At 46.5% G+C, this 72089-nt stretch overlaps 2 long non-coding RNA genes and 1 pseudogene across 2 annotated transcripts; 2 read left to right on the forward strand and 1 right to left on the reverse strand.

Moving 5' to 3' along the window:
* The first annotated feature begins 6118 nt into the window (after positions 1-6118).
* LOC147377550 (cytochrome c-like) lies at positions 6119-48104 on the forward strand (annotated as a pseudogene).
* A 750-nt stretch (positions 48105-48854) lies between these two features.
* LOC147377551 (uncharacterized) lies at positions 48855-51218 on the reverse strand. Its single transcript, XR_015150611.1, has 2 exons — positions 50704-51218; positions 48855-49216 (listed from the first exon to the last, which is right to left on the reverse strand). It is a non-coding gene; the product is annotated as an uncharacterized LOC147377551 (long non-coding RNA).
* Positions 51219-51498: 280 nt separating this feature from the next.
* On the forward strand, positions 51499-56703 carry LOC147377552 (uncharacterized). The gene is made up of 3 exons (XR_015150605.1): positions 51499-52569; positions 53649-53844; positions 55958-56703. It is a non-coding gene; the product is annotated as an uncharacterized LOC147377552 (long non-coding RNA).
* Positions 56704-72089: the final 15386 nt, after the last annotated feature.

The raw sequence follows: 72089 nt of genomic DNA on the forward strand, positions 1-72089 counted from the left end.
ATGTTATGGATTAGCCAAAAAGTTCGTTCAGGTGTTTCCAGCAGATTTTATGGAAACTTCCAAATGAGCTTTTTGACTAGCCCAATGCAATTATTCATCTGCTTTTTGTTTTTTATGTTTTTATATGCTCTTACCTTTTGCATTAGTTCTACTTTTCATACATTCATTGCTTTAGTTAGTCACTTATTCACACGCTCAGCCTGTGTTAATTTATTAGCTGTTCATTCCTCCTTCCATTGATTGCGCTTTCATTCATTTTTTACTTTCCTTGTTATTTACGTACCCAATTCCTTCCTCAGTCAACCAGCAACCTGTTCATTCTTCCTTGCTTTACTTGGTTGGTTCATTCATCTGCTCACTTATGGATGTGTTCTATTCATCACATAATTCTGTTGTTTATCCAGTATTCCTTGGTTCAGTCATTTATTCAGTGGTTCATGCAGTTGCCCACCCCTTTATTCATTCATCATTCAACAGTAAATGGTTTTTCTATATGCAATGTGTAGGATGTATCCTTTAGATGCGATGGCAGCCATGCCACATGCCTGGCATTTTCTAGGCATTTCAGTAAAAGGGACCTTGGGACTTATATATATATATAGGATATCATATATATATATATATATATATATATATACACATATATATATATATATATTTACAATTTTATTCCTCTTTTTCGGATGTGCTGGTCCTTCATGGCTGCTTGGGCTTTTCTCTAGTTGAGTGGGGCCTACTCTCTAGTTACGGTGAGTGGGCTTGTCTTTGCAGTGGCTTCTCACTGTGGAGTACAGGCTCTAGGGCAAGTAGGCTTTACTGGTTGTGGTTCCTGGGCTCTAGAGCACAGACTCAATAGCTGTGGCCCACGGGCTTAGTTGCTCTGTGGCATGTGGGATATTTCCGGACCAGGGATCAAACCTGTGTCTCTTGCTTTGGCAGGCAGTTTTTTTCACCACTGAGCCGCCAGGGAAGCCCGGGGCTTATATTTTTTTAAAGCCAACTTTTCATTATAGGATAATACAATGTAAAATTTAGGTAGAGCAAAGTCCTCAAATTGTAAGTGTATGTATGGCCAGAGGAATTTTCAGAAATTAAATATACTTGTAAGACAAGCACCAGGTCAAGCAAGAGAATGTTACCAGTAGCCCAGCCTGTTACTATCCCTCCAAGCCTAGACTGGGAATTGCCTTTGCCTGTCCCAGAACTTCATCCAAATGGATTTACACTGTTTTGTGCCTTTATGAGTCTTTTGTTGGTTTTGTTCAATATTATGTTTGTGTGGTTTATCCATGTTTCTATGTTCTGAGTTGCTCATCGTTCACTCATGTTGATGTGTGGTATTTGTATATTTTATGAATATGTAACTGTTTATTTACCCATCTAACACTAGACAAGGTGGAGTACTGCCTAGATTTGCGCTATTATGAACAGTGCTGCTATGAAATTCTTGTATGTGTCTTTTTGGGAATACAGGGATGAATTTCTGCTGGGTGGACACTTATGAGTGGAATTTCTGGATTTTGTGAACTATTTCATATAGTTATTTCATAACTATTTCATATATATTTCATAACAGTATACACATATATTGATACATATCTACATAGTATATGTGTATTTGCTATTGCTGTTCAGTCACTAAGTCATGTCTAACTCTTCGTGACCCCAATGGACTGCAGCGTGCCAGGCCTCCCTGCCCCTCACTATCTCCTAGAGTTTGCTCAAGTTCATTTCCATTGACTCTGTGGTGCTATCCAGCAGTCTCATCTTCTGCCGCCCTCTTCTTTTGCCTTCAATCTTTCGCAGCATCAAGGTCATTTCCAATGAGTTGGCTGTTTGCATCATGTGGCCAAAGTATTGGACCTTCAGCTTCAGCATCAGTCCTTCCAATGAATATTCAGGGTTTATTTCCTTTAGGATTGACTGGTTTGATCTCCTTGCAATGCAAGGGATTCTCAAGAGTCTTCTCTGGCACCACAGTTCAAAAGCATCAAGTCTTTGGTGCTCAGCCTTCTTTATGGTCCAACTCTCACATTTGTACATGACTACTGGAAAGACCATAGTTTTGACGATATGGACTTTTGTCGGCAAAGTGACGTCTTTGCTTTTTAGTATACTGTCCAGGTTTGTAATAGCTTTCCTCCCAAGAAACCAGCTATGACTATATGTTATATGTTCAGCCATTGGAGATATGATCGCGTAGCTTTCCTAAGTGGTTATCACAATTTTCATTCTCACCAGCAGTGTGTGGGACCCATTCTTTCCCCACAGACTTTCCCTTGAATCACTCACCCTCCCCGTGATCTCACCTGGTGATGTCTCAGGCCCCTTGGCCCAGCTACTCAGTGTTCCCTTCCAGTCTTGCCCCTCCCTGGGGCTTCAGTGAAGGTCTTTCTCCTTCTTGGTTCTGCCATTGACTCCTTACAGCACTGGTCCTGTGGACATATTCTCAAGCCACTCTGGGTGACATTATCTGGACCTGGCCCAGCCTGGCTGTCTTTCCCACCCTGGGGATTCTGTTGGGAGTCAGGGCTCCCAGGCATCCTGACCCACCTCCTGGGATAACTGGCCCATGGGTCAGGCCTCCTGGTGAGCACTGGGGGTCTTTGATAAACCTGCCCTTGCACAGTCCACAGAGTAGTGTCTAAGATATTGAATGGGCTTTTTTTTTTTTTTTGCTATAACTCAAAGATGAGTAGTCAGATCAGAGAGGAAGAAATGGATGGAGGCAATTTCACATGGAGAGAAATCATAGAACTTGGCATTTGATTTACTGAGGATGGTGCTGTTATAGGATAAAAAGTACCTGGACTTTAAAAATCAGTCAGATGTGGGCTCAAATTCCAATGCATTCATGTCCAGCTGTGTGACTGGAAGATGACAGCCCTGATTTTGGTGATTAGAACACGTGGAATTGCCAGCAGTGCATCTAGAAGTAGGTGTCCAGTAGGCTGTTATGTATCCCCAGACTGATGGAAGGAGCTGGAACACCTGGGGAGTTTCATCTCTGTGACCCTCTCTGGGGGCTGCAGCCAGCTAAACTCACTTTTCCCTCCACTTCCCCCTCTGACTCTCCAGCAGTGTGACCTCAGGCCAGTCCTGTCACCTTTCTGAGCCTCAGATGCCACAATCATGAAGTGGGGATAAAAAGACCAGCCTCCTGGGAGTATGGGGAGGATTGAGTGAGACAATGGAGGTGAGGGCTTTAACAAATCCTGCTGCTTCATCCATCTCAGGGTTGGTCATCTCATTCTCACAAAGGGTAGTGTTTCCCTTACTTTGGTTCTGTGCATCACCCTTCAGGATTCCACTTCTCTCCTTTCCACTACCTGCTCACTTACCTTCCTTTATCTCAGTTTTGCTTTGACTTATTTTTTCTAAAAGAAATCAAAATCAAGCCAATCATTTAAAAAATAATTTTATTTATTTATTTTTGTCTGTGCTGGGTCATCCTTGCTGTGAGGGTTTTTCTATAGTTGCGGGGAGCGGGGCCTACTCTCTTGCTGCAGGTACTTGCACAGGCTCAATAGTTGTGGCAAACGGGCTTACTTGCTCTAAGACATGTGGGAAAAAGCTGACTTGCAACTCAACATTAAAGATCTAAGATCATGACATCTGGTCCCATCACTTCCATGGCAAATGGAAGGGGAAAAAGTGGAAGCAGTGACAGATTTTATTTTCCTGGGCTCCAAAATCCCTGTGGACGGAGACTGCAGCCACGAAATTAAAAGACTCTTACTCCTTGGAAGGAAAGCTATGACAAACCTAGTCAGCATGTTGAAAAGCAGAGACATCACTTTGCTGACAAAAGTCCATATAGTCAAAGCTATGGTTTTTCCAGTGGTCTTGTATGGATGTGAGAGTCAGACCATAAAGAAGGCTAAGCACCGAAGAACTGATGCTTTTGAATTGTGGTGCTGGAGAAGACTCTTGAGAATCCTTTGGACTTCTGGGAGACCAAACCAGTCAATCCTAAATGAAATCAACCATGAATATTCATTGGAAGGACTGATGCTGAAGTTATAATACTTTGGCTACCTGATGCAAAGAACCAACTCATTGGAAAATACCCTGATGCTGGGAGAAATTCAAGGCAAAAGGAGACAGAGATGGCAGAGGATGAGATGGTTAGATAATATCACTGACTCAATGGACATGAATTTGAGCAAACTCTGGGAGACAGTGGAAAACAGGTGAGCCTGACGTGCTGCAGTCTATGAGATCACAGAGAGTCAAACCCAATTCAGTGACTGAACAACAGCAACAGCATGTAGGGTCTTCCTGGGTCAGGGATTGAACCCATGTCTTTGCTTTGGCAGGCAGATTTTTTACCATTGAGCAATCAGCGAAGCCCACTTTGACTTATTTTTAATTTCAGACTCAGAAGTATTGTTAGAGACCAACGGGTCCAACCCCCTTGCTTTACACATTGGGGAAACTGATGCTGGAGAAGTGGAGCAGTGGGTTCAAGGTCACCCAACTAGCTGTGGTCCAGCTCCTAATTCTGCTCAGAATCAAAGTCTTTGCTCAATGTGGCTCCTATTCTATGCTCCAGGGAGACGTTCTACCTCATCTGGGAATTTTCTGATTGATATTCTCAGAAAGAACAAAAGCCAGCAAGCATGAATGATGCCTTTGAAAAGTTGCAGGCTAATATGCCTTGGGACCATATTTTCTTTTTAGACTCCACCCAAAGCCACATTTTCTGATCTGAAATGGCTGTCAGCTTCACTCCAAAGCAAGCACATTTGATCTATTGCCTATGTGAACATTGCATGCTATTGATGTAATTAAAATGCCATAAAAAATGACAAAAGAAGGGCTTTGATTTGGGAGAATTTGAGTTTCTTTCAAACTTTGAATTTAATTTTTAAATCAGGAGAGAGCAAATTATTTTAAAAGGTTGCTGCTGCTGCTGCTGCTAAGTCACTTCAGTCGTGTCGGATTCTGTGCAACCCCATAGACGGCAACCCACCAGGCTCCACTGTCCCTGGGATTCTCCAGGCAAGAACACTGGAGTGGGTTGCCATTTCCTTCTCCAATGCATGAAAGTGAAAAGTGAAAGTGAAGTCGCTCAGTCATGTCCGACTCTTAGCGACCCCATGGACTGCAGCCTACCAGGCTCCTCCGTCCATGGGATTTTCCAGGCAAGGGTACTGGAGTGGGGTGCCATTGCCTTCTCCGATATAGGAGAACAGAAGGGTTAAAATACTTGGAGTACAAAATATGGTGGGCAGTGAGCAGACTCACAAGCCTGTTGGATGTCCTTGCCCACATGAGGACAGAATTAGGACTATGGAACTCGGAAACAGCACCTGCACTCTACCTCAAACCAGGCATTCTAGAATCACAGAATTTGGGAGTACTGTGGCTCATGGAGGGGAACTATTTTGCCCAAGGAGACCCAAGACTGACCTAAGATATGTGCCTTTTAGTTCAGTGACCATTTCATCAGCATCACTACTCAATTCAATACTCCTGGCATCTCTTCGTTTGTAAAATGAAGAGAGAAATTGTTAAACTAAGATGGTCTCCAAGATTCCTTTCCACTATATTAATTTACTAGTCTTTGAGTCATGAAAGACATACAGAAGCTGGGGTTAGAACCTAGGTGAGCATGGCTACTCTCCAAGGTCCTGAAGGAGCGCGAGGGCCAGGCCCACAGCCAATGGGACGAGGACACATGGGCTTGAAAGTTCCATTCCATTCACCTTAGAATCATTATTTCTACCATCTCATGAATTCCCGATGTGCCAGGCTCCTGGTGCCCTCCCCAGTCAAACCTTGGAAACCACGTATGAACAGAGGCCTTTAGAGACAGGACAGCAGTGGTGGATGGTGCTGGAGTTTTGTTTTCTCACTGATCCAGCACTGAAAGTGTATATGTCCTTAGATTTGGGTGGTCCAGCAAAAAAGATGCCAAACCCAAGTTCTCTCCATCAGCCTTGATATCACCATATGATGAGGGGGGAGTGGGGAGAGGCATTCTTGGATACAGAAATGGGAGCATTCACAAGCTGTGGCCAGCTTATTATCTAGGACCTCAGATGGACCAACTGTCAGGACCCTGTATAAGCAGCTACAGCCAACAGGGTAGGAGACCAGGGTTGTGGAATAGATGGGCCAGGAAGGGTATGAGATCCCCCTGGTTCAGACTCACAACCTGGAATCAATTGGGCTGGAGAACAGCAGCAAAGAAGGTAGATCTGAGGAGGCTGGAAGGTAAGATCCTAGGAAGCACCTGATGAAATCATCTCCTTCCAATTTAATTTTATAATTACAGAGTATTCACTGTGTTGCACATGTGGTTTCATTTAATTCATGTTAGTTACGCAAGAAAGAATGCAACATTATCACCGTTTTACAGCTACATAAATGCAGCCTCAGAGAGGTGGAGGGACTTGGCCAAGCTCTCTCAGTTGGGGAGAGGACAGAAGTGAGGTTTGAAATAAACTCAGTCTGCTATAAAACCCTTATTCATTCCTCAGCAAACAATCCAATCCCTGACTCTGAATGCAATGGAAACAGGGCTGAACTTGGCCAGAATGAGTGGGCAGGGTGGGCACAGCAAGGTGAGTCCCTTCTTTTGCCACTTGACTTTTGTGCAAATACAGCATTGAATTAGGATGACTTGGAAGCCTATTTCTGAGAGAAGGGGTAATATACACTGGCTGACATCTTATGGGTGGCAGTGACTCTAAGTTGTTCATGGGAAGAGTGGTGTGGGAAATCCTCTGGTCAGTTACTCAAAGGAGAATGGTGATACTTGGCCTTTAGGCCAGGAATCATAAATACTGACTCACCTACCAGATGTATCTGGGACATCAAGTACCTTCTCTCCCTTGAGGTCATATGATTCCTTGAATAGATGAGAGCCACTAGTTGATCATTTACTGAACTCAGTCAACAAATATCTATTGAGCACCTACTAGGTGCTGGGCACAGGGAATCCTGCAAAGTGGGCAATGACAAAGATAGGCTGGCTGGACTCCAGCTGTATCCTCTGTGGGTTGCTGCTTGTCACCACATGAGACCTCTCCATTCACACTCTGGCCCCTCCCACTGCTCAGTTTCAGATGCCACCTGCCCCCTGCTCCACTCCATCATTTGCTGGTCCTTGGTCTTAGAGCTGGGGCTGGGGATGGGAGGAGGGAAACAACATAGGAGACAAATCACAGAGCCAGTGTGGAGATTTTCTTCCTGCTTCTTCCTCTAAGAGATGACAAGTTTAACTCAAATTAATTCAAGCTCAGTTTACACCTGAAGAAGAAAAAGGAGCTGGTTAGACTCAATTTCTTGGTCAGCTTTTCAAGCCTGTATTAACCTATTCATCAGCTTAGTTCATCAGAAGAAAACATGCTTCTTCAGGAGTTTTCTAACTGAAAATAATGCCTCATTAAGTTAAACATATTAGTCTGAGAACAGTATTGATGTCAGACAGACTAATGAATGTCATTATAGGGAATGCACACTGGTCCTCGAGGAGCCTGACTAGCCAATAGAAACTCCCTGCAAATTCCACTCAGCTATTGTCCCATGGATGTGGAATCTTGAGGAAGGGAGGGAGGGAAACAGGAAAGGAATTGGCATGGATCTGTGGTCATCCTGGGGAGCAGGGCCGTGATGAATCCCAACACCTTTGAATGTGTGAAGGGCACATGGCCAAGGGAGGCACCATGTGTAAAGTCACTTATTGTTGAGTCCAAAGGGAGACACACTGGGTTTAGCTTCTCCCTTATAGCAGAAGGGAGACAGAAGGGTAAGAGCTCAGGCATCGGAGCCCTGGGTCCTGATCCGATGTCTCCTCATCACAGTGGATGTGGTTTGGTTCCAGCTCATGTTTAAAAACTGAGCCGATGCTGTGCAAACTTTCACATGCATTATATTCATGCAACCCTCACAGGATGCTACAGAAGCTGAGGCTCAGAGGGATTAAGGGGTTTCCCAAGGTCACCAGTGGGGGGATGGGAGAGCTGAGGCCGAGGGTCAGTCTGGCTGACCCTGATGGAGGCTTCCTCTCCCAGCCCACCTGACCTTTCCCTTCTGTTGGTCTGTCTTCAAAGCCCTCCAGAGTCCATCATCCAAGACCCTGCAATTCCTTCATTACAGCTGCTTGGGACTCCTCTGATCTGGGGCTGGTGTCCCCCCTCACGGAGTGAGCACAGCTGTTCGCAGAGGGGTGTGAGTTCCCCTCACTGTGGACATCTGCTCTTTCACAAGATGGGCTCGGAGAATTCTGGCTGAGTGTATGGCTGCAACTTAATTGCAGGTTGGGGATATTTTATAATGCTAAATGGAACAAATTCTGGGTGAAATGCTATGTTTAACTCCACTGTAATTGTTTCTGCATTTATTTATCTGATGCTCACATCTCCCATAAGTTCTTTGGTGGCAGGTTCTATCACCATCTTCCCCATTGTCTATTCTGTGCCTGGCATATGCAGTGGCACATTTTAAGTATCTGTTGAGTGGCTGAACAAAGGGTGCCCTGAAAGGGGGAAATGAATTCTACCAGTTCAATTACAGTTTCTTTAGGCAGAGGGGAAATACCTGTGGAGTCTTAGGAACAAAGATGATGGTGAAGGGATGATTGAGAAGAATCCAGGCAGTAGAGTAAACACTGGCAAGGCTGCCAAATCCAATAGCTCTGGAGTGAGAGATGTGGTGTATTAGTTAGCTAGTGCTGCATGACAAACCACTCCCGAAATTACTGGCTTAAAATAATGAGCATGTATTTAGCTCAGGAATGTGAAGGTGAGCTGGATGCTCCTCTTGATGGAGTGGGTCTGCTTGATCTTGGTTGAGTTTACTCATGTACCTGCAGTCAGCTGTGGACTGGCTAGGGCGGGGTCTCTGGTTTAGCAAGGCCTCAGCTGGGATGGCTCATTTCTGTTTCATATGGCCTCATCTGACAGTGGGCCTGTCCCTATCTTCATGGTGGAGATAGAAATTCAAAAGAGGAAGGGAAAGCATGCAAAGCTGTTTTGAGACGTGGGTTGGCAGATTGACCATATACTTTTATTTTCCATCTTCTTCATGCTCTGTGTTGGAGGCCGGTTCTCTCCAGGAAGGGATAGCTAATTCCTAGAGATAACAAGTGACTCACTTGTGAGCATGACTTTGGTGTACAAACCAACCAACCCACCCAGAGCCCCAAGCACCCCTACCTAACTCTCACACACCATGTCAACATTCTTCCTGCCCTAAATCACCCCGGGCCAGGTACAAGCAACCAGGGACACTGCTATTGCCCAGAGCTGCCTGAATTATTTAAATTATCCCATCCTAAGCTTCCTCAGTGTTTCTACCTTATCGTGCCCATTCTTTCCCATTAAAGCCCCCAGATGGGCTCTGGGCCTTGGCTTCTTCTCCTTCTGCCTCCCGCCTCATCTTGGCACCTCCCCACATGGCCCTGTATGCTGTACTGTGCCTCCTGTCTCTAGGGATCTCTGCCTATAAGCTTCCTCCTTTACAACAATTGTTTGCCCTCATATCTTACCAAACCTGGTTAGAACAAAACCCGAGTGTGTTAGTTTCAGGTGTATAGCAAAGTGATTCAGTTTTATGTATATAATACATTTACTTTTTAATGTATGTATATATATATATATACATGTATGTATATACCTATATGTATATAATTATTAAGATTATTTTTCATTATAGATTATTTTAAGATATTGGATGTAGTTCCCTGTGCTATACAGTATATCCTTGTTGCTTATCTACTTTATGTATAGTAGTTTGTATCTGTTAATTCCATACTCCTAATTTATCCCGCACATAGCACGGGTGGCTGTGACGGCGCACATAGCACGGCCGAGAGGAGCTACCCCACGTCCGAGGTCAGGGGCAGAAGCCAGGAGGACCCCATGCCCGAGGGGCGGTGGCCAAGAGGAGTTACCCCACGTCCGAGGTCAGGGGCAGCGGCCGAGAGTGCCAGGCTGCGACAGCGCAGGAGCAGCCGGGAAGAGCTACCCCATGCCCAAGGCCAGGGGTGGCGGCCGAGAGAAGCAACCCCATGTCTAAGGAGCGGTGACTGTGTGGGCACAGGAGGGCCTAGAGGAGCTATTCCACGTTCAAGGTCAGGAGGGGCGGCAGTGAGGAGATACCCCTCATCCAAGGTAAGGAGCAGCGGCTATGCTTTGCTGGAGCAGCCGTGAAGAGATACCCCATGTCCAAGGTAAGAGAAACCCAAGTAAGACGGTAGGTGTTACAAGAGGGCATCAGAGGGCAGACACACTGAAACCATCACAGAAAACTAGTCAATCTAATCACACTAACACCACAGCCTTGTCTAACTCAATGAAACTAAGCCATGCCCGTGGGGCCACCCAAAACGGGCGGGTCATGGTGAAGAGGTCTGACAGAATGTGGTCCACTGGAGAAGGGAATGGCAAACCGCTTCAGTATTCTTGCCTTGAGAACCTCATGAACAATATGAAAAGTCAAAATGATAGGATACTGAAAGAGGAACTCCCCAGGTCAGTAGGTGCCCAATATGCTACTGGAGATCAGTGGGGAAATAACTCCAGAAAGAATGAAGGGATGGAGCCAAAGCAAAAAGAATACCCAGCTGTGGATGTGACTGGTGATAGAAGCAAGGTCTGATGCTGTAAAGAGCAATATTGCATAGGAACCTGGAATGTCAAGTCCATGAATCAAGGCAAATTGGAAGTGATCAGGAGATGGCAAGAGTGAATGTCGACATTCTAGGAATCAGTGAACTAAAATGGACTGGAATGGGTGAATTTAACTCAGATGACCATTATATCTACTATTGTTGGCAGGAATCCCTCAGAAGAAATGGAGTAGCCTTCATGGTCAACAAAAGAGTCTGAAATGCAGTACTTGGATGCAATCTCAAAAATGGCAGAATGATCTTTGTTCATTTCCAAGGCAAACCATTCAATATCATAGTAATCCAAGTCTATGCCCCAACCAGTAACGCTGAAGAAGCTGAAGTTGAACAGTTCTATGAAGACCTACAAGACCTTTTAGAACTAACACCCCAAAAGATGTCCTTTTCATTATAGGGGACTGGAATGCAAAAGTAGGAAGTCAAGAAACACCTGGAGTAACAGGCAAATTTGGCCTTGGAATACAGAATGAAGCAGGGCAAAGACTAATAGAGTTTTGCCAAGAAAATGCACTGGTCATAGCAAACACCCTCTTCCAACAACACAAGAGAAGACTCTACACATGGACATCACCAGATGGTCAACACTGAAATCAGATTGATTATATTCTTTGCAGCCAAAGATGGAGAAGCTCTATACAGTCAACAAAAACAAGACCAGGAGCTGACTGTGGCTCAGATCATGAACTCCTTATTGCCAAATTCAGACTGAAATTGAAGAAAGTAGGGAAAACCACTAGAGCATTCAGGTATGACCTAAATCAAATCCCTTATGATTATACAGTGGAAGTGAGAAATAGATTTAAGGGACTAGATCTGATAGAGTACCTGGTGAACTATGGACAGAGGTTCGTGACATTGTACAGGAGACAGGGATCAAGACCATCCCCATGGAAAAGAAATGCAAAAAAGCAAAATGGCTGTCTGGGGAGGCCTTACAAATAGCTGTGAAAAGAAGAGAAGCGAAAAACAAAGGAGAAAAGGAAAGATATAAGCATCTGAATGCAAAGTTCCAAAGAACAGCAAGAAGAGATAAGAAAGCTTTCCTCAGCGATTAATGCAAAGAAATAGAGGAAAACAACAGAATGGGAAAGACTACAGATCTCTTCAAGAAAATTAGAGATACCAAGGGAACATTTCATGCAAAGATGGGCTCAATAAAGGACAGAAATGGTATGGACCTAACAGAAGCAGAAGATATTAAAAAGAGGTGGCAGGAATACATAGAAGAACTGTACAAAAAAGATCTTCATGACCCAGATAATCATGATGGTGTGATCACTGACCTAGAGCCAGACATCGTGGAATGTGAAGTCAAGTGGGCCTTAGAAAGCATCACTACGAACAAAGCTAGTGGAGGTGATGGAATTCCAGTTGAGCTATTTCAAATCCTGAAAGATGATGCTGTGAAAGTGCTGCACTCAACATGCCAGCAAATTTGGACAACTCAGCAGTGGCCACAGGACTGGAAAAGGTCAGTTTTACTTTCAACTCCAAAGAAAGGCAATGCCAAAGAATGCTCAAACTACTGCACAATTGCACTCATCTCACATACGACTGAAGCAACTTAGCAGCAGCAGCAGCAGCACACGCTGGTAAAGTAATGCTGAAAATTCTCCAAGCCAGACTTCACCAATACATGAACCGTGAACTTCCAGATGTTCAAGCTGGTTTTAGAAAAGGCAGAGGAACCAGGGATCAAATTGCCAATTGGACTGCAAGGAGATCCAACCAGTCCATTCTGAAGGAGATCAGCCCTGGGATTTCTTTGGAAGGAATGATGCTAAAGCTGAAACTCCAGTACTTTGGCCACCTCATGTGAAGAGTTGACTCATTGGAAAAGACTCTGATGCTGGGAGGGATTGGGGGCAGGAGGAGAAGGGGACAACAGAGGATGAGATGGCTGGATGGCATCACTGACTCGATGGACGTGAGTCTGAGTGAACCCCGGGAGTTGGTGATGGACAGGGAGGCCTGGCGTGCTGCGATTCATGGGGTCGCAAAGAGTCGGACACGACTTAGCGACTGAACTGAACTGAATTTATCTCTCCCGCTCCTTTTCCCCTTTGGCGACCATGATTTTGGTTTCTACGTCTGTGAGACTGTTTTGTGTATAGATCCATTTGTGTTGTTATTCTGGCCAACAGACCTGTGAAAAGATGCTCAATCTTGGGTTCATTGTAACACAGCTGGTAGAGCAAGCGGGGTGGTTTGACTCTACATGGAGATGCTGTGCCTTCAGGCTGCTCTCTGCTTACTAAGCAGACCCCATAGATAGAGGCCACTGCCTGGAGAGGCACAGCCGGCTGTTGGGGGCATGGGGCTCGATGGCGGCTGAGTCTCGTTGTTTCTGTGGGGTGTAGCTGTGATTTCCCAACTGAAAGTTGTGGAGCTTAAAAATTTGAGTCCTCCCCGAGCTGCCAGTGGGCTAGAGTTTCAGGTGTTCAGGACAGAACACCTGGGGGTGTGGAGATAATTAGCTACTAGCATTTCCCCATGAGGTCCCTCTGAAGGGGACGAGGAGTGACCACCCTCCTGTTGCCATGACCTGCTGACCGGTCAGGACTTAGAGCTGTGGGGTCATCTGAGTCATTCAGTGAATGAGTCTAGTGCCCAGGACATGGTGTGCTCCTAGGGACACTCCATAAACCATTTCCCCTTTTCCAGTGGAGCTTCACAGTCACATTTACGCTTGTTTTTTTTTGAGAAGTGGGGGAGTGCACATTTGCTACATGTCAAGGGCTGTTTGTGGGTGCTTTGCGTTCCTGCTCCTCCTCCTTCGGTATCGTGACAGCCTGCAAACCTTGCGGCTCAGGCTGCAGGCTTCTCTGCGGTCCTCTGCTTGCCACCGTTGCTACTTGTCTTCTGCTCCACATGGTGGACATGGGGGCCACTCCCTGGAGACCAGTGGTTCAGTGTTTAATACAAGAGGGAGAGGAGAGGAGTATCCAGTCCTGGATCCCCTCAAACCCCCTGGTTATATAGCTCAGTTAAGAAAAAAAAAACCTGTAAAGCATCTAATCAATGTGCAAGGGTTCTCTGAAGTGCTGCATGTCAGTATCAGTCAGTTCCACACGCAAAGGAAAAGAACTTGATGAAGAGAGCTGATGGCACTGGCGCTCACTTGGCTGTAAGCCCCACCCGCTCCCAGCTTGAGTGGGATGCCCTAGAAAGGGAGGCCACTGCTCACAGCAGAGGCCACTGGGGATCACCTGCAGCCTGGCTGGCAAATACCCTAAGGAAAAAGGGAAAAAGGAAAACTATGCTCAGGGACAGATAGAGAAAAAAGGAAAAAAAAAAGTACACCCCTAGAGGTACAAGGCAGATTTTGTTAAAAAAAAAAATCTTTATTTAAGGGAGCGAGAAGAGGAGACAAAAGGACAGGTTCAGACCAAGAGAGAGAAAGGTCTGGAGGAAGGTCTGCAGGCCCCTCCCTGTTCTTCCCCTCTTTCCTGCTCATCATCAGACAGAAACTATAAACCATGGGCACATGTGGTTAAAAGCCTAAGACAGAGGGAAAAAATAGATATAGATTTCCCTGCTAGATATAGGGGGAAAAAGTAGCTAATTAAAATGTACATATAACATAAGATATACATATAATACAAAAATATAATACATAAAACATACATATAATTTATGTACACATAAATACACATATAAATATGCATAATTACACACTATGCATAATTATGCAAAATATACATATGATAAAAATATACTAGTTATATATATATATATATATATATATATATATATATATATATATCTAGGGCTTCCCTAGTGGCTCAGATGGTAAAGAATCTGCCTGCAATGCAGGAGACCTAGGTTCGATCCCTGGGTCAGGAAGATCCCCTGGAGAAGGAAACAGCAACCCACTCCAGTATTCTTGCCTGGAGAATTCCACGAACAGAGGGGCTTGGTGGGCATGGGGTCACAAAGAGCTGGACACAATCGAGCAACTAACACTTTCACTTTTTTCATATATATTTGTATATATATATGTGTGTGTCATAAATTTTGGTATATAAATGTTAGATTTCCAATAAACCAGTCCTGAATATTCATTGGAAGGACTGACGCTGAAGCTGAAACTCCAATACTTTGGCCACCCGATGCAAAGAACTAACTCATCTGAAAAGACCCTGATGCTAGGAAAGATTGAAGGCAGGAGGAGAAGGGGACGACAGAGGATGAGATGGTTTGATGGCATCACCAACTCAATGGACATGAGTTTGAGTAAACTCTGGGAGTTGGTGATGGACAAGGAGGCCTGGTGTGCTGCAGTCTATGGGGTCACAAAGAGTTGGACATGACTGAGCAACTGAACTGAACTGAAATTAAAATAAAATTCCATAATTTGATCTAGTTGGAATTCTAAAATTTACATACTAAAATTACATGTAACAAATTACATGTATAATAATTATATAACAAATATATATTCAATATTTATGCACTAAAAGAATTTACAGAACAGAAATGTAATAGAGGTGCTGATTGACTTTGTGACTCTATAACCTAGATTCCAAATTAACTTTATTTATTTATTTATTTATTTTTAGCGTTTGTCAAAATGCACTGATTGACAAAACACTTTATCAGTACTGGGGCTCAAATTAGTTATACCTGGGAGTCACACTAAATTGAAACGTGGCACCCCAGCATAATCTTAGGAAATTAACTAAATATCAAGTAGGGAGAAATAGACATGTCTCACTGTAATTGTAGCGTTTCCCTGATAGCTCAGTTGGTAAAGAACCCACCTGCAATGCAGGAGACCCTGGTTTGATTCCTGGATCAGGGAGATCCACTGGAGAAGGGATAGGCTACCCACTCCAGTATTTTTGGGCTTCCCTTGTGGCTCAGCTGGTAAAGAATCCACCTGAAATTTGGGAGACCTGAGTTCGATCCCTGTGTTGGGAAGATCCCCTGGAGAAGGGAATGGCTACCCACTCCAGTATTCTGGCCTGGAGAATTCCATGGAGTGTATAGTCCATGGGGTCTCAAAGAGTCGGACACAACTGAGCGACTTTTCACTTTCACTGTAACCTTACCTAAATTTCCCATCATCATAGTACCCATTGTCCTAAGAAATTCCATGCTGTGCATAGACACTCCGACACAGTGAATAATAAAATTAAATCTTTGGCTCCCACAAGTGAAATTATATTAAAAAAAATGAGATCCCACAGGCTTTCTCACTCTCCTCCCCAGTTAAAACTGTTAATATGGCCCAATGTAATTTAATACAGGCCCTTTCAAGTATTAAATTGTGTTATATACATCTTAATTAATAAAAAGTGATTATCCCTACTTCTCTATTTAACAGCCCAATTTCGCCTGGGGCATGTCATGGGGGATTGCTGCAACTTGAATGCTATGGTTCCATCCTTTAGGACCCTCCTTGGTGGTTGTTGTTCAGTCCCTCGGTAGTGTCCTACTCTTTGCGACCCATGGACAGCAGCATGCCAGGCTTCCCTGTCCATCACCATCTCCCGGAGCTCGCTCAAACTCATGTTCATTGAGTCAATGATGCCATCATTTCCAATGAGTCAGCTCTTCGCATCAGGTGGCCAAAGTATAGGCACTTCAGCTTCAGCGTCAGTCCTTCCAATGAATACTTAGGTTTGATTTCCTCTAGGATTGACTGGTTTGATCTCCTTGCTGTCCAAGGGACTCTCAAGAGTCTTTTCCAGCACCATAGTTCAAAAGCATCAAGTCTTTGGTGCTCAGCTTTCTTTATGGTCCAACTCTCACATTTGTACATGACTAGTGGAAAAAACATAGATTTGAGTAGATGGATCTTTGTCAGCAAAGTGATGTGTCTGCTTTTTAATATGCTGTCTAGCTTTGTCATAGCTTTTCTTCCAAGAAGCAAGCACCTTTTAATTTCATGGCAGCAGTCACTGTCTGCAGTGATTTTAGAGCCCAAGAAAATAAAGTCTGTCACTGTTTCCATTTTTTCCCCTTCCATTTGCTATGAAATGATAGGACTCGATGACATGATCTTCGTTTCTTTGAATGTTGAGTTTTAAGCCAGCCTTTTCACTCTCCTCTTTCACTTTCATCAAAAAGCTCTTTAATTCTTCTTTGCTCTCTGCCAATATAATGGTTTCATCTGCATATCTGAGATTATTGATATTTCTCCCAGCAATCTTGATTCCAGCTTGTGCTTCATCCAGCCCGGCATTTCACGTGATGTGCTCTGCATATAAGTTAAGTAAGCCGGGTGACAATGTACAGCCTTGATGTACTCCTTTCCCAGTTTGGAACCAATCTGCTCTTCCATGTCTGGTTCTGACTGTTGCTTCTTGACCTGCATACAGGTTTCTCAGGAGGCAGGTACGGTGGTCTGGTAGTCCCATATCTTAAGAAGTTTCCACAGTTTTTTGTGATCCCTCATGAGATGGCTGGATGGCATCACTGACTCGATGGATGTGAGTCTCAGTGAACTCCGGGAGTTGGTGATGGACAGGGAGGCCTGGCGTGCTGCGATTCATGGGGTCGCAAAGAGTCGGACACAACTGAGCGACTGATCTGATCTGATCTGATACCCAGTATCAAATATTATTAAAATTATTGACTCCCTTTGGCTCAGTGATAAAGAATATGCCTGCAATACAGGAGACACAGGAGACCCAGATTCGATCCCTGGGTAGGGAAGATCCCCTGAGGACATGGCAACCCACTCCAGTATACTTGCCTGGAGAATCCTATGGACAGAGGAGCCTGGTGGGCTACAGTCCATGGAATCACAGAGTCAGACACGACTGAAGCGACTTAGCACATCCAATCAACAGCCGGTAAATATTTTCCTCCTAAAAATTTGGCTAATACATTCTGTTCAGCATCAATTTCACCAGACTCTCAGCTGTGGTTTGCCTTTATCTTGGAAGAGACACACCTTTTCTAGACCATGCACAGGGCCCCTCGAGCTGTCACAATCTATGCAGACAAGATCTTCACTACATCTACTCTTCTCCAGGAGAAGAGCTGCCATTATATTGATGACATACTCCTTCAAGGAGACTTATTTGACACTTACTAAGGCTTCTCTGGTAGCTCAGACAGTAAAGAATCCACCTGCAATTTAGGAGACCCAGGTGCAATCCTTGGGTTGGGAAGATCCCCTGGAGAAGCGAAAGGCAGCCCACTCCATATTCTTACCTGGAGAATTCCATGGACAGAGGAATTTGGAAGCCTACAGTCCGTGGGGTTGCAAAGAGTCAGCACAATTGAGCTACTAACAGTAAGGGCGTTTAAATCCAGCTTCTTTTAGTCATTTTGGGGTTCTGATGACAGCAAATTTTACTTCCAAAATGGATCAACAAGCACTTAGACTTTGGCAGCCTCTTCCCAGGCCTTCTCAGCCTCTTCTCATGCCCTCCACCAAGGATCCCTGGACCACTTATGACAGCCATGTTTGCCCAAAGCTTCCTAATGCAAGAAAATGCTCTCAGCCTTTAGCTACACATGATTAAAACAGCAAATAACTGGCTCCATGCTGGGCTCTCTGGACAGTGGAGACTCTCACAGACCTTGAGCTTGTGACCCTCTGTACCCAGACGTGCATTACACTGGAGCATGGAGACAGAAGCCTCCTTAAGGCTTAAGACTTTGAGACATGGTGGAGCCAAATTTGGGCCCTCTGGCATGTTCCTCCGGCAGAAGGGGTTGGCTTCCCCTGTCAGTCCTGTGCCAAATGCCACGTGTGAGAGGATGTGACCCCTCCCACAGACTCTTTGGCTACTTGGGAATCCCTGTGGGATTCACTGAGTGAGCAGCAATGGAAGTTCATTGATTGTGTGAACGGCGCTGATAAACATCATGGGTGACAGAAGTATGGTAAAGTGTTGCTCTTTTCCATCCTTTAGCCAGGAGGATCCAGATAAAGGAGGGGACCCAAGAAACAGCACACTTAGCCACACTTCAGGCAATCTCTGCACTGGGTGTCCTGGCCAACAAGCGGCCCCCACTTTCACATTTAATATACATTGCTGGGCCATGGCCTAAAAATTGTTCCCTTCAAGGTAAAATTCACCTGCTGTGCAGGAGGCACACAGGATGCAGTTTTGATCCCTGGGTCAGGAAGATCCCTTGGAATAGGAAATGGCAACCCACTCTCCAATATTTTTGCTGGAAAAATCCCATGGACAGAAGAGCCTGGCGGGCTAAAGTCCATAGAGCTGCAACAAGTCAGGCACGACTGAGCAAGCGAGAGCTTCAAGGGTAAAATTAAATAAAAACAAACAGAACCAAAATCATGACCCTCGGAAACTTTTGCCTCACAGACACCCAAAATATAAATCGACATCACACGACTGTCTGTATACTAAGGCCACGGTGCAAGGCCTAACTTAACACTCCTTACTTTCTTTGGGATTACAGATAATACTTGTAGTAACAAAGACATGTATTTTACTTTTCAAAGTGTGCAATACTGGGTGTTGCAAAAGGTATTTAATAGGACTTTCTTGTCCCTGATGAGTCCCAGATAACTGGTTTGATTGAGAGGTGTAATGACCTCAAACAACTTCTTTTCAAATTCTATTCCAACAATGGACCCCTAGATGGGTTTCTATCTTGTCTCAGGTTGTAACCTGTCTTTATGAAGTTTTGATCTTACTCCCATTCCTTAAGGGCTGGAGGCCAGATGGAGGTGCATACTTTCCTGAGACATATTACCCAGAGGTTATGCCACAGGCTGGACAGCTGCTCATCTGATATGGGGCCCCTTTGAACTGTTTAAACTTCCACCAAAGAATAAGAACAAAAACACTCTCAAATGAAGTTGTGTATCCTTCTGTTGACTGGATCTTCTTACTACCAGTCTAGGTGTTTTCATTAGTTTACAGTCTGGGGGCTCAAGTCCTCAAAGTAAGCCATTGTTTTCATGCAGGAACAGCAAATGCTGAGACCCACATCAACCTGTAGGGGGGTGGTATCCACCTGGACAGGTCACTTCAGTCCCACATCCCAGCTGACAACTCCTTCCAAGAGCTCATCACTGGGGTGACATGCTCCCACTCAAGGACCTCACTGTTGGAGTGCCTTCAACCCCTGGAGACAACTTTACCCTGGATGATGAGATCTCTGCCCCAGCATTGCCCATACACTCATTGTCTCTCTTAAGGCACATGTTGGACACAGGACATTTTTGCTTTTCTTCCTTTGATATTAGTGATTCTGCTGAGCTTCTGATCTTGCTGTCTGCTTAGCTCATGCCTATGCAAAAGAGTTCATACCTTACATCACTTAAAAACTTAATTCAAAATGGATCACAAATCTAAGTATAAATCCTAAAATGATATAACTTCTAGAAGAAGAGGAGAAAATCTTTTCAACCTTGGGTTAAGCAAAGCTTTCTTAAATATGATTGCCAAAGCATGATCCTTATAAGAAAACACTGGTAAATTGAAGTTAATGACAGCTGAAAACATTTATTCTTTGAAAGATAATAAGAGAATTAAAATATAGGTCATGAACTTGAGGAAAATGTTTGCAAAGCATGTATATGATAAAATATTTAGATCTAGAATATGTAAAGAACTCTCAAACAACCAATAAGCAATAGGCAAAGGAGTTGAATACTTCATCAAAGAAGATCCATGAATGGCAAATACATAAGTGTGTGAAAAAATGCTGAACATTATGAGTGATTAGGAAAGCTCAAATTAGAACCACAGTGAAACGCCTCTGTAGACCTGGGGTATTACAGTGGCTAAAATTTAAAAGATGGATCATACCAAGTTTTTTCCAGGGTATGGAATAACTAGAGCTCTCATACATTGCTGGTGGGATGTAAAAAATGGTAGAAGCAGTTTGGAGGACAGTTCAGCAGTTTCTTATAAAGCTAAACATCTACCGTACGGTCTAGCTCGTCCACGCCCAGTTATTCACCCAGTGGGAACCTGAAAGTCCACAGGAACTTTAAATACAACAGCCTCAAACTAGAGACAACCCAAATGCCCTTTGGCAGGTCAATGGATGAACAAATTTGACCTGTCTATATAATGTGATGCTGCTGCTGCTGCTGCTAAGTTGCTTCAGTCGTGTCTGACTCTGTGCGACCCCATGGACTGCAGCCTACCAGGCTACTCCGTCCATGTGATGCTACTCAGCAATAAAATAACTATTGATACATGCAACAACATGGATGGATCTCAAAATAGTTACACTGATGCCAGATATAAAGGAACACGTTGCTCTATGATTTCATTTTCATAAAATGCTAGAAAATGCCAACTTATTGATAGTGGCAGAAAGTAGATCCCTGGCTGTCCAGGTAATGGGGACGGAGGATGGCAGAGATGGACATGAGAGAGGGATTATAAAGCAGCACATGAAGACTTTGGGGAGGTGATGGGTTCATTGATTATCTTGATTGCAATGATAAATGTATACTAAAACATTTTAAATACATGTAATTTATTTTATGTCAATGATGCTCCAATAAAGTATTATGAGATTAAAATGAAGAAACACGTGTAAAGCCCCAAAAGGGTCAGGCGTGTATACAATCCTAGTGGCTGGAAGCTGATGTTGTTACGGTTTATTTTTACTGAGTGGATCTCTCATCAGACGAAGGTCTGGCTGTTACGTCTTTTCAGCACTTTGGAATGAACCCCATCATTTATCTCTGACAGTTAGTGGTCTGCCTCTCTAGGCTCTCCCCCAGCCCTTTCTCTCCTTCTGGAAATGATCTCTGCTGATTCATAACCCCCAACCTGGCCTTCCTTACCACGGTGAACTCTGACATCGAGGTGACATTCAGGTTCCCCTGTTCCCACTGCTCGCTTGCACATGAAGATGATTGATCCACACTCCGAGGGCTCCCTCTATCCACACAATTACCAAAATATTTTGTCTTTGCAGAGCACAGACCCTTTCCAGGGAGAGACCTGGGAGCCCCTCCCCTGTTTACCACATCGGACTGGCTATCTGTCCTTCTGATCATCTTTGGTCTCCAAACGATCTTTAATTTCAGGCAGAGGGAAAAGAAAAGGCTTACCGAACCTTGTTTCAGGGCTCCCAGCAGAGCTGTCGCTTCTCGGTCTTAGTCAAAGGCCCCCTCCGTCAGCGACTGGCCACTTAGCATTTGTTAATGGGTAACTTCCACAGGCTTTAAGTGTTTTCTTGGAATTGATCTTCCTGTGAAAAGTATGCTTTGGAGACATGAAATAACCATGAGAACCTTAAATGAATTTCACTATATCAAATGGAGATAAACAATGCTTTTGAAACGCGCGATACAGGGAATAAAGGGCTGTCAGGCATCAAGACGGGGAGCGTGATGAGAGGGCCTGTGGACCACTTGCGGCTGAACTCTTGCGGCTTGCCCCGAATGTCTGCATTTGCATTCGAGAGGTGAATGTACACCGTGAATCAGTTTCACTGCCTTGTGATACAGTACTTCCTGCTCTGTCCCCACTGCAGGCCTGTCCCCACTGGGGTGGGGGAGTATCTGAATCACTCTTCTCTCTTCCAGAGGGTGATGGCTTTGCCTGGGAAAGAAAGACGAGACGTTCTGCTCTCTCCTCACCCCTTTCCCCCATCTGTTGCAAAGAGCCTGTAGACCTTGGAAAAAGGGGGTGCCGGGGCCCCAGTTCTCCAGGAATGTGGAAGTGTGGAGACATTGCATCAGGGTGGGAGAACAGAGATTAGCCCTCTTGTCCACCCCTCCCTCACAGAAGTGAGGGGGGGAGGGGGCTCCATCCCTCTGGATGCTCAGTCAGCAGGTGTTGTCCGAGGGCAGCCCATGCCCAGCTCTGTGTGGGGCCAGAGGTTCAGGCGGGACGAGCCTTGGCCCCCTCCTCACTCTGTGCACAGTGAGGGCACGTCAGCCTCTGACCCTCACGCTGTCACCTCGTCCCCTCACCCTGCCCTGTGTTCGCTTAGCTCGTGTCACCACCTGCCTCTGGACACAGCTGCGTCTGTTCACGTTTCACCACCGAACGTCAGCTCCACGAGGATGGGCCTTTTCTTGTCCTGCTCAGAGCTGTGTCCCCAAGCCAGGGGAAGATCCCGGCGCATAGTGGACACTCTGTTTTGTGAGTGAATGTTGTTGGACTTGCTCTAGTGGAGGAAACAGGAGGCACAGAATTGCAGGCGTCCTCAGGCGACTGCCTTCCTTGGTGTGTGAGGGCGAGTGCCCAGGGAACACAGGAGGGGCTCTCAGAGCGTCTGCTATGATCACAAGAAAACATTCCTGTGCATGGAGCACCTGGACTCTGAACAGCAAACTCCATCCTCACTTAACCGAGGCCAACCCAGCCCCCTGCCAGTGACAGCCTCCCACTGCCACTAGGCCACTTGGATCTGCACGCATCCCACCTAAACCTGGCCCTCCCTGTGGGCGGAGAGAGGGTCCCACTGGGCCTTCTGTGCTGTGTCTCCCCGGGTCATTGGCCCTGGGGTCGTGCAGGTGTGATTCTGATGCGGGAGGCTGGGTGGGCTCAGAGATGCTGCGCTTCTAACGTGCTCCAGGTGATGCTGCTGGTCCACGGAGCACATGCTGGGTGGCAGGGTGGTAAGTGTACACCGTATTTGTACACTGATGTGGTAAGTGCTTACTGAGGGCCTACTGCATGCTGGTCACCGGGACATGGTGGCGAGCAAGATGAGCGTGGCCCTGCCCTGTGGAGCTCACACTCTGTCAAAAACACAGAAAGGGATGAACCAGTGACATGTGCCTTTTTCTTTTTTTTTTTCCACAGAGGGGAAACTGAGGTCTATAGAGGGAAAAGGATCTTACGATGAGGGAGCTGGGATTCAGAGAGGTTAGTAACCTGCCCGAATGACACAGACAGGAAGTGGTGGAGCAGAAGAACGCCTAGCAGTGTGATCGATCCCCAAGCCCACAAGCTCACCCCAGTGTCCCACTCGGGTGCTGCCTACAGGGAGCCTGCAGGGAAGCCCAGCTCTTCCTGCCAGGGTGTGGGGTGTGGGGGCCCAGGGAACAGTCTGGCTGGGCTCCCGAGGCTGGTCTTGGGGTGCATCCTGAAGGGTCAAGTCAGAGGATGGCTCCCATCCCGGACAGAGCCTGGATTTGGGGCAGGAGGACTGTTCCCCAGCAGAGCCCAAGGGGAAGCTGGGAGTCAGGCCTAGGAAAGCTGAATCCCACAGCCAAGGCAGAGGGGAAAGCGAGGAGTAGTGCCTGGTTAGGAGCAGGGTCCCTAGGGATGCCTGAACACCCAGGAGTGTCCCTTGATGGGTCTGGCCTCCCCACGCAGGTCCAGTGCCTGTGAGGATGGGGTCAAGGTGGGGATGCACCATGTCAGGGTTTGCTCAGCCCTGGCAGAGGTTAGCATGTGTGGTACTCCAGGGGCTCCATTTGCATCCGAGGGAGGCAGGATGCCTTCAGTTATCAGAAGCAGGTCTTCTGAGTGTGCCTCCTGGATCAAGTCTTCTTTGGAGGTAATAATTAAAGTGGGCACATTAAGGAAGCGACAGCCCAGGGCTCAGGGGAGGAGGAGAAGGGAGGATGCGGTGCAGACCTAGAAAGAGGGATCTGGGCACCAGGACAAGTGATACTCAGATGGAGGCTTCTCTGTGAGCCCAAGACTCCCCCGCGGCCCCGGGGAGGAGGGCTTCTCAGTCTGTGTCAGTTCCTTGAGCTATAAAACAGCTTCATGCAGTCCCTTCCTTGGAGAGTGGTGGTGAGAACTGATCTGGTGGTTACACACACAACCTGGCACACAAAAGGTCCCTGCCCCAGCCCCCGCCCCTCTGCTGATCAACTGTGGGTGGCATCACTGGCGTTCTAAATGGGACCTGAATGGGAGGCGTGTTCAGGCTCCTGGTTTCCGCTGACTCTGACTCTTCATGACTGTAGAGCCTGGTCTCACTCTGCTTTGCTCTCTGTGCTTTGGGTACCCAAGCAAATTTTTTCCCCCATGTCTTGGGTATGGCCCAGGGAAGGGAGGAGTTTGGGCTACATTTCCCCAAAGAAGCCTTGGTTGTCATGCTTAGCAGTAATAGAAGCCATTAAGACTTTTGGATTAACCCCAGTCTATAACAAAGCTTTATGGAAAAAATATACTCTGAGCTACAAAAAAAAAAAAATAGGAACATGACATTCCTAAATTATTGGAGAAGAATGAATATCTGTCATGCACCCTTGCATGCCAAGCATGTGCTAAGTTCTTGCATATATTAATTTACTTAATTCTTAGAATGATCCAGTGAGATTGATAGTGTTAGCCTTATTTATTTTTTTCTGGCATACATTTATTTTATTTTAAAAATTAACCTTTTAGGGGGCGGGGATAATTGAAGAGCCCTATGAAGTTATAGGAAATTATACAGTGATCTTTTCCTGTTCCTCCCTAGGGTATAACTATCATTGCTGGAAATAACAAGAGAAGCAAAGAGTACTCTGAAAAGTGGACAGAGGAAGGCAGATGGGTTAGCAACCCCAGGACTGGAGGAACATGGTAGCATGATGTCTTAGACGCCTCTCCCCTGCCCTACAGAAGAAGGAGACCCAGGCCCAGTTTCTCTATTAGCCCCACTTGGCAACGGATGGCACCCAGATAAGCCCCTTCTTCCACTGGATCTAATGGGAGCCCTGCCCACATCATTTAGGCCTGACGGATTCTACCACAGCCCCCAGCCAGGAAAGCACTTCTCAACCTGTGGAGGAAGTGACATTTAGTTTAGTTTAAAAAAAGAAAGGAATGAGACAGATCTTGTGTGCCCTTTATCCATTTCTCCCTAATAGTAACATCTTGTAAAGCTGCAAGACAATATCATAATCAGGAGACTGACATTGATGCAACCCACCCATCTTGCTCAGATTTCTCCAGTTTTCAATTGTACTCATTCATGAGCATGGGTGTGTGGGTGGGGGGTATCTCTGCTCACCCTGAGCCACTGTGACCACACCAAAATGGTAGCTTCTATCTGCCCTGAGCTCCTTGCACTTCCAGCTTGCTACCAGAGCTTGGTGACTCTGACTCTATGTTCCAAACTGAGATTCCCAGGAGGGGAAATTTGATAGCTGGGCCAGTGTGGACCCCCTATTCATCTCAATACTGTTTGTAAGCTGAGGGTTGCTGGGGTGGTGGAAGGGGGAGAGGAACTTATCAGGGCTATGGGCTGAGCAGGGAGGGATAGGCTAGGAGAAAATAATCAGCATTTGTAAAATGATGGGAATTATAGTCCTCAGTTTTCAGATAAGGAAACTGAAGCTCAAAGAGGTACAATGAGTTGCTGAAGATGGTAGAGTGACCTCAATACTCATTGCAGCACTGTTTACAGTGGCTAGGACATGGAGCCAGCCTGGCTGTCCATCAACAGATGAGTGGATGGAGAGGCTGTGGTGCACGTGGGTGGTGGGGTATTACTCAGCCATTAAAAGGGAATGTATTTGAGTCAGTTCTAATGAGTTAGATGAACCTAGAGCCTATTATACAGGGTGGGGTGGGTCAGAGGGAAAGAAAAAAAAACGAATACCACATATATGTGGAGTCTGGAAGTGCTGAGGAACCTATCTGCAGGGTGGCGATGGAGATGGGGGCTTCCCAGGTGACTCAGTGGGTAAAGAATCTGCCTGCCAATGCAGGAGATGCAGGAGATATGGGTTCTAGCCCTGGGTCAGGAAGATCCCCTGGAGGAGGACATGGCAACCCACTCCAGTATTCTTGCCTGGAGAATCCCACGCACAGAGGAGCCTGGAGGGCTATGCTCCATAGGGTCGCAGAGTGTCAGACAGGACTGAAGGGACTTAGCACGCACTCACGCATGCAGTGGAGATGCAGACACGGAGAAGGGAGAGGGTGGGGTGAATGGAGAGAGTAGCATGTACACAGAGTCGCATATACGCTGCCATATGTAGAGTGGGCGGCCAGGGGGAACTTGCTGTGTGACTCGGAGCTCAGATCGGTGCTCTCTGACTGCCTGGAGGGGTTGGGATGAGGTGGGAGGTGGGAGGGAGGTTCAAGAGGTAGGGGATGTGTGTATGCCTATGGCTGATTCATGTTGACGTGTGGCAGAAACCAACACAGTTTTGTAAAGCCATTATCCTTCAATTAAGAATAAATAAAGAAAGATGGCACATCCAGCAAGCTGGAGAATCACGATTTATACCTGAGGTTCAACTGCCACCCAGCCCGCAGCCCTCAAGCCCTCTTGCTTTTCTGGCTCTTCTCCTATCTACTCCTCTCCCCTGCCACTTCCAGCCAGGTCAAACAGAACAGGAAGTGGGGAGAAATGACTTCCCTGAGGGGAGGGATAAGGGGGAAGCTCCTGGGGCCCGTGAGGGTGAAGTCCCACCGGGCCCCCTTTGTACCTGGGGTGTCAGCAGATCCCCCCAGGGCCTGCTCCCGAGGCCGAGGCTGCCCCAGCTCTCCTTCACGAGCAGGCCCGAGGAAGTCAGCAACCCTGACTCTCGTGCTCAATTATTCACGCCAGTAAGGGTTTAGTTAAAATTTCATGACAGTCATCATGTTTCACCCAGACAGTTCATGGCCTTGCGTTTTTGCCTGAGTCCAGCCGTCCCACCACTGAGATCTTCATCCAAAGCCTTTCAACCTCCACAAACCGGTTTTGATAACACGTCCTCTTGTGATTGCTGAAAAGTCCAAAGCGGGGCAGGCCTCCTGTAGACCCAGCACCCTGGTGACTGTGGTTAAACAAGGACCTCTTGGGAGGAGGGCTGTGAGGTCTGCCAACTGTGTGGTCCTGCCCTTGGGTTCCAGGAGGCAACTCTGATCTCTGTCATTTACTCAGCGGGATCTATGGGATGATTCCAGGTAAACAACAGCTAATTATAGAAGAAGGGAGACTGTACCTGGAGGTTACAGAAAACCACATCTCTGTAGACGGGGGCAGTGGGAGGATGTGTGTGCATCCCCTTCAGGGTGTCTTAGGGTCAGGTAGGTGACCAGGTAGGAGAAACCCTAGTTTCTCCACTTGGAAGGAGGGCTGATGAACCTTCCTTCACGGAGCACTAGTGAGGGTCCCAGGAGAGGGGCTGTGGGAAGCTCTCAGCATGGTACTGTGCACAGCACCTGCTCCGATAAGTGGCTGTTGACTTGAAGTGGGTGCCAGATGACTTGCTGAGCTGGGTGAGATGGGGATGGGGAGCCCTGGCTTCTGGGCCTCCCCTCTCCCACTGCTGATTGTCTGAGGAGGCTCTGGGCACCACTGGGCAATGAGAAGGTGGATCTGCATTGAGGAGAACCAGACATGGAGAGTCAGGGAAGTGGGCAATAGACTTCTTTGCTCTAACAGACAAGAGAGCTTCAGAGGGAGCCCAAACAGATCTGATAAGAGACGGCATTTAGAGAAACTGGGGGCCGGTGAGAGATGGCCGGCAAGGTCCGTCCAGGCCTTCCAGAAACAAAACAGAGCAGGGTGTGTCCTGAAAGCCGGCAGAGCACCACCCACCGTGAGGGCTGGGAGCAGGTGGAGCCTAGAGATCTGGGTGAAGAGAGCACCCTTGATAGCAGAGAAAAGGGCGATGCCTGGGCTCAGAGATTCACCACAGGCCCTGGGAATGGATACCCCGTGGTATCCATCTATATCCCCTCTGCATCCACTGATGCAGGGCCTGTTAATGGGATAACTGGGAAGACCTGGCACATAACTGGGAGCATTCAGGGTAGTGTAGATTCTTGGAGATAGCAGGGATTCTATGGGACCGTTGCTTAGGACCTGGGCAAGAAACGAGTCTAATCCTGGGAGGGAGCCATGGCAGAGTGAAGGGAACAACTGGACCTCAGGGAGATCTGGGTTCTGTGTGACTTAGGGCCAGTCACTCGGCCTGTCTGTACTTCTGCAGAACAAGATCATTTCTAAGACCTCTCCCAGAGCCTTGATTCTAGAGGGTTCTGTGTAAATGCTTCCCCCCACCTCCACCTTAAACATGACCAGTGGCTTCCCAGCTCAAATCCACCTTCTGCCAGAAGAAGGCACGTCAGCACCAGGAAGCCATAGTGCAGAGTCAGCAGCCCTCACGGTCACTGCGTGATGTGGGTCTGGCGGTGACAGGGCTGCTCGGTTCATTAGAGTCTGGGGATAACGTGCCCTCGCCCTTGGAGATGCCATCACAGGGTGGTTTCTTCAGCTTCCTCTGTGGGAGGAAAGAAAAGAGAAGAAGGGGCAGCGGGAGATGAACCTGACTCACACCCCTGGGGGAGAAGCTGACGCAACAGAGTTTTGTGCTGGTCTCAGCTTGGAGACTTAGATGCTGGAAGGGAGGCAGCCATTAGGCTCTTTCATTTCCTGTGACAGGAACCTCAGGGCAACCTGGCTTGAGCTCAGAAGGGATTTATTGGTTTTATGCTACTGACAAGCTCAGGGATGAGCCTTTAGTTTGACCTTGTTGCAGGGGCTCAAATGATGCTACCAGGACCTCCTCCATCTTTTAGCATCTCTACCTCCTGCAGAGTCAGGCTCAGATCCCCCTTCTTGGAGGCCAGATGGTTTTCCCTCCAGACTGAAGTCCAGCAGAGAGGAGAGAGCTTCCTCAACAACTAGTCAAAAGTCCTGGGCCGATTTCTATTGGCTCCAAGGGCCACACACTTATCCCTGAATTGATCTGGGTCAGTGAAGAGAAATGTGGTGATTGGCTTAATTCAACGAAGACTCATCCTGCAGTCCAGAAGTGGGGTTGATTCAGCCTAAGCCAGAGATGGGCTGACATAGGGGAGGAAGAAATCCTCAGGGGGAGATTACAGCTTTACTAGTAAAAAGGTGCCAGGGCACCGGGTGGCAATGGCTTACAGATATCCTCTACTGGCCTTAGGGTGGTGGGCAAGAAAAACAAATGTGTAAAATCAAGGGAATAGTGGGGAGAAAAGCCTAGTAGACGTGAAGTATGGCTGATCTTATTTCATTTCCCCAACAGTTTAATGAGAGTGTGACTACTATTATCCTAAACCCAGAATCTATCTTTTCATGTTGAAAGAATCTTCCAAAGCACCTGGTCTGACATCCTTGTGTTCAGAGATAAGGCAACAGACCTAGAAAATTTAAGTGACCATCTCAGGGTCCCACAGTTCATCAGCAGAAGACTCAGGTCTTCCCAGAGAGAGGTTGTTCCGCTGGTGTCCATCTGCTCAGAGGAGCTGCAGAATTACAATGAAAGCTCTGTAGGGCAAGCCTGGCTCTCACTCAGACAGATAGGACAGGCTACGTGAGCCAGAGTCCACTCTGCCCTGGCTGAGTGGAAAAGGGGGTCCCTCATCACCTGCCTGTCCCTCCCACCCTCTCTCCTACATGAGCAGGTGTCTCAGTAGATACACCCAGCTGGGCCCTGCTCGAGACTCTCAGAGGATCCTGGGGATCTCCACACTTCACACTCCTGATGAGTAATTGACCCCAACCTCTGCCGTCAGATCCTATCTCCCTGCAGGTCTGTGAAAGCAGACAAATTAACTCTGGAGTATGAGAGCTGGGGAGGCTATCCATGGTCATCTAGCCAAAACCCTGCATCTTATAGGAGGCAGACTGAGACCCAGGAGAGGCAGGGCATTGCAAGGCAGGCAGAGCGAACCAGGTAGAAAGGCTCCTGGATCCCAGGCTAATGCTCTCCCACTACCCACTGATCTGGCTGACTGCTTGAGCCCTCAGCTGCCCTTCTCATGACCCTCCGTGGGGACCATCAACCCTCTTAAGTTATACACATTTATGCTCCAACAACCTCTCTCCCTTAAATGAGGGAGTGAGTGAAAGTCACTCAGTCGTGTCTGACTCTTTGATCCCATGGACTAGTCCATGGAACTCTCTAGGCCAGAATACTGGAGTGGGTAGCCTTTCCCTTCTCCAGGGGATCTTCCCGACCCAGGGATTGAACCCAGGTCTCCCGCATTGCAGGAGGATTCTTTAACAGCTGAGCCACAAGGGAAGCCCTTTGCAAGGTGTATCCACCCTCGTATTTAAACATGAAACAACACGGTCAGAAAGCAGTTAGGGGTTGTGCAAAGTTAGTTGCCCACCATTCAGAGATCAAGGCCAGCTCTCTGTGTCTCAGGACAGAAGCCTTCAAAGAGTTTGTGTCACTGTTATCTTCCTAGATCCCAGCAAGACTGGAGTCCCTGGAACTGTCGCCCTACTTATAGATATAAGAACCAGGTTCAGAGAGGCCCAGCGCTCTGGGCTCCCTCACACAGCTGGTCAGTGGTGAAGAGGGTGTGGTCAGGTTGCCTGGAGTCCAGTTTCTGGTAGCTTGTCACCTTGCCACTCCTACAGCTGGGAATGGCCTTCCAGAGGGTAATGGAAATCTGACCAAGGAAGATGCAGAAAGTTAGGGGTTGTGTTTTTCATCCAGTGAGACATCTGGATGGGGCAAGGGTTGGGGTGGGGCGTGATGAAAACCCAATAGCTTGAAAATGCCATCAGGCCAACCTCCTCCTCTATCTCTCCTCAGAGTCCTTGGGTGTGCGGACGCCCTCGAGGTCATAGCATGGCTGTTCCATGTGAGCTTCAGGCTACCTTTCAACCTGCACAGCTGGTGGCCAACCAGGAGAATCCAGAGGCCCCTGACCTTCCAGGGAATATTCCCTCTCTCACATTCTGCTGGTGGGATATTCACTGGGGTAATCCTAGCAGGGGGCTTCCCAGGTGGCTCTAGTGGTTAAAGAACCATCCTGTCAAATGCAGGAGATGTAAGAGACATGGGTTTGATCCCTGGGTTGGGAAGATCCCCTGGAGGAGGGCATGGCAACTCACTCCAGTATTCTTGCCTAGAAAATCCAATGGACAGGAGAGCCTGGTGGGCTACAGTTCATGGGGTTACAAAGAGTCAGACACAACTGAAGTGACTTAGCACACACATATGCACACAACCTTAGCAGAGGACAGTTGGTCAGTGTCTATCAAAATTCAAAATGCACATATCCTTTGTCTCAGAAATTTACCTTCTAGGAGTTGCTCATTCTGAAATAGTGTATAGAGTACAAAGCAATGTAAGGGTCTTCACAACGGTGTTATTTGTAATAGCAAAATTGGAGAAATCTAAATGTCCATCAGTAGGAGATTGGTTACTTAAATTATGGTACAGCCATACCATTGAATACTGAGCAGCCATTAAAATGATTGAATTTGGCCTCTAGGTTTTGACTTGGGAGAATATTCTTGATGTGTTTTTGAATAAAGGAAGTAGCATGCTGAAAAATGTGAACAGCATGATAAAGATTCTAATAGTCTTGGTTTGTACATAGATAAGTATCTGGCTGGGTGTATATCTGTGGGAGACTCTCAGGAAAATTCCTCATGCATTGAGGCCTGTGTGTTACATGAACTCTATGTCCCTTATTCAAGGCTATTTGTGCCTGAGATCCCTTCCCATTTTGCCTACATCATCAATGTTCCCATCTCTCCTGGATCATTCCAACTAGTGTACAAACACGTGCATGCTCATTCACTTCAGTCATGTCCAACTCTTTTCAACCCCATGGACTGTAGCCCATCAGGCTCCTCTGTCCATGGGGCTTCTCCAGGCAAGCATACTGGAGTGAGTTGCTATGCCCTCCTCCAGGGGATCTTCCCCACCCAGGGAGTGAACCTGAGTCTCTTGTCTCTTGCGTTGGCAGGTGGGATCTTTACCACTAGGGCCACCTATGTACAAACACACCATTCTCTAATCCCCCCAAATAAAATCAGTATTAAATCTCTTCTGCTACCTTTGCATCCCTTCACAGTAAAAACAAAGGAGTCACTGTTCTTACTGTCTTTGATTTCCCTCTTCTCATTTTCTTCTCACTGCACTCTAAATGGATTTCAGCCCCTCACACTCCACCATAACTGCTCTTGACAAGGTCACCAATTACCCATGAATTAATAAGCCCAATGGTCAAGTTTCAATGACATTTGAACTATCAGTATTTGGAATAGTTGCTCATGCCTCTTTGAAACCTTTTCTCCTCTCTGTTCTGGGATCCCACCCTCTCTTGACTGCTACCTCCCTGAATTCTTCTCCTCTGTCTCCTTTGCTGGTTCTTTCTTGGCTCCTCAACCTATCACCCTTGAGTTATTCTAGGGTTCTGCCCCATGTTCTCTTCTCCTTATCCTCCCCCACCCTCTTGGGCACATCACCAACTTGTGGCTTTATATGCCTTTCATATGCTGATAGCTCCCAAATGTACATTTCAGCCTGGACCTTTTTCTGAACTCCAGGCTTGTATATCCAACTGCTTGTTCACCCCTCTCGCCTTACCTTCCTGGCTTCCTGCCTCCCTTCTTCCTTTCCTTTCTTCTTCCCTAACTCCTTCTCTCTCTCTCTTTCCTTCTACCCAAAATCACATATTACCTCTGTAATTTGTGCACACAAGCTCATGCGTGTGTGTGAAACAGCCTTACAAAGAAGAGCTGTTTGCAATAGAAAGCAATTCTACACTTTACAGAAAAGGTTTGCCAAAGCCTTCCTTGAAATGCTGCACTCACCAGGGGCCTACAGAAAAAGATTTTGATTTATAAACCCATTTCTTTTATGCTTCAATGCAACCCTTAAAAACATGCTCAATTTCTGTTTCAAGTTCTGTCCAATTCAACCAATGTTTTCCTAAGTTCTTACTAAGAGCTGGGTGCTGCGCTTGGCACTGTAGGGGAACAGAGATGAATAAGATCTATATTCCAAGGGAAACTGGCACTGTCAACTCTCTCACAGAGAAGGCTTTTAAGAAGAACTTACCTGGGGAGCTGATGCCGCAGGAGATTTAGCAAAGCCCTAAACATCATAAGTAGGTTGAACTGGCAGCCCAGAATGAAGACGTGGCCCGGGCTTCTGACAAAAATCCTTTCCTTGATTGAACTCTAGCCTGGCTCCTCTGGGCCCTCCTCTTACTAGGCCTAACCTTAGCCTATAAAGAATTGAACAAAACACTAACATAGTTTCTAACAGCTCAAGGCCACGTCCCTAGGATATCCACAGCCCCTCTTAAAAAGCCTGCTTGACAAAACTCCAGGCTGCCAGAAGCAGTTATTATTTGTTCTTCTAGCCAACACCTGAAGATTTGGCTACAGTCTCTCAGCCTTCAGGGGAGGGCAGGAGCTTAACTCATTGAGTGCCACTGAGAAAACCCAGGTGGTTTTTTTCTTTTTTTTTTTCTTTTTAAACATGGACCAAGTGTTCTTGCCTGGAGAATCCCAGGGACAGCGGAGCCTGGTGGGCTGCCGTCTATGGGGTTGCACAGAGTTGGACACGACTGAAGTGACTTAGCAATCTTCCTTCTTACTTTCTGTAATGTTTCACTTCCCTGACTCTGCTCAAGCCCCTGCCATCTCCCCTCCTCCTTCATCATTCTCTCTTTAAAATGCCCAATCAGAAACAGAAGATATTAAGAAGAGGTGGCAAGAATACACAGAGGAACTATACAAAAAAGATCTTCATGACCCAAATAAACAACGATGGTGTGATCACTCACCTAGATCCAGACATCCTGGAGTGTGAAGTCAAGTGGGCCTTAGGAAGCAGCATGATGAGCAAAGCTAGTGGAGGTGATGAAACTCCAGCTGAGCTAGTCAAACCTAGTGTCACTAGTTACTGAGTAAATTTTGTTTTCACTGGTGTGACTAGCGTCCGGCTGTGTTTATCCTCATCGTCTCTCAGACTGGAGGGGTAGCCAGAAGGGGTTTAACTATAGACCGAAGGATAGCTGAGGAATGGCAGAGTGAGTAGTTGCCAAAGTCACCATGATTTCCTCCTATGTTTCCTTCTAGAAACTTTGTAGTTTGCATTTTACATTTAGGTCTAAGATCAATTTTGAGCTAATTTTTGTGAAGGATAACATAAGGTCCATGCCTAGGCTCATTTTTTTTTTTTTGCAAATAGCTACACAATTACTCCAGCACCTTTTGTTGTGACCACCGTTATTTCTCCATTGACTTGTCATGCCCCTTTGTAAAAATTCAGTTAATTGTATTTATGTGAGTCTATTTTGGGGTTCTCTTTTCTGTCCCATTGATCTGAGCATCCAGCGTTCATTATCTTGAAAACTGTAGCTTTATAGTTAATCTTGAAATTGGATAATGTGAGTCCTCCAACTTTGTTGTGTTTTGTGGCATTACGTTGGCTCTTCTGGGTCCTTTGCCTTTCCACAAAAATCAGTTTGCCAATATCCATGTAATAACTTACTGGGATTTTGATTGGTATTGATTTGAGTCTATATGTCAAGGACTGTATCTTTTACTTAGACCTTTAAAATTTTCTTTTACCAGTGTTTTTACTATATAGACACTAATCCTATTTTGTTATGTTTATATATAAGTTCTTTGGTTTACTGGTGCTACTGTAAGTGGTATTTAAACAATTCAAACTCCATTTGTTCATTGCTGGTGTGCAGGAAAGCAATAGACTTTTGTACATGAACCTTGTGTCATATGGTCTTCATGAGTTCTAGGAGGGTTTATCTTGGCTGAATTTTTTTTTCCTGTAGAAAACCATGCCAGCTATGAATAAAGACACCTTTATGTCTTCCTTTATGATATCCCCACTTTTAATTTCTTTTCCATGTTTCTTTGTCCCAGCTAGGATTTCCAGTATAACGTTGAATAGGAGTGATAAGAAAGAGACATCCTTTCATTGTTCTTGACCTTTCAATTTTTCAAAGTTGCTCAGTCGTGTCCAATTCTTTGTGACCCTATGGGTATACAGTCCATGGAATTCTCTAGGCAAGAATACTGGAGTGGGTGGCCGTTCCCTTCTCCAAGGGATCTTCCCAACCCAGGGATCAAATCCAGGTCTCCCACATTGCAGGCAGATTCTTTACCAGAAGCCCAAGAATACTGGGGTGGGCAGCCTGTCCCTTCTCCAGGGGGTCTTCTTGACCCAGGAATCAAACTGGGGTCTCCTGCATTGCAGGTGGATTCTTTACCAGCTGAGCTACAAGGGCAGTCCATTCTTGATCTTAACCTTGCTATTAAGTATGATATTGGATGTACGTATTGTGTTGATGTTCTTCATTGTGTTGAGGACGTTTTCTTCCATTCCTAGTTTGCTGAGAGTTTTCTTTTTTTTGATGATGATGAATAAGCATTAGATTTTGTCAAATGCTTTTACTGCATCAACTGATATGATTGTATGATTTTTCTTCTTTAGCCTTTTGCTATGGTGGATTATACTGACTGATTTTCAAATGTTGAACTATCCTTGCATTTTCAAATATTGAACTATCCTTGACAATATGAAGTCTTCTAGCCCACGAACCCAGAATAAAATCCACTTGGTTGACATGTTTGTTATACATTGTTAGATTTGATTTGCTGATATTTTATCGATAATTTTTTGTTTGTAAGAGATAATGATCTGAAGATATTTTATAATGTCTTTGGTTGTTGGCATGCTATTGACTTCATAGGATGAACTAAGATGTGTTCCCTCTGTTTCTCTTTTTTGGAAGAGATTGTAGAGAATTGGTAATATTTCTTCCTTGAATATTTGGTAGAATTCACCAGTGAAAACAACCTGGCCTACTGTTTGCTTTTTTACAAGATTTTTAAAATAATTATTGATTCAATTTCTCTAATAGTTAAAGGGCTATTCAGGTTACCCATTTTTCTTTCTGTGAGTGTTGGTAGTGTGTGTATTTCAAGGAATGAGTCCATTTCAGCTAAATTATCAAATTCTATCAAACAGAATTGTTTCCTTATTATTACCTTCAGTTCAGTTCAGTTCAGTCACTCACTCGTGTCCGACTCTCTGTGACCCCATGAATCGCAGCACACCAGGCCTCCCTGTCCATCACCAACTCCCAGAGTCCACCCAGACTCATGTCCATCGAGTCAGTGATGCCATCCAGCCATCTTATCCTCTGTCGTCCCCTTCTCCTCCTGCCCCCAATCCCTCCCAGCATCAGGGTCTTTTCCAATGAGTCAGCTCTTCGCATGAGGTGGCCAAAGTACTGGAGTTTCAGCTTTAGCATCATTCCTTCCAATGAAATCCCAGGGTTGATCTCCTTCAGAATGGACTGGTTGGATCTCCTTGCAGTCCAAGGGACTCTCAAGAGTCTTCTCTAACACCACAGTTCAAAAGCATCAATTCTTCGGCGCTCAGCCTTCTTCACAGTCCAACTCTCACATCCATACATGACCACAGGAAAAACCATAGCCTTGACTAGACGAACCTTTCTTGGCAAAGTAATTCTGCTTTTGAATATGCTATCTAGGTTGGTCATAACTTTCCTTCCAAGGAATAAGTGTCTTTTAATTTCATGGCTGCAGTCACCATATGCAGTGATTTTGGAGCCCAAAAAAACAAAGTCTGACACTGTTTCCACTGTTTCCCCATCTATTTCCCATGAAGTGATGGGACCAGATGCCATGATCTTCGTTTTCTGAATGTTGAGCTTTAAGCCAACTTTTTCACTCTCCTCTTTCACTTTCATCAAGAGGCTTTTTAGTTCCTCTTCACTTTCTGCCATAAGGGTGGTGTCATCTGCATATCTGAGGTTATTGATATTTCTCCCAGCAATCTTGATTCCAGCTTGCATTTCTTCCAGTCCAGAGTTTCTCATGATGTACTCTGCATGTAAGTTAATAAGCAGGGTGACAATATACAGCCTTGACATACTCCTTTTCCTATTTGGAACCAATCTGTTGTTCCATGTCCAGTTCTAACTGTTGCTTCCTGACCTGCATACAAATTTCTCAAGAGGCAGGTCAGGTGGTCTGGTATTCCCATCTCTTTCAGAATTTTCCACAGTTTGCTGTGATCCACACAGTCAAAGGCTTTGGCATAGTCAATAAAGCAGAAATAGATGTTTTTCTGGAACTCTCTTGCTTTTTCGATGATCCAGCGGATATTGGCAATTTGATCTCTGGTTCCTCTGCCTTCTGTAAAACCAGCTTGAACATCTGGAAGTTCATGGTTCACATATTGCTGAAGCCTGGCTTGGAGAATTTTGAGCATTACTTTACTAGCATGTGAGATGAGTGCAATCGTGCAGTAGTTTGAGCATTCTTTGGCATTGCCTTTCTTTGGGATTGGAATGAAAACCGACCTTTTCCAATCCTGTGGCCACTGCTGAGTTTTCCAAATTTGCTGGCATATTGAGTGCAGCACTTTCACAGCATCATCTTTTACGATTTGAAATAGCTCAACTGGAATTCCATCACCTCCACTAGCTTTCTTCATAATGATGCTTTCTAAGGCCCACTTGACTTCACATTCCAGGATGTCTGGCTCTAGGTGAGTGATCACACCATCGTGATTATCTGGGTCGTGAAGATCTTTTTTGTACAGTTCTTTTGTGTATTCTTGCCACCTCTTCTTAATATCTTCTGCTTCTGTTAGGTCTGTACCATTTCTGTCCTTTATCGAGCCCATCTTTGCATGAAATGTTCCCTTGGTATCTCTAATTTTCTTGAAGAGATTTCTAATCTTTCCCATTCTGTTGTTTTCCTCTATTTCTTTGCATTGATCACTGAAGAAGGCTTTCTTATCTCTTCTTGCTATTCTTTGGAACTCTGCATTCAGATGCTTATATCTTTCCTTTTCTCCTTTGCTTTTCGCTTCTCTTCTTACCTTAGTATTCTTTTAATGTGAATAGGATCAGTAATGATGACCATCCTTTCATTTCTGATATTGGTAATTCATACATTCTCTCCTTTTTTCTTGTCCAGCCTGGCTAGAGAGGAGAAAAAGAAAAACTCCTTAATTTATAAAACTGTAAACTGCAGGGCCAAGTTTTGCTAGTTGTTTTGTAGAATTTTTGTTCTCTGGCATATGAATATAATAGTTGCATGTAATAATAAGGAATATAATAATTACATAAGGTGATGAGATGTTGTATCTCAAAAATGACAGAATTTTTAAATACTGCAATCCCGTGATCTTAAGAAGTTTAGAATTTTAACTTTTGGCACGTCATTTAATAGTTAACTGAGCATCTGCTATGTGTCAGGCGCTATGTGAGCCTTGGGGTACGGTGGTGAGCAAATTAGATATGGTCTCTGTTTTCAGGATAACTGTCTAACAGGAATCCAATAATGTTACAAATAAATGAAAAGTTGCTACTATGGTAAATTATTTAGGGAGAAAGGCATAGGGTCTATGACACTAATTCATAGAGGGATTTGACCAAGCTTAGGAAATCAGGGAAGCCTTCTTCAAGGAAGAGACAATGGAGCTGAGGTCTGAGATTGAGTAGAAGTTAAGTAGGCTGAAAGCAAAATATGTTTCTGGCAGGAGTGATAGCACATGCAAAGGCCCTGAGGTGGGAAGGACTATGTCAATATGAAGCCTAAAAGGCCAGTGTGTCTGAGAAGGACATAAGGTGTAGGACCATGGTGGGAACTGATGGTGGAGAGGGCAAGGCCTGGCCAGGCTGGAGTCGGGTGTTCCTTGTAAGAGCTGTGGGAGTTGTTCTTGCTATGACTAGTCTAAAATGCTAAGGCCGCTCTCCAGCTCCTGCCTTTTTTTCTCAGAAGAAAATGAGAGCTGGCAGAGGACCGTATTCATCACCTATTATCTTCTTCATTTAACCAGCCCTGTGGGGGCATTTGCATGGAGTTATACTTTTAAAATAACTAGTTTTATTGAGGTATAATTTATAATAAACTTCATCCACTTTAAACGTATGAATCTGTGAGTTTTAGTAAGCTTCAAGAGTTGTTGGAACTTCCTGGTGGTTCAGTGGTTAAACCTTTGCTTTCCAATGCAGAGGGTCCAGGTTCGATCCCTGGATGAGAAGCTAGGATCTCACTTCCCTGTGACCAAAACACCAAAACACAAAACAATATTGTAGCAAATTTAATAAAGACATTAAAATGGTCCACATCAAAAAAAAAATCCTTAAAAAGTTGTGGAGAGAGTGGACAGCTGACTTGTATCTGGAAATTTTGTATCACACGTGACCAAGGAACAATTTAAAAGTGGGTGATGTTGAGAAGGGCAAGATGATTTCTCAGAAGTGTACCCAGTGCCACACTGTGGAAACAGGGATAAGCACTGGACTGGGCCAAACCCCCGTGCTCTGCTTGGGTGAAATGCAGTTCAGGCCCCTAGACTCTCTTATGCAGAGGCTCACAAGAACAAAGGCATCACTGGGAAGAAGAGACATCGACGGAGTAAGAGAATCGTATGTAGTACATCCTTGGAACAAAAATAACCTTCACTACTGGCATTAAGAAGGCAGAAGAGCAAACTTGATTTCTGTTGTTGATCAGCTGTTAAGTCGTTTCCAACTCTTTGTGACCCCATGGACTGCAGCAGGCCAGGCTTTCCTGGAGTTTGCTTAAACTCCATCTCCTGGAGTTTGCTTAAACTCATGTCCATGGAATTGGTGATGCCATCCAACCATCTCATCCTCTGCCACCCTCTTCTCCTCCTGCCTTGAATGTTTCCCAGCATCAGGGTCTTTTCCAATGAATCGACTCTTCACATCAGGTGGCCAAAGTATTGGAACTTCAGCTTTAGCATCAGTACTTCCAATGAATATTCAGCATTAATTTCCTTTAGGATTGACTGGTCTGATCTCCTTGTTGTCCAAAGGATTCACACGAGTCTTCTCACAAGATCTTGTGGATCTCACAAGCATCAGTTCTTCAGCGCTTAGTCTTATTTATGGTTCAACTCTCACATCCTACTGGAAAAACCATAGCTTTGATTATATGGATCTTTGTAGGCAAAGTAATATCTCTGCTTTATAATATGCTGTCTCAGTTAAGTCAGTTCAGTTGCTCAGTTGTGTCCAACTCTTTGTGACCCCATGAACCACAGCATGCCAGGCCTCCCTGTCTATCACCAACTCCCAGAGTCCACCCAAACCTATGTCCATTGTGTCAGTGATGCCATCCAACCATCTCATCCTCTGTTATCCCCTTCTCCTCCTGCCTTCAATCTTTCCCAGCATCAGGGTCTTTTCAAATGAGTCAGCTCTTCACATCAGTTGGCCAAAGTATTGGAGTTTCAGTGGCAGCATCATTCCCTCCAAAGAAATCCCAAGCATGATCTCCTTCAGAATGGACTGGTTGGATCTCCTTGCAGTCCAAGGGACTATCAAGAGTCTTCTCCAACACCACAGTTCAAAAGCATCAATTCTTCGGCGCTCAGCCTTCTTCACAGTCCAACTCTCACATCCATACATGACCACAGGAAAAACCATAGCCTTGACTAGACGAACCTTTGTTGGCAAAGTAATGTCTCTGCTTTTGAATATGCTATCTAGGTTGGTCTAGGTTTGACATATTTTTCCTTCCACAGAGCAAGTGTCTTCAAATTTTGTGGCCGTTGTCCACTGTCCGTAGTGATTTTGGAGCCCAAGACAATAAAATCTGCCACTGCTTCCATTTTTCTGCCATCTATTTGCCATGAAGTAATGAGACTGGATGACATGATCTTATTTTTCTGAACATTGAGCTTTAAGCTAGCTTTTTCACTCTTCTCTTTCTTCCTCCTCAAGAGGCTCTTTAGTTCCTCTTCACTTTCTGCCATTAGAATGTTATCATCTGCACACCTGAGGTTGTTGATATTTCTCCCAGCAATCTTGATTCCAGCTTGTGATTCATCCAGCCAGGCATTTCATATGATGTACTCTGCATATAAGTTAAATAAACAGAGTGACAATATACAGGTCCATGTCCAGTTCTAACTGTTGCTTCTTAACCTGGATACAGGTTTCTCAGACTTGATAGCTTATGTCAAGGCAGCTACTTATTTATTACAAAATAGAAATGTCTATGACCTTTTTATATGTACAGTATCTAAATTGATTGCATATACAAGAATTCAGATCATATATTGTAAAGTAATTAGCCTCTAATTAAAATAAATAAATTTAAATTAAAAAAAAGGCTGATAGAATATTTCTGTTGGAATGTCCTGATTTAAATAAGATTGGCTTGTGGATAAATCATGATCAGCTTTTTGAATTTTGATAGTAATTTTGATTCAGCAGGTGGCCAAAAAACTAAAAGAGAAAATGATATTTTAACACTGTTTTCCCTTTGTAAACATATGACTAAATTTGACTGATAATGGTCAACCTTTTACAGAGATGGTGAATGCCATCTCAAAACCTATAGGAGACTGGTTTTATAGTCAGGTCTCTATAACAGGTTATATTAATATATTTAAGTACCAAGGATATCCATTTACTGCTTCACAGAACAGAGAAAGACTCATTTGTGTATTTTAAGTTGTTTTGATTAGCCTGCTTAAGGCAAGGGCTGAAGATAAGCTGGCAGTGTCTAATTTATCTTTTTGATCTTAACTATGTTTATTTCATTAAAATTTGCTGTATCTAAAATGTTCTCTTTTATTTAAGGAAAGGCATTTTAGTGTAGTTTATGTATAATATCAAAAAATATTTCACACACACAAGTTGTGTAACCATCACCAAAATCCAGTTATTGAACATTTCTATCACAGTGAGCTCCCTTATGTTTGTTAGCGGCTAATCCTCACTTCTCCCCTCCCCTACAAAGACACATAATGTCCTAGGCATGCACGGTCTGATTTTGTCACCGTAAGTTTGCCTTTTGTGGACTCTCCATATAAAGGGACTGTTACTGTATATAGTCTTTTGTAGCTGGCTTATTTACATAATAGATCTGAGGTTCATCCATGAGTAGGATAGGTCAGTTGTTCTTCTCTTTTCTTGCTGAGTGATATTCCGCTGGATGGATACTCACATTTATGTATCCACTCAAACTTGATAGACACTCGGGTTATTCTGCATTGTGGCTGTCATGAATAATGCTGCGATAAACATCTGCATATGAACCTCTTTTGTGAACATAGGTTTTTTTTTTGTCTCTCTTAGGGAGATTCCTGAGAATGGAATTGCTGGGTGTTATGATAAGTTTGTGTTTAGCTTTTTAAGAAATTGCCATACTCTTTCCCCAAAGCAACTGTACATTTTACATTCCTACCTGCAGTATAAGAAGGTTTCTGTTTCTCCACGTCTTTAACAACATTTGATATTGTCCTTTAAAAAAAGTATATTCATTCAAGTGGCTGTGAATTGGTATCTCACTGCTGGTTTAGTTTGCATTTACCTCCTGACTAATTTCATTAGTTGAATATGTTAATCATGTTTTATGAGCTAATTAGCCCTTCATGTATTTTCTTTCATGAATGTCTACCCAAGTCTTTAGCCTATTTTAAAATTGGATTGTTTATCTTCTTATTATTAAATTAGAGGTATTCTTGATATATTTTGGGCATAATACCTTAATCAGTATGCTGTTTACAAATATTTCCTCCCAATCTGTGGGCTTGTTTTTAATATCCTTAATGATGTCCTTTGAAATAGTTTTTAAAATTTTGACAAAGGAAATTTGCTGATTTTTTTTCTTTTACTGATCTTCTTCTTGGTCTCTTCCAAAAAGGCAAAGAATTCTTTGCCTAATACAACGTCATAAAGATCTACTCCTTTGTTTTCTTCTGGGAGTTTTATGGTTTTAGCTTTTATATTTAAGTCTTTGATCCATTTAGGGTTAATTTTTGTGTATGGAATGAGGTGAGGGTTTAAGTTCATGTCGGTAGCCCACTGTCCCAACATCATTTCTTGATGGTCAAACGTGCCCTGAGAATTCAACAAGACACTGAATTGTCTTTGTACTTCTGTTAAAAATCAATTCACCATGAATTTCACGGCTCTCTTTATGACTTTCAATTTCTTTTTTTTGAACTATGTGCCTCTCTTGCATCAGTGCCACACTATCTTGATTACTGTGGCTTGATAGTATGTTTCAGAGTCAGGCAGTATTGGTCCTCCAATTTTGTTTTTTTTTTCAAAATTATTTGCTCTATTCTTCATCCTTAAATTTTCCATATAAATTTCAGAGTCAGTTTGTCAATTTCTATAAAAAAAATTGCTAAGTTTTTTTTTTTTTAAATAGGGATTGCATTTAATATGTAGATCAATTTGGGGAAAATTGCCAACTTAACAATATGGAGTCTTTTAGCCCATGGACATGAAATATCTATCCATTTATTTAGATCTTCTTTAATTGATCTCAGCCATGTTTCATAGTGTTCAGCACACAAGCCTTGCCCTTCATTTGTTTAATTTATTCCTAAGTATTTTCTTATTTATGATGCTATTGTGAATGGCCATATGTTCATGTTTTATTTTCACCACTCTGGCTGTTAATTGTCTCAATTTCTTTTTCCTGGAAATGACCTCATTCTGAGACCAGGCAGAATCGGAAAATCAAGAGGGCTTCACGCTCTGTCCCCCAGCCTGACTTTGGAAGACCCAGGTTTCCCAAAGCCCAGACACCAGCTGGTTGCAACTCAGAGTACAGTTAGCCCTGGAGGCCCCAGGTAAATGACAAGGCTGTCCTGTTGGACAAGAGCATGTAGAAAGGTGGGGGCCACAGGAAGTGGACTGCACAGGTGTGGCATTCACAGGGTTTTTGGGATGCAAGCAGACTGCAAATGTGGAGCCCAGGCTCAGGGATGGAACCAGGAGCAGGGCTAGAGGTGGGGATGGTTCCCTAGGTGGGGGATGGCAGGGTGGGGTTGACCACAGAACAGGTCGGTGGGAGGATGCTCTTCCAACAGGACTGCTCATCCAAGGACACATGTGCTCGCCCCCCCCCATGCCTGGCACTGAGCTTGGGGCCAAGCGTGGAGCCGAGCTGGAGACTCTCAGATCCTTAGGGTGCCATCAGGCCTGGAGCACAAGTCGAGGCAGATCCCAGGGTAGGGAGATGGCACTTCCCAAGAAAGGACCGGAAAGGGGCTGAGCTGTACAAAGCACACAGTAAGCACTCGAGAGTTGGTCCCCGCATTGGTTTGACAGGGATTGAGCTCCCCCTCAACAGGAGCAATAAACAGGCTCTGAAAGGCGACGTCATCGCCTGCCAGGCCCCAGCCTCTCCAGCCTTGTCTCTCACTTCAGCTCCACCACTTAACACACGCCCCATCCTCCAGCCACTCCAGATCACGTGCTCTTCCTTGGACGGGCCAAACGCTTCCCAGTCTCTGAGCCTCTGCAGGCACTGTTCCCTCTGTCTGGTGTGCTTTTCCCACCATGACATCCTAACAACGCCCCCTCTTCCTTCCCAGATCAGTGCCACTCTGTGGAGCTTGCCCGACCTCCACAGGCAGGTTCAGACAAGCCCTGCTCCGAGCTCCCTAGACTCCACGCATCTCTGCAGCCATCACCTCTCATTGCACCAGACTTGCCTGCTCTTGTGTGTTCCTCACCCACCAGGCTTAGAGCTGGTGTACCAGGGGTACCAGGGCACAGCTTCTAATGTGCTAAATAAGGGCTCCTGGGCTTTTGAAAGGATGCATGAATGAGGGGTGAATGAAGGCACTGGACCATAGAGAAGTGAAGAGACGCTTGCTGTCATGTCTTATCCTCCTGAAGGGTTAACATCTAAGGTCACCAACCCCTCAGTGACTCAAACAGGGGTTTTCAGGGGCTGGAGATGGCAGGAGAAGGTCTGCCCCTGCCTCTAGGCTGGAAAGTAGTGTCTTTATTATTTCACTAATAATCAGAGAGTGAATGGGTGAATCAGAGAGGTCATCCTCCCTGACCAGTGTCACAAGGCATCACCCTGCCAAGAACCCTGATTTTCAACAGCCACAACCAGCATCTGCGAGGCATCAGAGTGGCCTGGTGGTCACAGGCTCTGTGCACTCATTACCTGCCGGCCCTGTCCTGTGGGGTTCGTATCACCTCACTCAACTCTCTCTGCAAATCAGTGGGGTGTGTACTCATGCTCAAGCTCAGCTGCAAAGTTGTGGCCAACTCCTGTGACCCCATGGACTGTAGCCCGCTAGGCTCCTGTGTCCATGGGATATTCCAGGCAAGGATACTGGAATGGGTTGCCATTCCCTTCTCCAGGGGATCTTCCCGACCCAGACAAATTCTTGACCAGTGTGCCACCAGGGCTTCCCTGCCCACCCTCACTTTTATTTCGGTTTTGTTGGGCTTAGTTTTCTCCATACAAAAGAAATATCTGCTCATCTCATTTTTTTTTTTAAAACAATAGAGAAAATGAGAATCCTCATCATTCCATGCTGTGATTCCCATTCACAGATGAGGAAACTGAGGCTTGTGGTACCTTCTATACAACACAGCCTTCTTGCCCTGTGGTCAATCAGCTGGGCTCTCTGTCTGCCTGGCGTGAGATTGCAGCTCAGTGCCTCACAGGGGAAACCATGGCCCTAGGGTGGGCTTGGGCAGCTGGCAACAACTGGCTCATTGGTAGAGATTTTTCTTCAGGGTTGGTGCTTAGAAATCAATATTTACTTGTGCCGTACATCGTGGCACCTGCCTCCCCGCTCAGGGATGGCAGAGAAGAGCAATAATCTTGACAAAATCTAAATAGCGTTGTTTCAAGTGAACTGGAGAGGCGTCTTTGTACATTGGGTTCCCGGGGAGTCCATAAATCTGAGACTGATGAATTACCTGGGCAGGTGCCTCTGCCACTGGCATCCTCGCTGAAGACCAGAAAGTGGGATAATTACTTCTCTGGCACTGGTTGTCGAGAGTGAGCTGGCCCATTTTTCTCTTTTATTACCACTGAATTTCAGGAAAGTGTCTGCAGGATCCCCCTCCCTGCCCCCCTTTTCTAAATGTTGGATTTATTTGATGATTCCACCAGGCCTGGTGGGCGGGAGCCGGAGCAAGGGGGCCAGAGCGAGCCCTGCAGGGAGGAGGACTTGGCCCCTAAGCCCCGCCTGCCCGAGGCCTCCGTAAGCGGGTGTGATGGGTGGGTGGCTGGACATCCACCCATTCATAACCGTCATCCCCATCAGTGGTGCCATAAATTTTCCTTCCTTCCCTTCCCCTTGCTCTGTGGGCTGGCTGTGCCCAAGTCAAGGCAGCAGAAGTGGGCTGAGATGAAGGTTTTCTTAGCCTTGGGAAATTTCTCTGAGCAGCCACAGACAAAGCTGAAATTTGAGGTTCAGTTGCTAAAGGAAAATGGGAGAATTGGCTGCCAGGGGTGGGGGGGTGGGGGGGGACACTGGCAGACCTGCCCAACTCAGGTGTGTAGATGAGGGTGTTTCTGGAAGTTGGGGGGTAGTGTTATGTGAGGGGAAAGAGTCCATTCTATCCTCTCCACCTTCTCTCCTGCCCCCAAGACCTGCTTTCCAACTCCATCCTTCTCAACCTTGACATTGATATGTGGGTTTTTTTGTTGCCTTAATTTGGATCTCTCAAAGTGTCCTCTGGATCATCTCTTAACTCTGGGATGCCTCATACTAGGGGGACTCTCTGAACATTTAGATAATTAGGTAATGTTTACATTAACAGAACCTTATGCATCTGTGGTAACCACTGCTGAAACTCCTTGTTTATTCACTTACTCAATATTTACTGGCTTCTCACTCTGTGATAGAATCTGTGCTATGAGGGTAGGGACACCACAGAGAGAAGAATCAGATAGAGTTCCCACCCTGCTGGAGCTTAGACTGCAGTGAGAGCAGACAGTATATAAAGTCAATCGTCTATTGCATGTTTTATAGCTCAAGTAAGGGGTCAGGGAAGACTGTCTTGAGGAAGTAATGAATGGGTGTTTCTCACATAAGAGGGAAGAAAAAAGGCATTCTAGGCAAAGAGAACAGCATGTGCAAAGGTCCTGGGGCGGGCAGGTTAGCATGACCAGGAGGCAAGTGTGACTGGAGCAGATAAAGTGAGGGGGCTGGCGTAAAGTGAGCCTGGAACAACGTTGGGCCCAGTCTGGGGAGGGCCATATAGGTCGTGTTGAGAAGTTCTGTCTCTCCAGTTAGGGCTTCAGGAAGCCTTCAGAGGACATTTGAACAGGGAAGTATGGGTCCTAAAGTCAGGCAGCCTCGTGGACCCTTCTCCACTTCTAGAGAGAGCTAAGGCCACCACAGTTCTTTGCTGTCTTTGACCAGCTGTGTTCCTTGGGATCCCACACATTTGAATTTAGACATGACATAGCCAGATTCACTGCAGCACGCAGGGGAAGAAAGAGTCCAGAGTGAAGCCTTGGATGCTGTGATGACCCCAATTCACACCCCTGGGGTTGAGGCCCAGGCCCTGGACACATCTTGACTGCTAACGTCCTTCTCTTGGCGGCTGCTCTGACCATGTGCATGGATGGAATCACCCTGTCTCCCTTGCCTCTCCCTTTGTGTTCTGTGCTATCTTGAACAGAAGGATGGGGTGGGCTTGAAGCTGGCTAGGAGTTTGGGTAGGAGTTCAGCCCACCTCACCTGTATTATGACCTGCAGTCCATGACCATGGATGATGCTATGCTAATAGTTGGAGTAATGGGGCCATCATCCTCTGCCCTTCCCCATTTTACTACTGGCTCTTCAGTAGGACCCACCACACCATTGGGACTATTGTCCAGAAGCGTTTGCTGTCATTTCTCTCTCTCCACCTTCTCTTATTTAAGGGAGAAGCAGTGGCTTGTCTGATGAGCAAGTTTAATCGGCATTGTCATTATGTAATCCACACAATTAGATTGGATTCGTCTAATTGGACCAGCGATACTGGCCGACTCGTGGACCGTGGTGCAGGGAAATGTTCTCTGTTTGGTACCAGACAACGTGGGTCCACTTCTGGGCTTTGCCCCTCACTAGCTGAGTCATCTTAGTCAAGTGACTTCACCTCTCTGAGCCTCTCCTGTGAAGGGTGGGTGGGGTTGTCCAGAACAAAATATGCTGAGAGCTGTGAGGGGGGGTGCGGACTGCAGGGGGCATGGTGTGAGAGTTCAGAATAACCCTGGTGTCCCCTGGCTCTGTGCCTGTTTCACTGATAACGTCTTTTAACAGTCATGTCAGTACTTTGTGTTACTGTGAACTTTGTGTCTATAATGTTGCTCAGGCTCCAAATCAATAAAGCTCCAATCAAAACGGCTTGGATCCTAATGGAATTCATTACTGCACGTGATGAGAATCCAGGAGTGAATGAGGTTACAGATGCGGTTGATTCCACAGCCCAAGGGCTATTTTAGGATTTTAGGAGAATTCAGAAAGGGATCCCAGCAAGCTGTCAGCAGGATCCAAGGGAGGGGGAGAGGGGAGAGGGTAACGCCAGGTACTCATTATCGAAACTTGTGTTCCATGACTTTAGGCAAACCTTTCTCCCTCAGTGAGCCTCAGTTTCCCCATGCGCACAATTGGACAATAACACCCCCGACCCCCACAGGTTGTCAGGGGCTTGATGAGATTATCCGAGTGAACCCTTTTGTGTGGTGTGTGGTGCCCGGCAGGCAGCGAGCACTCGGTAAATAGCTCATTGCCAGTGCTGTTGCTGTGGTTGATGTGCGACGGTTGTTATGTGGGTGATTCCGCTTGCTCTGTGTTGCCCCTGGATGCGGAGCTGGGATCTTCAAGAGGAACCCCTGGGAGACAGAGTTCAGGAGAAGGGACTTTCTGATCAGGAGAGCTGTCTGGCACAGGTTAGTGGGCAGTGCCCCTCCCTAGAGATGTGGGAGGCACGGCCAGGCCGGTCCGGGAGGAAGACCCTGTGGCAGAGACCCAGGCCCCAGTGGAAGGGCTTCCAGCCTGGGTTAGGGACATTCAGGTGGATGAACCAATGATGGAAGCAAAGAGCACAGTCACAGCTTCTGAGCACACAGGGGGCATGAAAATAGCCTCTCTGGATACAACTGGACTCCTTGCCCAGCTGGTAGCCGGTGCCTCCTAGCATTAGGCCTCAGCAAAGCCACTGGACACGGGATCAGTTCTCTCTGTTGACAGAGGCCTTGCTGTCAGTCCATGTGCAGGGGGACGGGGAGCGCCCAGCCCCCCTCCCCTGGACAATGCCCTGTGAGCCAGCCAGTCCTGACCCTGCCTCTTCCAATCACTTAACCTATCTGAGTCTCAGTCTCCCTTTCTGTAAAAGGGGAGCTAGATCCACTTCGTATTTCTGCTGGGCCTTGAATGAGTTTATACGAAGCAAGTCCATCAACAGGTGTGCTTTGAATGATGACTATATGCCAGCACTATAGTCATGAGTTAGGCTCGATAGTTTAGTTGCTAAGTCGTGTCCAACTCTTTTGTGACCCCATGACTGTAGCCCACCAGGCTCCTCTGTCCATGGAATTGTCCAGGAAAGAAAACTGGAGTGGTTTGCCATTTCCTTCTCCAGGGAATCTTCCTGACCCAGGGATCAAGCCTGCATCTCCTGCATTGGCAGGTGGATTTTTACCACTGAACCACCTGGGAAGCTCTATAGGGACATAGAATAGGGACCTAGCAGTGGAGGCCTCGTAGAGTTGCAGTGAGGTTTGGCTGAATCACTAGATGTAAAGCATTTAGCATGGTGCCTGCCCCTCAGGCCCAAAGACACAGAGAGAGTAGCACTTAGGGTTTGGGGCAATGCTCCTTGGACATAACTCCCCAGGGAAGTTCTTTTAAAAACTTCAGGTTCAGGACCCCCAGCGCTGGAGATGCTGTTGCAGCAGCTGTGAGTGGGGCCCAGGGACCTGAGTCTTTAATGAGCTTCCCAGGGGAGGCTGCCGCCGGGGTTCTTTGGCCTGGGGTTTGGGAACCAGCACAGCAGGGATGCAGAGCTGAATGAAGCAGAGCTGCTGTCCTGATGGAGCACAGGGGCTGGAGGGGAGATGCCCGCTTGTGAGGAGCTCCAGTGTGAGGCTGAGTGAGGCACCAGCTCTGGAGCTAAGAGGCCTGCATTTGAGTCCCAGCTCCCACCACTCTCCTGCTGGGTGACTTGGCCACATCCCCCAGCCTTGGTTTCCTCTTCTGCAAAATGGGGTCAGTGCAGTTGGCTGTTAGGGCAAGAGGGGCCACCCCACTCGAAGGATCGGCCCAGGGTGACTCTTGTAGGACAGTAGGTCTCCGGTCCCTACCTTCTCCCCCCAGTCCCCCTCTGAACGACCTCACAGACTTGCCATGTCCCCACCTTCTCTTCTCGGACCCTCTCTGAATGACCTCATAGACATGCCAGCGTCTGTCCCACACCTCCTGAGAGGTGGAAAGGGACTGCCCTCGCCCCTGGGTCCTGAATCTCTGCGGGAGGAAAGCCACCTGCTGGGTGGCAATGTCGGGTGGGCACTGGGCCCTGGGGCCTCTGGCTGGCCCCACTCCTGCAGGAACGTGGGGAACCTGAAACTAAGGCCTGTGCAGATGGAGCATCTGAGTGCCCCCTGCCCCCCAGCACCTCGTTTTCCCCTGCACAGTCATGTGGCCTGCCCACGGCCTTTGACTTTCTCACCTGGGAGGGAGTTTGGGGGTGATTGCGGCTGCTGGAGTGGGTGGGGAGGGAGGAGGCCCTGACCTCCCCAGAGTCAATCAGCAAGTCGATGCCAGTGGGGCTCCCGGTTTCTTCGAGGCTCCTCATCAGTGCCAGACCCTCCTTTCTGGGCTGCGTCCTGAGGGGACAAGACTGACAGCGGCCACAGCTTATGTTCGCATCTTTCCACGAGGGCTCTGTGCTCTCTCATCTCCACCGTCTCAGTTAGCATCAGGGCAGCTTTTACCAGGAGATCTCCTTTCGGGAGTGACATACAACGTGTTTGAAAGGAAGTGCAGTTTCCATTTTCTCCCCCTCTTACCCACCACAGTGCATTTCCATTTCAATCGAGACTGTTTTCTTTTTGAGCATCACATTTCAGAAGCCTCAGCATTAAAGACCAGCTGGAAATGCCGTTTGGAGCTGTCCTTTCCCAGAACCTTCCTGCTCCCCCTCCCCACCTCTCAGTGGGCTGGTCTCTTCCTGACCTTTGCTCCCTTGAAAAGAAGGGCTTGAGTCCACTTCTATCTGCCTTGAAGCCTCTTAACCACCTACTCCGACCGCCTGCAGGCCCCCAGGTGAAGATGGTGGTAAAAAGTGGCCCAGGAGTTGCCAATGAACTGGAATGTATGATTGGTATAAGTTGAATTGTGTTGCTCCAAAAAGATGTGTGGATGTGAACATTGGACCATAAAGAAGGCTGAGTGCTGAAGAATTGATGCTTTTGAACTGTGGGGCTGAAAAAGACCCTTCAAAGTCCCCTGGATAGCAAGGAGATCAAATTAGCCAATCCTAAAGGAAATTAACCGTGAATATTCATTGGAAGGACTGATACTGAAGCTGAAGCTCCAACACTTTGGCCACCAGATGTGAAGATAAGACTCATTGGCAAAGACCCTGATGCTGGGAAAGACTTAAGGCTAAAGGAGAAGGTGGCAGGAGAGGATGAGATGGTTGGATGGCATCACTGACGCAGTGGACATGAGTTTGAGCAAACTCTGGGAGATAGTGAAGGACAGGGAAGCTTGGCATGCTGCAGTCCATGGGGTCACAAAGGGTCAGACACAACTGAGCGACTGAACAACACCACAAAGATATATGTGGGTCACACCCTTAGTTCCTCAGAATGTCGCCTTTCTTGAAAATTGGATCTTTCCAGAGGGAAAGTTAAAATGAGATTCTTAGGGTGGGCTCTAGTCCAGTATAACTGGTGCCCTTACATAAAGGGGCAATTTGGACACAGACACAGGAGAAGACGATGTCATGAGACACAGGGAGAAGACGGCGGTAAGCCAAGGCATGCCTGAAGCTATTGGAGGCCTCAGGAACAAATCTCTCTCTAGAGTCTTCAAGGGAGCATGGCCCTGCTGACACCTTGATATGGACGTCTGGCTTCTAGAACTGAGACAGTAGATCCTATTTTAAGCCACCCAGTTGGTTGCATTTTGTTACAGCAGCCCCAGCGAACTAATACAGAGATGATGACAAGGTGGTGAGACGGGTGAGGGCTTGAGGCTGGGAAGGGGCCGCCTGGGGCTGCATTTCCCAGGCCTTCTGCATGTAGGCTGGGGCCACATGACCAGCTCTCACCAGTGGGTTAGGAGAAGTGATGCGAACGTTACTTCTGGTTGAAGTGATTCAGAAGCAGGTGTATCCTCCCCACTCTCTCTTTCCCCTCTGCCGGCTGGAAAAAGAGCAGTCTGAGGCCTTGGAGGAGGGATAGAGCCTTGAGATGGAAGGAGCTGGGGCTCTGAATCACCATGCGGAGGAAAGTTGCCTGCTGAAGGCAGTATCCGAGCTCTGAGAACATGTGGCAGAGGAGGCGATGATATGCATGGTTTAGAAAAAGTAAGAAGTAACCAGTGGGAAGGGGCAAAGCGCACCAGGCAGGGGAGACAGCATATGCAGAGGCCCAAGGGACAGTACTGAGCCCTGGGGACCTTCAGTAGGTTATGTGGTTAGGGTGTATCCTGTGACGGGGAGAGAGGTGAAGGGGAGCTGGGTCCTGGGTAGGCTGGGTGCCATGTGGGAGAATTTGGGAAGTGTGCTGAGTCCACTGGGTGGCCAGTGAAAGCTTTTGAGCAGAAGGACCATGCCGACTTGTGCATTTGAAAGGGACCTCTGGCTCTCAGTGTGGGGCTGGGTTGGAGGAGGAGAGATAAGAAGCAGCAAGACCAGGAGGGAGGCTGGCCCAGAGTACTGGGAGAAAGGGTTGGGGGGACAGGCTGAGGCAGAGGGGATGGAGGTGGCTTTTAGGATAATTCAGGTTTTAGAGTCAACAGGTCTTGGTGATTGATTTCAAGGGAGGGTGAGGAAAAGGGAGGGATAAAGAATGGTACGTTGGGCTTCCCTGGTAGTTCAGCTGGTAAAGAATCCGCCTGCAATGCAGGAGACCCTGGTTCAATTCCTGGGTCAGGAAGATCCTTTGGAGAAGGGATTGACTACCCACACCTGTATTCACAGGCTTCCCTGGTGGCTTAGTTGGTAAAGAATCCACCTGCAATGTGGAAGGCCTGGGTTTGATCCCTGGGTTGGAAAGATACCCTGGAGGAGGGCATGGCAACCCAATCCAGTACTCTTGTCCAGAGAGTCCCATGGACAGAGGAGCCTGGTGAGCTACAGTCTCTGGGGTTGCAAGGAGTGGGACATGACTGAGCACGGCACAGCACAAAGGATGAAGTGCAGGTTTCAGGCTGGAGGACGGTGGGGCCATTGCTGAGATACCGGGACCCAGGGCTTGGACAGTGGCTCTGTTCTGGCCCTGGTCTCAGTTTCCCCAGTTGCAGTCTTATGTCCAGAATTGCAGATATAGGTGATAGATCAATAGCTGGATGGATTAGACAAGGGGCACAGCAAGAGCAAATTCTCAGAGGTGGGAAGTTTAGTAGGGGACAGTTTTACTTGTGTAACATCTGTCTCTTCCACAGGCAGGGGCAGTCATGCCTGTCTTGCTCACCTCTGCACTATTAACTCCAATGGACTTAGCCTGGCACATACCAGATACTCAATTAATGGTCATGAATGAATGAAAAAAAAAAATCAACAAAGTGCTGTGATTTGGCTGCAGTCTGGAGAACTGGTCGGGACTCCTGGGGTGGTGGAATGGAGATCTTGAGTTCCAAGGTGAGTTCATTTCTCATTCCTTTGGTGATGGGTTTTGAGTCGAGGCTAGGTCTAAAAAGAAAGGGGCTTTCCGGATGGCTCAATGATAAAGAATCCACCTGCAATACAGGAGACATAAGAGACTCAGATTCAGTCCCTGGGTTGGGAAGATCCCCTGGACGAGGAAATGGCAACCCACTCCAGTATTCTTGCTTGGAGAATCCCATTGACAGAGGAGCCTGGTGGGCTATAGTCCATGGGGTTGCAAAGAGTCAGACACGACTGAGCTACTGATTTTGACCCAAGATTTTGGGTCAAAATCTTGCTTGACCATGGCTCTGAATAAGTTACTTAACTTCTCAGCACCTCAGTTTCTTCATTTATAAACTGGAGATGTATCTCATGCCATTGTTATGAGGATAAATGAATTCGTGTGTGTAAGATGCCCGCTTAGAGCAGTGCAGGATACACAGAAAGCTCTGAGCACTAGCTCGTTCTAGTGATCTGTCACTCCTCCTCCTTCCTCTCTTTTCCTCTTCCTCCTCCCTCCTCTCCTTCCCCCTTAGACTTGCTATTTAACTGCTCTAAGCTTTGGTTCATTCATCCTGTAGATGGTAACACCAACCCCACAGGCTTACTAAATGGATTGAATGTGATAGTTCATTAGAAAGACTTGGTGCACAGTGGGTACCTAATAATTGCTGGTTCACACAATCGGCGCTGGGCTGACATAAGCCAGCTTTGCCTCCAGAAGGGCAGGTAAGATGCTGGGGGAAACCTTTTCCACCAGTTTTGCTCTGGGCAAGAGAAATGGAAAAGTTGCTAATTCTGAAGAGTAAATGTCAGAGGCTTGGGAAGGATTTTGAGGTTCTGAAAATAAACATCGGGAAGGGAAGGAGGAAGGAGGGAGAGAAAGGAGGGCACGGAGATGAAGGCGAGCCAGGATGAGAGGCAGAGAAGAGATGTCCAGACTGCGTGAGAGAGAGAGGGAGAGCTCCGTGTTTGCCCCCAGATTCTGGGATGAAGAGCTGAGCAAGCAGGTGGCTGCTGAAACAGACACTCTCATGGTTGGCTGAAGGATGCCACTGGACAGAGCAGCTCTGCTCTGCCATCAAGTGAATTGAACAGGGCCAGCTAATCAAGGGGTAAAGAATCCGCCTGCAGTGCAGAAGACCTGGGTTCGATCCCTGGGCTGGGAAGGAATCCCTTCCATTCCTGGAGGAGGAAATGGCAACCCACTCCAGTATTCTTGCCTGGAGAATTCCATGGACTGAGGAGACTGGCGGGCTATAGTCCGTGGAGTCGCAAAGAGTTGCACATGACTGAGCAACTAACATACACAGTTACTTAGAGGTAAAGAATCTGCCTGCCAAGCAGGAGACTCGGGTTCAATCCCTGGGTTGGGTAGATCCCCTGGATAAGAAGATGGAAAGCTGTTCCAGTATTCTTGCCTGGATAATCCCATGCAGAGCAAAGTTTGTGTCCATGGGGTCTGAAAGAGTCAGATCTGACTCAGCAACTAAACCACCACCACCACCACAGCTAAACAGCGGGGTTTGATTTGGCAGATAGGTGTGGAGCAGGTATAGAGCTGGGCTTTATATACCTGTTCCACATGGTTCATGGGTGAATTTAGAAAATGAGTTAAGAGTGCTCGTCTCTGTGTCACACACACTAGTATTGCAAGAAATGATGTGCTTTTTCTCCTTCTTGTTCTATATCACATTTTCTTTCCTTTGTCAGAACCCATCAAATTCTACATGAGCCATAGCCAGCTTTCCTCCTTAGATAAATGAAAGTAGTTTGTGATTTTCTGTGAAAGATGCTAGGTTGGTACTTTTATAGGACAATATAGATTTTTGTCTTCTGCCCTTGCTGATGTTAAGTTGGAAGAGTGAAGGCATCTGAAACTCACTTTCTGGGAGTCCTGCTGCCTATGTGCACGGAATTTCCTACTGGGTTTAGCAGGTGCCGATGGAGCTGGTTCCATCAAGGGCACACGGGATGGGCCTGTCACTGCCTCGCAGGCAGGAGCCTTCTTCCCCTGTACGCTTCTGTAGTTTATGAGCAGATAGCATGGTTTTAGCACATTTATAAACATTTGGGTGTCTTCTTCAATCATTTATTTTTTCAGTTATTTTTAGGGGAAAATAAATTGTCTTTACACTCTCGTAAAATCACTGTGCCGCAGCCTTGGACGTGCCCAGCGGATGTGAGTGAACAAGATCTGGAAGAAGCCCTGTGCTGAGAGGCAGCAGTCCCTGGGTTCCAGTTCTGGTGTTACTGAAAGAGTGGGGGAGTCCAGCGGCTTGCCGCTCAAAAGCCAATAAATAGGACAGGTTGGGAGAAAGGAAAGTTTGCTTTATTTCAGATGTGGCAACTGGGTAGGGGGAGGGCAGACATCTGTCCATAGGCTGACTTTTCCCCCCACGGACAGTCAGTGGGCAAAAGTTTTTATAGACAGTGGTGGGGGTGGGGGCTACAGGCAGAAACAGGACAGTCATCTTTGACAGTCATCTCCAGCTGGTCACTGGTAGTCTGACTGATGTCATCTTGATTGTTTCAGCTGCAGTTAATCTTCAGTTCCAGGGTCGGTTTCTTTTTTCCCATTTCTTTGAGGCCAGTTCTTGGAACTGTGGCAGCTTATGGTGTGGATACAGTCTGGTCATCACGTAGTTAACTTCTTCCACCGGGGGTTTCAGTATCTACAAGACAGCTCACCGGATATGGCTCAGAACACTATCTATAGCCCTTGAGAAGGAACTAAAGGTCCTCGATGATGCTTCATGACTACATGATTATTATTCGGTCTCTTTTGACTGTTTTCCTTTGTTTTTGTATGTTCTCATTTCTCTGATTAAACTTATTCGTTGACAAAAGTTTTCCTTGGGCAACCGGCAGGCAGAGGGAGTTGGGGGAGGGGCAAGGACCATAGGGTCTTGCTCCATGTCATTGAATGGGCTGAAAGCTTGTTGTGCAGCTTTGGGAAAGTCATTTTCCCTCTCTGGGCCTCAGTCTCTCCTTCATCCATCCTGATATTTATAGTCTGAATGTTCCAGGAGTGTGAAGCTCCAGGCAAAGGGGAGCTCAGAGACTTAATTTATGAAACAAATATGTACTTACTATGTGCCAGGAGGGGCTTCCCTGGTGGCTCAGTAGTAAAGAATCTGCCTGCAATGCAGGAGATAAGGGTTTGATTCCTGGGTCAGGAAGATCCCCTGGAGGAGGGCATGGCAACCCACTCCAGTATTCTTGCCTGGGAAATCCCATGGACAGAGGACCCTGGTAGGCTACAGTCCCTGGGGTCACAAAGAGTTGGACATAACTTAGCAGTCAACAGCAACAATGTGCCAGGAACAAGGCTGTGGTCCCAGGAAAGGAGATCCATTTCTTGGCCTCAAAGAATAGATCTGGAGGGAGGACATTCCCTGGTGAAATGTGAAAAAGTCACTGAAACATACAGAATGGAAGCTCCAAGGTGATGGGGAGCTCTGTTCCTTTTTTTCAGGGCTGCTCCCTCCTCTGTGGGTACCACTGGCCTCTACGCTGCATCTCTCTGGGCAAGGGGGCAGGGCACACCAAGCTGAGCATGGTCTTTCCTTTAGGTCCACTGACCCTCCTGGACACTCTGCCTCTCTCCCACACCAGCCGGTGGCTGATGATGCTGCTGAAGCTTTATAGGCACCTTTAATCTCATAATCAATGCTCTGGGAGGGCAGGGACAGAATTGATTGTGAATGCAGCTCATGTTACCCTGAAAGGCCCAGCCCAGCCAGCCAATCAATGCACCTGCAGCACTGGTGACTACTGCCTCAAATCAATAATGCTTACGAAGTTAGGTGGGAGGGATGCAATTTCTTTTTCCTTCCCTCACATCCTTTCTGGAATAACTGTCTCTCTTGCAAATAAATGCCTTGCACCCCACGTTCCCCTCGGGCCCTGGGAGGCTTTGGAGAGGTCTCCTTTTTAGTGGACCCTGGTGTCTCCGAGCCCTGGACCAAGAGCTTCATACATGGACTTGACTCTCCCCGCAGCAGCCCCTGGGAGGCAGCACTGCCTGGGGCTTGAGTCAATCACATGAGAATGCACAACCAGGAAGCGGCAGGGCCTAGATTTGAACCTGGGACTAAGAGATTAAAAATAATATCACAGAGCATTTATTGAGCCCCTCTCGTGCCTGGGGAAGTGGGCCTGGAGAGAAGGGGCTCTCTGGGCTGGGTCCTGGAGAGCCCTGAGCACTGGTTGCCCTGTGGCCATGGAAGCAGAGGGGCTCCAGCCAGGTGAACAGGAGGGGCAAAGGCAGGGGAGGGGAGGGGTCCCCAGGGCTGGAGGCAAAGGGCTGGCTGGGAGAGGACGCTGGGGAGGAGGCCTAATCCTATGGGGCCTTGCATGCCCAGCCAGGAAGCTTGGGCTCAGCAGTCAGAGAACCTGTGGATTTCAGAAGGTTCTTCCTGGTGGTAAGCTGAACCCTGGCCCCTTTCAGCCTCTTTCTTTTGTTCTAGATTTTCCCCTGAGACCCAGGGAAGTAGATGCATTTGCGTGTCTCCCGGGGACAACCAGAGACATAGCTGCAAGTGACCTTGGATGCCTCCCTTCCTGGTTTAAAATCCTCCATAGACATGGGAACACGTCCCTTCCCACCCTCACTCCTCATTGCGCCTCTGTAGTCAGCCTCCAGGTCATCAGTAAAAATAGGTTACATGTAACACCTGCAGTTCAGAACAGATGTCTGTGTGCTCAGGCTGTGAGCCAGCCCCTCTTCTCACACCGTGCACGCACCCGCTCACGTCACCCTCACAGCATTCCCATCACCACGGTTGATGTCATCCCCGTGTCCCAGGTCTCTGCTTTAACAGCTATGCTCTGTCCCCAGGTGCTTCTCTTTTATGGCATTACTCATTATTCTCTGAGCTTTTACACATGTCAAACCAGTCCATTTATATATATTAAAAAACCAACTATTTAAGTAGCTGGATTATTACAACTTTGGTCCTGGACTCCCTGAGCCTAGAGGATGATATCTATTCATCTCTGACTCCTGTGTACTCGATGCTGCCCTGTGCTCCCCCTACACTAAGCCCTCTGCAAATTCTTCCTCTAGTCCTCCTAGCCACCCCACCCCCAAGAGACCAGTTATCTTCGTTATCCAGTCGAGAACAATGTAACTCAGAGACGCAAAGGGACTTGTCCAAGGTCACACAGCTAGGCAGTGCCAACATTAACAACTGACTCTAGAGCCCTGTTCTGAACTCCTGAGCAGGCAGAGCTCCCTGAGTTTGACTTCCATAAGGGAGAACAGAGGAGGGAGAACAAACTTGTCTTGGGTTCTGATAGCCAGAAACCAAGAGCCCAAAGCCCTCTGTCAGCTTCAAGCTGTTTGGAGGGCAGATGGGCTGAGCCCATGAGATAGCTGCAGCCTGGGTCATGGTTCCGCCCTGGATTATGGCCCTTGTGGTTAAAGGGCTCTGGCTTTGACTTGCCAAGCTTTGTGTCACTTTGAGCTATCTCTCCCAGAACTCTGACAGCCTCCACAGTGGGGCAGGGACTTAATCATCACTGTCCCCTCCTCTGAAAGGCTAGACCAATGCCTCCAGTCACTGCTGCCCCCATCCCTGGCCCTACTGGAGCAGCATCAGAGAGGGAGCTTGTGAGCATAATTCAGTAGATAGACACCTGGTTTGAGGCCTTGCCTGAGTGAGCACTGTATCAGTCAGCATAGGTGAGGCTCTGCTCAGTAACAAACAGTCCCCAGTGGCTTAAATATATGTGTGTGTATATATATATATATTTATTTATGTCACTGACATTTTATTTGTTTCTCTACTAGTTTAACTTATTTTTAATTGAAGTGTATTTCCTTTATAATATTATATTAGTTTCAGGTATACAACACAGTAATTCAATATTTTTATAGATTATACCCCATTTAAAGTTATTACAAACTTTAGGGAAATAATGGCTGTGTTTCCCTATACTGTTCAGTACATCTTTGTTGCTGACTTATTTTTTATAAAAAGTTTTAATCCCATACCTCTCTCTCTCCCTTCTCCCTTCTCCCACTGGTAACCACTAGTTTGTTCTCCATATTTGTGAATCTGTTTCTGTTTTGTTATGTACATTTGTTATATACATTTTGTTGTTTTATTTTTTAGACTCCACATATAAAAACCCAAATATTTATTTCTTGCTAATCCCCCCTGCCTGTTGTGTGTTGGGTGGGGGTGGATCTGCTCATCAGGGCCCTTCATGGACCCCAGGTGACAGAGTAGCTACCAAGCCAGAGGTGGAGAGAGCTCTGGTGGGTTTTGCACCAGCCATGAAATGCTCAGCAGGTGAGTGACATGCATTACTTCTGTTCACACAACTCATTGGCCAGAACAAGTCATACAGTCCCACTGAGCCACACAGGACAGGAAGTTCAGTCCCATCGTGGACGTGGAAGAGGTGAGGTGTGAAAATACTTGGCAGAATGCATGACTACCCCAGGCACCACAAGACATGAAGGGTAGTGACTCTGCTCCCACCTCCCCCTTCACACACCCCTACCCTGCATACCCTCCAGGGGGCTTACAGATTCTGCAGGGTGGCCATGCAGATTTCCCCCTCATTCTATCCCAGTGGCCTATAGCCATAATTATCCCAAGAGTCTGCAATTCAGCAGGTAAATGAATTGAGAGTGATCACAGTGTTTGGAAGTGGCTGGGCTGGGACTGGAATCCAGGTTTGTTTGACTCAAAGACCATTCTTCTTCTCCCTGAACTTGGTGCTCCTTAAAACAATCAGAAAACATGGCAATGCAGTGGAGAGGCTGGGATGAGATGCTAGAGTGCAGACAATCAGTGCCACAGGCCACTGAGAGCCCAGGAACCCAGGAGGGCTTGAAAGTTCTGCATCCAGGTGGGCAAGGAAAGTACAAGGTACAGTATGTGGCGTGAGGAAGATTACTTAGTAAGAGGTGTCAGTGATGGTCTCTGGATGGTGAGCTGTTCCACTGTGCCATGCCCCCTGACAATCACTTTGCACCAATTCAGTCACTGAATTCTCAGAACAACTTCTTGATGAAGTACCATTGGATGGTACCAATGGATAAGGTACTCATTTTACAGATGAGGAAAATGGGGACCAGAGAAGTTGATGTTGAGGTCACTCAGCTGGTCAGTAGCTGAGCTCTTTCTTGCCACCCGCAGTCTTGCTTTTCCTTATGAACCCCAGAGCCTGACAATCAAATTCTGGGTTAAAAAAGCCCCTCGGCTCTGCCAGACCCCAACATTGCCCATCTCCCCAGAGAGGGACCCACTTCATTATGAAAGGCCCCTTTCCACAACACAGAAGCTGATGAAATTCACTCGAATTCAGCATCGCTTTGGAAATCGATGTGCTATGATTGCGAATCCAGTGTCTGTCAGCAGCTGCCTAATTTTAGCTGGATCTTTGCAGGCTTCTCACCAGGCTCATCCACCCCCGTGGACTGACAGAGCAGTTCCGAGAGTATCATTGATCTTTTGACTAAGTGTCCTAATGAAATACAAACCTGCTGTTACTCAGAGAGCTGTCTGCCATGGAAGAAATGCTACCAGGACAACAATAACCATAATTTCATTGTAAAACCTGCCCTCTTGTACCATGTTTCTCCCACCTCTTCCCTGTTTTGATCTTGGGCTCACAGGTCCAACATGGAAAATCGATGTCTTTCACTGTTTCAACTCTGTCACAGAGATGTAGAGGGGAGAAAACCATCAATAGAGTGTTAAAGATATTTCCGGTTATGAGCAAGTGCCCTGTGATGGGGGCCCTTGGTAACTTGCAGTGAGTTAGCACCTATTTATTTGCAGGAGGGGAGTTTCTGGGAGGCTGATTAAAGTGCTCCTGTTTGAGGCATTCCACCCAGCTAATCGGCTAAGGAAGTGGCAGAGGTGGAGGGTTGCCAGAGGGTTCAGAATCCCTGAAAATCAGAAACCATCATCACTAAGGGCAGAAGTGGACAGAATAAGAAACAGGTATCTTCTCTTGCAAACTGCTGCCTAGTCAGTGGGGGTTCTGGGGAAGGAAGCAGGGAGAAAGACACCTACCACTTTGGAGACAAGAATTATCTGGCAGGGTAGGGTCGTCAAACCTGATTTAGGGAGGATTCTGAAGGTCCAATGGCCTCATCTTAGAGATGGGCCTCCTGAGACCAGCAGAGGGTAAGACGTCTTGGTTCACAGCATGCCTACAATTCAGTGGCAGAAAGAGAAATCCTGATGTCCCCAGGTAGATTTTATGGATTGTGGGGGAAAGAGTACAGTTTCCTCCAACTGGTTCTGATGGTGCCCAGTGGTCTAGACCAGGGATCCGCAAATCACAGCCTACGGGCCACGGCTGGCCCCATGGTCTGTTTTTGCAAATAAAGTTTTATTGGAACTCGGCCCCACTCATCAGATCCTGTACTGCCTAAGGCTGTGTTCATGTTCCAACTGCATGGCGGAGGAGCTGCATCAGAGACTATACAATCCACAGGCCTGAAATCTGGCCCTCCAGAAAAGGTTTGCTGACCCTTTTTCTAGACACTTGCCCAAGGGGCTCTTACACATAATTTATGCAGCGTTTTTATGTACATTATGATATTATTATGAAAAGTCAAATATTTGTTTTCAAAGGGAAATTGACATGGATTCCTCCAGATCTAAAACTGACAGCAGCAAAGCTTCTCAGACTGCAGTGGGGAGGGGCTGAGCCTGCCCTCTCTTGGCCTCCCCTCCTCCTGCTCCACCCCAAGCAGGGTTGTCTGATAGAATACAGGACACCCAGCTACACATGAATTCCAGATAAACAACTGATTTCTTTTCTTTACAATAATTACATCCCAAGTAGAATTAGGGTCTTCTCCAGTGACTCTGCCTGCCAGTGACTCTGCCTCCAAAGAATCTGCCTGCCAATGCAGGAGACTCAGGAGACATAGGTTCAATCCCTGGGTGGAAAAGATTCCCTGGAGGAGAAAATGGCTACCCACTCCAGTATTATTGCTGGGATAATCCCATGGACAGAGGAGCCTGGTGGGTTACAGTCCAGGGTTGCAAAGAGTTGGACATGACTGAAGCAATTGAGCACAAGCATGCAAGTAGAATTAATTGAAGCATTCATTACATGTAGGAAAAAGCTGGCTTAAAACTCAGCATTTAGAAAATTAAGATCATGGCATCTGGTCCCATCACTTCATGGCAAATAGATGGGGAAAAAGTGGAAGCAATGACAAATTTTATTTTCTTGGGCTCCAAATCACTGCTGGTGATAATTGCAGCCATGATATTAAAAGACTCTTGCCCCCTTGGAACGAAAGCTCTAAAAAGCCTAGACAGTGTATTAAAAAGCAAGGACATCACTTTGCCAACAAGGGTCTGAGTTGTCAAAGCTATGGTTTTTCCAGTAGTCGTGTATGGATATGAGAGTTTGAACGTAAAGAAAGTTGAGTGTTGAAGAGTTGACGCCTTCAAATTGTGCAGGAGAAGACTCTTGAGAGTCCCTTGGACTGCAAGGAGATCAAACCAGTCAATCCTAAAGGAAATCAACTCTGAATGTTCATTGGAAGGACTGGAGCTGAAGCTCCAATTATTTGGCTACCAGATGTGAAAAGCCAACTAGTTGGAAAAGACCCTGATGCTGGGAAAGACTGAAGGCAAAAGGAGAAGGGGGCAGAGGATGAGATGGTTGGATGGCATCACTGACTCTAGGGACCTGCATCTGAGCAAATGCTGGGAGATAGTGAAGGACAGGAAAGTCAGAATGGCTGTGAAAATTATTTTGAAAAGGCTAACTCCAATACCTGGATTTCAATAAATGTTATTTATTTAATAGAAACAGTAAAAAGGAATAAGTATATCCCAAATACTGAATGGGTCATACTCATACCAAAAAAAAAAAAAAAAATCACCATTTAACTGATACTCAGATGTAATGAAAAGTCCATCTTACATTTTTCTTTGCTAAATATCGCAACTCAACCATTGAGCCATCTCAGAGGAAGCCGGTCACAAAAGTCTTTTGTCTCTGGAATAGATTTCAAAGTCCTTAGCCTGGCATGTCAAGTCTGTCCTTGGGCAAAGCCTGCAGCCTCATGCTTGCCCCTATTTTCCATCCCCCCATCATCTATCACTGTCCACCTTGAGCTCTTTCTTTCTTCCTTCCATACTTCTCTGTGCCTTTGCCTGAACTATTGCCCCTGCCTAGGCTGCCTCCAGACTCCTGCCCACGCTCATCTTTGCCTCTTGGCTGGTTCTGCTGAGTCACCTCTCACAGACTGTCTGGCCACAAAGATGGCACATGCAGGTAGGTAGACAGGATCTAAGAAACAGCAGATGGGATCTCCTGGCTTGGGTTCATTGTGCACTGTGGCTTCATGGAGAGGAGTGTTGGCCAAGTCATCCCAGGCCAAGGCTGCAGGGGCTTCTGTGTTCTCCCCAGGGGGTTCCTCCCATTTCTTTCCCAGAAGATTCAGAGCCTTTCATGGGCAACTGCTTCACACAAGGTGAATATAGATATGGAACTTCTGGAAGGCAGGCCAAGGCCCCAGTGGATGCCTGAATCCTGCTGGTGTTAGGAACTCTCAGGGTGCCTTTGGGGAGGCGGTAAATGGGAGCAGGAGGGCAGGAGCCTTGAGGCAAAAGGCAAATGAGTGTGGGTGCCAAGTGCATCTGTTTGCTCCTGTTAGCTCCGGGTTACTTTTAAATGGGATAAAATTATCCCCTAACCCCTTTTATTTCCATTTAGCACTTCTAGAAAAGACCCACTTGACATTTTAGGAGAAGGGAAAAAAGAAAGCAAGAGACATAATTTTCAGTTGAAACTGCAGGATGGAGACGTCTCATTGAATTCAGTGTTTGGTGTATCTTAACGTCTCCACTAATGTGACCAGGTGAGCGAGATGATAGCAAGTGTGCCAGGGTCTCCCCAACCTGTCCCTGTCTTGGGAGGGGTGTTGTGGGAGGGATTGGCTTGGTCCTCCTCACGTAGGTGTCCCCCAGTGAGGGGCACTGAGGCTCACGGCTCCTCTCTCCTCTTGGGCAGACTTGAAGTCCATGTAAAGTGGGCACACCAGAGAGGGGGTCCTGGACCATGACCATTTCCTTGAGAGAAGTATCCAGGAGTGAATTTGTCAAACCAAACATTTTTGATGGCTTGTTGCTAGGCTGCCTTAGGTCAAACCTTAGCTCTACCATGTGACTGTAGACAAGATGCTTCCTCCCTCTGTACCTCCATCTCATCTGAAAAATGGGGATGATACCAGTACCCATCCATTCTAGTTTTGTTGTGAAAAATTAAGGCATTGGCTACACTGTCCAACATACAGAAAACACTCAAGAGATTTTGACTACTACTATTATTGTTTTATTATTATTTTTGGAGTGCATCCAGAAATGTTATGCCAATTTTCGTGACTGCCAGCACCTCCTGAATGTTTCAGACACGCAAAGGACGGGATGGAGAGACCTGGCTTCTTGCCCTGGGTCTTCTGACACACCCATGATCTTGCTGAGCACTTGTTCCTCTTTCTGAGTGTCAGTTGTTTTCATCTGTTAAATTAGCTATGGTCTTATATGATCACTGAAATTCTATTTAGGTGATGAATTTGTGAGTAGAAATAGCTGGAAAACAAAGAACTTTCAAAAATAGAATAGACATGTCTTTTACAACCTTTCAAATGACTTAGGAAAACTTGTTGATGAAGTAGAGACAAACTCCTGCCTGGATCTTAATATATTCAGAGTTATTTGGGTCTGCTCTACTTCCTACATGCATTTGTTAATTTAATAAGGGTTTATTGGAAAGTGCCACAGGCAAGGTTAGGCTTTTGGAAAGTTTTTTGTTGTTGTTCAGTCATTAAGTCGTGTCCAACTCTTTGAGACCCCATGGACTGCAGCACACCAGGCTTGCCTGACCTTCACTATCTCCTAGAGTTTGCTCAAACTCATGTCAATTGAGTCAGTGATGTTATCCAACCATCTCATCTTCTGTTGCCCCCTTCTCCTCCTGCCCTCAATCTTTCCCAGAATCAGGGTCTTTTCCAATGAGTCTTCCCATCAGGTTGCCAAAGTACCGGAGCTTCAACTTCAGCATCAGTCCTTCCAATGAATATTCAGGGTTGATTTCCTTTAGGATTGACTGGTTGGATCTTCTTGCAGTCCAAGAGACTCTCAAGAGTCTTCTCCCGCACAACAATTTGAAAGCATCAATTCTTTGGCACTCAGCATTCTTTATGGTCCAACTTTCACATTTGTACATGACTACTGGAAAAATCATAGCTTTGACTATATGGACTTTTGTCAGCAAAGTGATGTCTCTGCTTTTTAATACACTGTCTAGGTAATGGAAACCCTTCAATCACTCATTCATCCATTCACTGAACACACAGTTATGGAGTCCCAGCTCTGTGCCAATCACTATTCTGGGCACTGGGAATACAGCCATGAAAAAGACAGATAAGGGCTCCACCCTGCAGGAGCTCAAGTTCTGGAGGGGAGGCAGGTAATTGACAAGCATATAAACAAGTAGATTGACTTCAGACCAAGATGAAGGTGATGACAGTGAGAACTGAGGGTGATACGCTAATGCAGGAGATGCTGTGGGACAGGAGGATGGAAATGCATGATAGGATGATCAGGGAGGGCTTCTTGAAGGAGGTGCTATTTGGATTCAGGACTGAACAGTGAGAAGGATCCAGTCATGTGGAGATCAGGGGCAGAGAACTCCAGGCAGAGGGAGCACCACGTGTAAAAGGCTGAGGGTGCACATTAGCTGGGTTCGTTCTACGCACCGAGGAAAAGCCAGTGTGGCCGGAGCAGAGTGAGGGAGGCAGGAACAGTAGGAGATGAGGTCAGAGAAACAGGAAAAGAATTGCACGGATTAAGTGTTTAGCCCGGGTGTTAGCATAGAGAAGGTCCTTTATAAGTGTTACCTGTTTCTGAGCGCTCATCTGGGTACAGATTACACAAGCAGGATGAAAGAGGAGTCCAGTGAGAGGATCCTGAGGTTCTTATCAGACCCAAGCATTTGTGAATAAGAGGCTGGAAGACAATTTGCTAATTTTAGTGAGGCAAATGCTCTCTCACTTCCAGTCCTCTTTATAATATCAACTGGTTTAGCAAAATATTTTTTCCCTCCTTAAAATTATGTGTTGTGTTGGTGATCTTTTATTGTATTTTCAAAGACAAGTTTAAATTTCCCTATTAAAATGCAAAGGCTAATTCAAGATTCAAAACTCTTTTTTTTTTTGAGTTTTGGAAATATCTAACAGTATTCTAATATTTCACTGAATTTCTTTCTTGCACTTGGAAACTTTTCTTATCTTGGCCTGTTTCTCTATGCTGTCCAGAAGGCAGTCTCCCAAGGCCCTCCCAAATGTGCAGGGCCCCCAGGTTGGCCCTATGTTTCCCTGTTTCCCAAGGCTGTTCCTGTTTCATGACTCACAGGACTAGAACCAGAGCTAAACGTCAAGGAGTTCAGCCCTTAACTTCACAGACAAGAAAAGCAAGGTCAGAGAGAAGAGACTTCTCCAGGATGTCTTTTGGGAATATACTCTGGGACAAGGATATCTCTCCCAAGCACCTTAACCCACAGCACATGGAGAGCAGCTGTCCCTCCAGGTGTGCAAAAGACCAGTTCTGCCCATAACTGCAATTCATTAACTGATTCATTTCAAAGACATCCACTGATGGTTACCATGTGCCTGGTGATGCGCAAGGCACGAGGTAAACAGAATAAATCTCTGTTCTCAAGTCAGATAGGAGTGTGAACAGAGGCAGACCAAGGAGGAGAGATCACCTCTCCCTCCTCCTACTCCTTCCCACCTTCATCATCATCTTTGTGGTCATTGCCATCATTATGAGCATCGTTACAGTTTTACAGGGTGTGGTGGGAATGCAGCACAGTATTTTAAGAGGCAGGACTGGAGGTTTAGCAGAGAAGGTGACATCTAAAACTTAAACAAGTGACAGTGTTCGCTGTTCAGCTGGTAGAAGGGAAGCCATCAGAGGCAGAGGGAACAAGTGGGAGAAGCATGGAGGTAAGTTGATAGAGTGTGGCATGCTATTGTTCAATCCTCAGTCCTGTCCAACTCTTTGTGATCCCATGGACTGCAGCACACCAGGCTTCCCTGTCCTTCACCATCTCCCAGAGCTTGATCAAACTCTTGTCCATAGAGTTGGTGATGCCATCCAACCATCTCATCCTCTGTTGTCCCCTTCTCTTCCTGCCTTCAGTCTTTCCCAGCATCAGGGTCTTTTTCAATGAGTCAGCTCTTTACATCAGGTGGCTGAAGTATTGGAACCTCAGCTTCAGCATCAGTCCTCCCAATAAATATTCAGGATTGATTTCCTTTAGGATTGACTGGTTTGATTTCCTTGCAGTCCAATGGATTCTCAAGAGTCTTCTCCAACACCACAGTTTAAAAGCATCAATTCTTCAGTGCTCAGCCTCGTTTATGATCCAACTCTCACATCTGTACATTACTATTGGAAAAACCATAGCTTGGATTATATGGACATTTTGGGCAAAATGATGTCTCTACTTTTTAATATGCTGTCTAGGTTTGTCATAGCTTTTCTTCCAAGCAGTAAGTGTCTTTCAATATCATGGCTGCAGTCACTGTCCACAGTGACTTTGGAGTCCCCCTTCCTCCAACCCCCCAAAAAACTGCCACTGTTTCCATCATTTCTCCATCTATTTGTTATGAAGGGATGGGACTGGATGCCATGATCTTTGTTTTTTGAATGTTGAGTTTTAAGCCAACTTTTTCACTCTCCTCTTTCACTTTCATCAAGAGGTTCTTTAGTTCCTCTTCACTTTCTGCCATAAGGGTGGTGTCATCTGCATATCTGAAGTTATTGATATTTCTCCCGGCTATCTTGATTCCAGCTTGTAACTCATCCAGCCTGGCATTTCACATGATGTACTCTGTAAGTTAAATAAGCAGGGTGACAGTTATACAGCCTTGACGTACTCCTTTCCCAATTTGAAACCAGGCCATTGTTTCATTCCATGTCTGGTTCTAACTGTTGCTTCTTGACCTGCATACAGATTTCTCAGGAGGCAGGTCAGGTGGTCTGGTATTCCCATCTCTTTCAGAATTTTCCACATTTTGTTGTGATCCATGCAGTCAAAGGCTTTGGCACAGTCAATAAAGCAGAAATAGATGTTTTTCTGGAACTCTTTTGGTTTTTCAATAATCCAATGAACATTGGCAATTTGATCTTGGTTCCTCTGCTTTTTCTAAATCCAGCTTGAACATCTGGAAGTTCACAGTTCACGTACTATTGAAGCCTTGTTTAGAGAATTTTGAGCATTACTTTACTAGCATGTGAGATGAGTGCAATTGTGCAGTAGTTTGAGCATTCTTTGGCATTGCCTTTCTTTGGGATTGGAATGAAAACTGACCTTTTACAGTCCTGTGGCCACTGCTGAGATTTCCAAATTTGCTGACATATTGAGTGCAGCACTTTCACAGCATCATCTTTTAGGATTTGAAATAGCTCAGCTGGAATTCCATTGCCTCCACTAGCTTTGTTCGTAATGATGCTTCCTAAGGCCCACTTGATTTCACACTCCATGAGTGTGGCATGAAGACCCTGCAAATATCCAGATGAATACAGAGTGCAGGAGGGATGTGTCTGGAAGGGGCTGGACAGGAAGCCTGGGGCAGATCATTAAAGGATTTGAATACCCAGTCAAATGCCCAGCAACACCCCCTCCCCTCTCCATTCTTCTGCTAACAACCATTCATTTCCTTCTTGTTTGCCCTTCCCCAATCTTCTGAGGTTCTATGAATGGTGGTCAATCAACCACCTTTCTCCCAAAATAGGAGTGAGCATGTGGTCTAGATAGAGAAGGGAATGACAACCCATTCCAGTAATCTTGCCTGGGGAATTCCATGGTCAGAGGAGCCTGGAGAGCTACAGTCCATGGGGTTGCAAAGAGTTGGACACAACCGAATGACTCACACACACACACACACACACACACACAGTGATTTAGAAGTGACCAATCACGGGCGGGAGGAGAAGGGGACGACAAAGGATGAGATGGTTGGATGGCATCACTGACTCAATGGACATGAGTTTGGGTAAACTCTGGGAGTTGGTGATGGACATGGAAGCCTGGCATGCTGCAGTCCATGGTGTCACAAAGAGTCAGACATGACTGAGCGACTGAACTGAACTGACTGAATCACAGTATTTCAACCAATTGCCTACTATGACTGGTGCAGGGATAAGCACATGGCTCAAGTCAGGCCAATCAGCTCTTCCCTAGACTTGTACGACTGCATGTTGGGCAGGGAAGGAACTCTCTTTCCTTTGGACTGCTGTAAGATGGTGTCTCCCACCTTGTCATCTCCAAATGCATCTGGTCGTTTGGAAGAAAGGATGGGCTGGGTTTCTGACCCTGTGTCATACCCACTTATGGGTCTTTTATCAAGATCTGAGCATGGAGCCCATGCTCATAATTACTAACTACTGAGTTGCATCCTTACCTGAAGCAGCACCACCCCTGCCTGTCCTGGCGCCTTCAGCCTCTCTGCACCTGAGTCCTCCTGCCTTTCCTGCCTCATCTTTAGGTCAAGCCTTTTCCTCACCTCCGCTGGAGCACTCAGAAGCTCTGCTTTGCTGGGGGAACTGGGACAGACGCCTTCATCACTCAGCGTCAGTCTCGGGAAGCAGAGGCACCTCTGCATTATTTATTAAGCAGACTTTCTCCATCAAAGTGCCTGAAGTTCTGGAAAACTTTTCCTTCCGTTGCCTGCTGGGACAGTTACAGGGTCTGACCAATTTAGTGAGCCTGGGAGAGAACGACAGTCTGTTGCTCCCCCAGGGAAGCCTGGCTGGGTTGATCTAAAATAGAAGGGGAGGGAGGCTGACCTGGTTCAGGGCTGGTTATTTGGGGCTGATCTTCCCAGGCTGCTCCAGAGGGGGCTGGAGTGATGAGCGTTGGGAGGCCTGGGTGCTGCTGGCCCTTCTGGGCAGCAGAGCTGAGTGAAGAGGCTGTTAGAAGGATGGTGGGAGCCCCTGCCCTTGGCTATCCATCTGTGTGAGGTCCCCATGTGAGGGAGCCTTGGTTACTGAGGCCCTGGTCTCTGTGAACCCCAGACACTCAAGGCTATTTGAGTACAAGTCTATTAACATTCAGTGTTCATTCAACTAAAGTCAACAGCCTTTGCTGCTCTGGCTCACGGAGATTTAGAGCTGGAAGGGGCCTTAGAACAGCCACAGTGTGTCCTCTTCAGAAGTGTGACTCACTCGCTGATAAACATGTCTGGAGAGTCCCTTGTCTCAGGATAGCATCTTATCTCTTCAGCATGATTTCAGGTCTGTCTCATGCAGCCCCCAGGACACTTGCAGCCCCACTTCTGGCTGCAATAATCATTTCTCCAACCTATTGTGAACTTGCACTGCTCTGGGCCTTTGCTCCTGTCTCCTTGTCTGGATTCTCCTCCTCCCTCCCACCTGGAGCAATTCTAAGCATCCATCAAGATTAGGTGAGGTGTGTCTGTTCCTCCCTAGAGCCTTCCCCTCCCCCGCAGGCAGAACTAACCACTCTGTCTTCCTTCCTCGGTTCAGCTCAGATTCCCTGTCTCAGAAAGGCCTTCTCTGACCCGCCCATTTCATGGGCACTGTCCCTCCCCCGCCCCTGAGCCAGCTGGTATATCGTCACCCTGGTCACTTTCTTCCAGCACCTCTGCCACCTGGGATGCTCTTGTGGATGGTGGTTTACCTGCTCCTTCCTGCCTCCCCACTCCAGCTCCTGGGGACAGGGACCTCGTCTGTTTGCTGCTGCACCTCCACCCCTGTGCGGGCAGGCACACAGTAGGGCCTCAGCAAGCCTGGTGGCAGGAGAGGACCTGATGCTGGGCCTTTATCTGCATCCCAGGTTCTCTCCTTGAGGACTGACCGTGTCCTGGAGCATCCCCAGCTCCTCCCTTCCAGTTCTGTGCAGAACGAGGGGCTCAGGGCTCAGGGGCTGACTTCACCAGGCTCGCTGGGTCATGTTTCATGGCTTCTCTCTGGGTTCCTAATAACGGCCACATTTCGAGGGTTTGGAGTTAAGGCCAGTCAAGTGGATAAATCACATCTTTTCAAATGGGCCAAACGTGGGTTTACACAATAGCCTGTGACAAACGCACATTCAGGGGATGATCTGGCAGGAAGCATCCCTTTTTCCAAAGGGCGCCTCGGCCCTGGGAGAAATAATGAGGCTTTTTTAGGATTCTAATTATTCCCAGTGCTGACAGGCTGCAGAGCTGG

This window comes from Bos grunniens, chromosome 2, assembly GCF_055505025.1.
Source record: "Bos grunniens cultivar Pamir isolate PY7600 chromosome 2, Bosgru_T2T1.0, whole genome shotgun sequence".
NCBI classification, from domain to species: Eukaryota; Metazoa; Chordata; class Mammalia; order Artiodactyla; family Bovidae; genus Bos; species Bos grunniens.